General features: G+C 37.5%; 3 protein-coding genes, 2 long non-coding RNA genes and 1 pseudogene across 10 annotated transcripts; 3 read left to right on the forward strand and 3 right to left on the reverse strand.

The window, feature by feature from the left end:
* Positions 1 to 12,773: 12,773 nt before the first annotated feature.
* Positions 12,774 to 17,298, reverse strand: LOC147524563 (uncharacterized). The gene is made up of 2 exons (XR_015219836.1): positions 17,107 to 17,298; positions 12,774 to 16,859 (listed from the first exon to the last, which is right to left on the reverse strand). It is a non-coding gene; the product is annotated as an uncharacterized LOC147524563 (long non-coding RNA).
* On the forward strand, positions 15,994 to 17,140 carry LOC147524564 (uncharacterized). Its single transcript, XR_015219829.1, has 2 exons — positions 15,994 to 16,380; positions 16,681 to 17,140. It is a non-coding gene; the product is annotated as an uncharacterized LOC147524564 (long non-coding RNA).
* Positions 17,299 to 20,873: 3,575 nt separating the features above from the next.
* LOC147524565 (ubiquitin carboxyl-terminal hydrolase 21-like) lies at positions 20,874 to 24,858 on the forward strand. 4 transcript variants are annotated; one of them, XM_086603778.1, is made up of 8 exons: positions 20,874 to 21,270; positions 21,355 to 21,465; positions 21,563 to 21,744; positions 22,384 to 22,716; positions 23,076 to 23,198; positions 23,389 to 23,863; positions 23,964 to 24,232; positions 24,668 to 24,858. In XM_086603778.1, exons 1-8 carry the CDS (start codon positions 20,889 to 20,891, stop codon positions 24,737 to 24,739), a joined length of 1,947 nt encoding a protein of 648 aa, XP_086459904.1. In that variant the 5' UTR covers positions 20,874 to 20,888; the 3' UTR covers positions 24,740 to 24,858. The 4 variants fall into 4 exon arrangements, with proteins under 4 accessions (XP_086459904.1, XP_086459911.1, XP_086459908.1 ...); XM_086603785.1 differs by having other exon boundaries at positions 23,964 to 24,203; XM_086603782.1 differs by lacking the exon at positions 24,668 to 24,858 and adding an exon at positions 24,366 to 24,454.
* Positions 24,859 to 25,413: 555 nt separating this feature from the next.
* On the reverse strand, positions 25,414 to 44,000 carry LOC147524566 (putative ADP-ribosylation factor GTPase-activating protein AGD8). Of its 3 annotated transcripts, none has more exons than XR_015219820.1 (8): positions 43,709 to 43,994; positions 43,516 to 43,634; positions 42,136 to 42,571; positions 41,701 to 41,970; positions 39,159 to 39,284; positions 26,423 to 26,494; positions 25,923 to 26,024; positions 25,414 to 25,801 (listed from the first exon to the last, which is right to left on the reverse strand). XR_015219820.1 is itself a non-coding variant. In XM_086603797.1 (7 exons), the coding sequence occupies exons 1-7, from the start codon at positions 43,775 to 43,777 to the stop codon at positions 25,694 to 25,696; spliced, it is 1,230 nt and encodes a 409-aa protein (XP_086459923.1). In that variant the 5' UTR covers positions 43,778 to 44,000; the 3' UTR covers positions 25,414 to 25,693. The 3 variants fall into 3 exon arrangements, 1 of the variants encoding a protein (XP_086459923.1); XR_015219819.1 differs by having other exon boundaries at positions 26,423 to 26,503; XM_086603797.1 differs by lacking the exon at positions 26,423 to 26,494 and having other exon boundaries at positions 43,709 to 44,000.
* Positions 44,001 to 44,414: 414 nt separating this feature from the next.
* Positions 44,415 to 45,002, forward strand: LOC147524567 (uncharacterized). Its single transcript, XM_086575321.1, has one exon. The coding sequence runs from the start codon at positions 44,415 to 44,417 to the stop codon at positions 45,000 to 45,002; it is 588 nt and encodes a 195-aa protein (XP_086431447.1).
* Positions 45,003 to 51,009: 6,007 nt separating this feature from the next.
* On the reverse strand, positions 51,010 to 52,797 carry LOC147524568 (uncharacterized; annotated as a pseudogene).
* Positions 52,798 to 72,089: the final 19,292 nt, after the last annotated feature.

Raw genomic sequence — 72,089 nt, forward strand, 5'->3', positions numbered from 1 at the left:
TTGTTGCGTTGACTGAGCTCCAGGATTGCGCTAGCTGATTTGCTTCCATAAATGGTTGTAACTTATGTTATGGACGCTCGGGTTTGCCGGCACGCCTGAAGATGAATCGATGAATTGAGTGCAGTGATGGATTATGGACCTGGTGTGTGGACACGTGTATTGTAGTGTAGAATGGAGGGTACTTACAGACATAATAGAAGGTGTCCTTTCTGCTATAAAAGAGGTAGACACTGTCTTCCAATCAAAGTTGCAACTGGTCGCCCAATTACCTTAAATAGTGCATGAGCTATGAACAATTACCTCAAATCGGTGAAGGAGTCTTTGATATGATAATTAACCGATCCACCAAACTCTATAACAATTAGACTATGAACAATGTGATAGGGTTATATACTAAAAGCATTACTTTTGTATTAACTCTAATTCTTTATTTTTGAATGAGAATCATATGGGCAAATGTTATGCATATTATATATGTTATTAGTTATATGCATGTGTCTAATACTTTATGTTGTAGATGATATGGTATGAACACACAAAAGATCATATCATCAATACCTTATAAAGTATAAGTAATCGTTCACAACCTAGATGGATTTTGACAAACCATTGGTACGGTTGTAGTATAATATGGTATTAGTCTATCTTGACTATAAGATTACACTAGTACACTTTGTGTGTATTGAACAGGACCAAGTGAGGTTGTTTCTCTTTATACTGACTATATAAGAGAATAAACGCCTCTGTTATTATGGATGTTTGTCCTCTTAATCCGGATATAATAACGGCACTTACGTGCATTGTACATTGCTTTAAATCATCAATGAGTGAGATTAATTTGTGAATCAACAAACTCGATGGATTGGGTAATGACATTGTATGTAAGGTGTGCTGTTGATTATTGAAGGAATATGTGACCCGCAGGAAGTCGGGTTGATGATGTCCCCTTGAGGAGCTCAAAAAGATTGTCATGTAAACCCTGCAGGTGGATTTATTCCGACATGACAATGAGGTTGAGTGGTACTACTCGAGGACATAAGAAGTTGATTAATGTAGTTGTCGAAGAATTTGACTTAATCAACGCATATTTCGATATCTTAAACACGGGGAGATCAACAAGCATATATTATAGAGCCCATAAACGCTGACACGTAATTTGGGATTAGGGCGGTAATGCAACAATGGCTTTAGTGGAATAAGCCATTTGTTGACTGATAAGAGCCCAAAACTGTAGTTTTAACCCCTTAACCATCATACTTTTAGACCAATTATGTGAGTAATAATTAAAAGTTAATACTGATTACGTGTTTTTATGCATTTCAGGCTTCAAACTCCATTATGTGCAGAAATGTGCCACTTTAGCGAGATAAAGGAGCAAAGGTCAGTTGCTAAGGAGTTCTGTGAATAAAGGCCAAGATTCAAGGAGACAAAGCCTTTGTAAAGCTCGGTCAAAAACTGAAAAGTCAACACGGGCAGAAACAGTGCACAAGTCAGCAGAACTTCCGAAGGTCGTATCTTTGGACTCAGACCTCGAAATTGGGAGTATCTTATGTCAAAACGACCGGCTCGGAAAAGCTTTCCAATGGTCCAAGCCTTGGCCCAATCAAAGGAGAAAAAGTGGACAAAACATCTGTCGAAGCCAACTGTAGCTGAAGAGCCTATTTTGGACTAAAGAAATTGGGTTTTGGGCCCGGTTTTCCAGCCCAAAACATGGCTCCAAGCCCATGCACGATTTTTGGATCTGAAAGTATAAAAACAAAAGCTTAGCTCTTTGTCAATGGTAGCTAGTTAGACCTAAAAATAGAGATTAATTCTAGATCTAGTTTTCAGTAGATTAATTAAGTTTAGTTCCATTTTCAATTCTTGTTTTAGATTAAGTCTTTGAATCATTGTTCTTGATTGATTAGATAAATAAAATAGTTATTTTGTCAATTTCGATTTTTGTCATTTCAATTTATAAATCTAGTTTTAATTCTTGTTGATTATCATTTCGTAGTTTAAATAGATTGAAACATTGTTAGTTAATTTAGTTAAGTTAGAATTTTAATATGATGTGTAGTTATAATTCAATGGGAAATTATGGGTTGATGACTCAAGGCTAAAACCTCCATTAGAGGGGTTGATGAAGCTTTGATGAAAACTTAGTTGTATAGTGTAGAGTCGTTGTAGAATCTATTCCACTCTAGAAGGTCGTGATTCGCCATGAGAATGGGTGGACGACCTCACATGCTAGTTAGTATTTGACAGAAATGCCATGAACACTAAGGATTAGAACTCGAATTTCTTCCCGTAAGAACGTAAGAATCGAGATACAAGAATCTATGCTAGGTTATTAAGTTGGATTCGAGGTGGAATCAATTCCCCTCTAATTCTTTATCTAGATTCAAAAACAATCATATTTCCATAGCATTCGTAGTTTAAATTTAACATAATCAATTTCATATTGTATCGTAGTATAACACCCTTCGTAAAGCTCTCATTAGACTTAAGACCGATTAGTTAACTAGAAAACATCACATGCTAAAGAACTAGGAGTGGAACGAACTTCCTACTCTACTATATTTCGATAGATTTGAGAGTAGAAAACTTGATAGCTTCCCGCAAAATTAGTTTAGTTTACTTACGTTTTGAGTTCATCGTTCATTTCGTAGGTAAACCATCATTTTTATGTTTTATCAAATGGCGCCGCTGGCATCTTAATCTCGTTCTAGACAAGAATTCAATTTCTTGAATCCAAGGGGCAATCCCCCATTCTCTACCCACCCACCCTTTTAATTTTTCATTCTTATTTCTTGAATTTTCGGAACTGTTCACTGTTTTAGGCATAGGGGCTGCGGATTCACAGAGAAAAACACTGCGGTGAAGGTATTTCTAAATTTTTGAAAATTCTGAAAATTTTCAGACATAATATTGAATGTGTTGTTGATTTACTGGAATATTTTCAGATTTTTCGAAATTGTTTTACCTTGTGAAAAAAATACGATCTTTACAGTGCTGCATTTCAGTTTTCACACCGTATGTTCTTGAAAAACAGACGAATAAGGTTACTTAAGGAGTTCTAAAAATTCTATAATTTTTACAGGAGTATCTACCCTAAGTCAGGAGTTTGTAGTAAAAATTTGACAATTTTTTTATTTGTTTTGACCTCCTAAATAGTAGAGTGTTTCCAGTGTGTTTCTGCATTGTTGCAAACACTTAATATCTGGAACACCAGCCGATAAAGAGAGGTTGTAGAACTCCAATTGCTCTAAAATATTTACAGGAACAATTAGGATCTGTCAGGAGTCTCCAGTAAAAATTTGGCAATTTTTGGCTTTGTTTTAATGGGTTAACCATTCGGTTGTTTGTATTGTGTCCGAAAATTGTTTTGCAAACTTTTCAGGGCAGTAGAGGGACTTTCGTAGCTCCGATTGATTTGAAATTTTACAGGCTACTTTATAGACGTCTTAGAAAACTACTGTAAAAATTTCAAATTTTTTGGAGTACGATAAAAGGCCTAAAACTCGAAAACCCTGAGGCGCAACCCGCGCCCAAACTGAGCACGACCCGCGCTAAAACACTGGACATCTGAAATTCCTGAGGCGCACCCGCGCCCATACCTAGCGCGACCCGCGCTAAAACACAGGACATTCAAAACCTTGAGCATGACCCGCACTCTAAGCAAGTGCACCTGCGCTCAAAACACTGGAACTCGAATTTGACCGAAAGCACTCAAGCCCAAGTGAAGCAGCCTCCGGCTGATTTTGCCAGATTTCCACAGTTTTGATTTAAATTTTCAAGTTTTTCAGTGTTCTAACTTGTTATATACACTGAACACGCGTGAACAAGACGCTATTTATAAGCGAAGCAAGGACGCAATCAGGTATTCCTTTCTTCCACACCTCGCATCTCCAGTTAGAGGTTTCTACTAGTATATCAGAATTGTTTGGAGTGTTGCATGTTTAGTTAAGTTCGACTTAGTCTTGCATGAGATTAAGGTCTGGTCGAAGAAAAACAACTAACGTAATTACACGGCACGCGTCGACAAACACATCTATCTAGTATACCACCCATTACACCTCTAGCTACTATTCCACACACACCACCGATATAATGGTCAAGAAAGAAAGACTCCTCTCTCTCGACTTCTACAAAGCCTTGAGCGATAGCCCCAAATCTTGCATCGTTCTAGCGGACCCGTGGGGGATTTCGAATCCCCAAATATTTTAATTTGTTATCCGTTTTTCATGGTTTTAGACCATGAAAAACTTATATCGGCATCGTAGGATTGAACAAGTCCTAACAACATTCCACCATCCTACGGTTGGTGCGTAACAAATTAAACCGAGGGTATTCCCTTTCACCTTAGCCGATAAAGGGCGTCTTGGTTAACTGCCCAAACGCCAAACTCGTGGACTCATGGGCTCAACTTGTTCAATTGTTCATGGAACAATTTTACCCACCACTAAAGACAGATGAAATGCTTCAAAAGATTCATTTCTTCCACCGGAATCCTCATGAATCATTTTCGAGGCACGGAATCGTTTCATCGATCTTCTCATTGAATGCCCGCGATCATAATCTTCGCGAAAGACACGCTTTGTTCGTGCCTTCTTCAAGGGGGCTTTTACATCGTCATAACGAGGTTCTAGATATCATGACTGGGGTAGTTTTCTTAGTAAAGGAGCCTTGGAGGCTTATAAATTCTTAGAAGATCAATCTAAGAAGAACAACAATTGGGGAGGTAACGATTCCTCCCGGCCTCTCTCCTTCTTCTCTTGAGGTTAAACATGATCCCGAAGCTTAAAACTCTTATCGATGCCCACACTAAAAGGTAGATGCCATCTCGTTCAACAACAACCCACTCCAGTTATGAACATTAACTCTACTTTCGTTGTAATGTCTCATTTGTAGTCTTGAGCATTCCGACTTCTATTGTCCTCTTGTCTATGCACAAACACCACCACAACCATCACACTTCAAATCCGCTTAACTCAACATCAAGGACAAGGGAACTTAGGTGACCCGGAATAGAGGTTTAGTACCCATAACCCGAACTATCAACATCAAGACATGAACACTCAACAAGCTTTAATTCCAATACAACCATCTACGGACAAAGTAGTAGTGACCTTGTTGGAGAAACAAAATCAAATTATGCAACAAAACTCCAACTTGATGAAAGATCGGCATGATCAAAACTCTAATATGATGAAACAAACGATGCAAATGATGCGTCTTTGTGCCAAAAGGTTATTGACATGTCTTCTAACCAAAATAATAACCAAACCGGGCGTGTTTCCAAGACAAGCGATTGCCTAATCCTAAGTCAACAAACACCCCTTTGAAATAAACGGTTTTTCTTGTAATGGTAATATAAACCAAAGGGGACCTACAGTGATCATTACCGCTTCGCTCGGGCGGTAGTTGATAACCAAGTGACTATGCCTAAAGATTACCCACAAACTAAAAATGATACCATACCAAATACTATAATAGAAACTGAAGACCCTACAACTGTAGAAGTACCAGTTAAACCACAACCAAAGGGAAAACATTACAAGACCCAATAATAGAAAGTGAAGACCCTACACCTGTAGAGGTTCCAATATGGACACCTAGATGGAAAACGGATAGAGATAAAGCAAAGACTAATAAAACTTTTATCCCTTCTGCTAAAAATAGCGATAAAGCACCATATCCCCAAAGACTAGTTGTGTTTTAAAAAGGATGAAAATTTTGATGAGATTAGGGGAAGTGTTTAAAAATTTGACTATAAACCTACCTTTTCTAGAAGCTATAAAAAGTCTACCTGAACACACGCTAAGTTTCTAAAAGAGTTGTGCACCCAAGAAGAGGAAAACCAACATACCCCACGAAGCATTCTTAATCAACAATATCCCTCTTTATCCGAACATAACGGAATTGTTAAGTACAAGGACCCCGGTCATCCTATCAGACAATGCACCTTAGGTGATACCTTCATAACAACTACTTTATTAGACCCGGGGCGAGTGTTAACTTTCTCCCTTTTTTATTTATATAAACAACTAGGTCTAACAAAACTTCAACCAACCAAAATGAATGACTTTGCAGGTTAGCCCGTCGTTCTATTAAGTATCCCAAGGGTGTAGTTGAAAATATTCTCGTTAAAGTTCAGGATTTTTACTATCCAAATTCGACTTTGTTATTCTTGACACAGAAGTTGCTCATGATTCCATTCCCATCATCTTAGGGCGTCCTTTCTTGGCAACCGCCAATGCCCAAATTAATTGTCGGGATGGCTCAATGACTCTTTCTTTTGGAAATCTTTCTGCAGAAGTTAACATGTTTAGACAAACACAGGGACAACTAGGTTTGCCTGTAGAAGGGGAAGTGAAGTCCATTGAGAGTTTTGTACCTCACATTAGTGCGGCTGACACTTTAGTCCCCACACTAGTAGATTCCCCTTTTATGGAAGAAGACAAGAATCACAATTTCTACTCCCTAGACGTAGATAACATCAAGGAGGATTTCCTTCGACTCTTTTGCAACCCTTCTTTGTCACCATGAAGTTCTCTCCTATTGACATCCATTCATCTCTTAACGCCATGACGAAAAGAAGAATTTTTAAGCCCTATCCCAGTGATTCTTCTTACCCACCTATTGAGGAATGTCTTGCATATCTCAAGGCCTCTGATGATATAGACCTAAGAACACTAGTTGAACACCATTCACCCACCTCACATCCTCATGTCACTCATTCACCTTCCATCACGAATGTTCTTTGCCCTCTACCTTTTCAAAGAACCATTGAGTTTGTACTTGACCTTGGCGTTTCTCCTATGCTTCATAACTATCTAAAACCAACTGGTGAAGAAGTAACACCCAAGGACAAGCCACCTGACACTTTTTCATTTTTTCCATTTTTTCCTTCATAAAATTATCCACATCCTACGTATCTTCCACAACCATCAATTTTCTCACGTTCATTTACTTGGTATCCCCTTTGTAGGAGGACAAAGAAGAAACTGTATGCTCGATTAGGTTTTAGATCTATAAGGCTTTGCTCTCATTCCACTAAGCTACGTCATAGGAAATCTTGGTGCTTAATTCTGTTTGATGGTGCATTCCATGTTAATTATTTATGGAAAGACCCACAACTTTTTCGATTGTTGATATATAGTAAACTGCATTTTAATACATATATATTAGTAAGTCTAGGGAATCTGACTTTAAAAGACCCAAGTTTTAGTGTACAATACCAACTTTACGAGTATAGGCCAAACAAAATTTTCAAACTTAAAAAGAGTTTTCCAATTTTGTTTGGGGGTGCGATTTTGGTATTCATTTTAAATCATGTTGCCACCCTAAGCCTGTCATGTTTACTTCAGTAAAGTTTGTGTTAGTTAGTACGCACCCGGTTTAATTGGGCTTCATATTATCATATCATCTTTACAATATTTCTGTTTCATGTGCTTGCCAATTTTTGCCACGTTTCTATGGTAAATTCTTTTCCTTATCTCTTTACACTTTGAGGACAAAGCGCTTGATTGTTTGGGGGTGGGATAGAAACATTTGCAAAAATTAGACACTTTTAGGATGTAAATTACGACTTTTATTTATAAAATATTAAAAATTATAAAAATTAGTTAGTTACATAATTTAATTGTGCTATTGAATTGTTTCATGAACCCCTTCTCCCAAATTGTTTGGGGGTGGTATAGAAACACGATGTAAATGTTAAGCACATATTAGGTTGTATATTACGATTATTTGTCTTAAAAATAATAAAAATAAAAATAAAAAGTTTATGTTATACACTTAGGAATATTGGTATTGTTTCTTTCTCTATGCTCTTAATAATCTAGAAGTCTCAATGTAACTTTTGCATTAGAATAGTTTTAGAAACTTAGGTTAATATGTAGGTAATAATTTTTGTATTTATCTATAAATATATTACATGAGTATCTATGATTGTTTGGCAATGAAGTTTAAAAATCTAGGCTAGAGTACTTATTCTACAAATCCTGTGAGAATATAGCCTAAAGCCTTATATGAGTGAAACATTTGAGAAATGACACAAGGGAGAAGTATATTCGAATAGAGAAATCACACGCGTCCACTTGCTTGACCACTATACCATGTCCTAAGAGAGAATTTAGGCCCTCTTTTGGATCGATATAGCCAGAAATTCAAACCTATGAATTATCATTCCGCTTAGTAAGCCCTCTTGAGCCTTTCATTAGCCCTTCCATAAACCACAATTCCTTTACCTGTTAAACAAAGCAAAACAAAATAAAAAAAAAAAAAAAAAAAATCAACCTACCCATTTTAGAATAAGTCCGAATAGGATGAGTGAAGAAAAAGAGGAGAAAAACACTGTGTAAACAGAAATTAGTTAGTTGCTTCATCCAAAGAAAAAGAAAAGAAGTTTCCATCCAAAGAAAAGAAAAAAAAAAAAAAATAAATAAAAATAAAATAAAACTCCAAAAATAGAATAAAATGAGTCTAAAAGCCAAAAATAAAAAATTTGGGAAGGATGGAAACAAAGTGTAGAAAAAAAGAACAAGATTTTCTCTAGTTACAAAATATGAAGACCCTATTATCTCGGACTTGTCTTTTTAATATCCGTTTCCTTCATTCTTAAACCATCTCCTAATCCCATGAACACCTAATAAAGACCTCTAGCTCAATTAGGAATAGGTTAGTGGGATAGTAAGTGGCGATGTGTTTGATCAACTTCGCTTCCTTGTGTGTCATTGAGATTGTTAGGTAAAGTATTCCCACTGCACCTTTGGAGTAGCAAAACTTGAGTGGAAAAATCGAGTGATTTTTGTCTTGACTTTATGTGAGAACCTACTTAAGGGCGCTATTCCAAAGTTTGAAAACGGACTGCATCATTTCATAGCATTACTCATTGTATATATGTTTATTAAGTAGATGATTGATTATTATGCATATATTAGCTTAGGTTTCGACATGATTATTCTGTATTCATTGCTAGTGTAAAAGTATAGATAATTGAGACATAAATAAGGAAACAATAGTTTTATTTCTTAGTCGTTGTAGTATAGATGAAGTTTGTGAGTACCTTCACTGGGAAACTCTCACGAGGCTATAACTCGTCCACTAGGGAATTCCTAGTGGTTGAAGGCCTTGTTGCATATGGTCAATGCAATCGCACTTAGCGAAACGAGAGTAGATAGAACTTCATTTTTGGTCACTTATTCTAATTTCTCATCTTTGCTTGAGGACAAGCAAAATGCTGTTTGGGGTGGTTTGATAAGAGCCCAAAACTGTAGTTTTAACCCCTTAACAATCATACTTTTAGACCAATTATGTGAGTAATAATTAAGAGTTAATACTGATTACGTGTTTTTATGCATTCCAGGCTTCAAACTCCATTATGTGTAGAAATATGCCACTTTAGCGAGATAAAGGAGCAAAGGTCAGTTGCTAAGGAGTTCTATGAATAAAGGCCAAGATTCAAAGAGACAAAGCCATTGTAAAGCTCGGTCAAAAGCTGAAAAGTCAACACTGGCAGAAACAGTGCACAAGTCAGCAGAACTTCCGAAGGCCGTATCTTTGGACTCAGACCTCGGAATTGGGAGTATCTTATGTCAAAACGACCGTCTCGGAAAGAGCTTTCCGATGGTCCAAGCCTTGGCCCAATCAGAGGAGCAAAAGTGGACAAAACATCTGTCGAAGCCAACTGTAGCTGAAGAGCCCATTTTGGACTAAAGAAATTGGGTTTTGGGCCCGATTTTCCGGCCCAAAACATGGCTCCAAGCCCATGCACGATTTTTGGATCTGAGAGTATAAAAACAAAAGCTTGACTCTTTGTTAATGGTAGTTAGGTTAGGAAGCTAATGTTAATGGAGTTTAGGGTTAGAAAAAGATAGATCTAGATTAGTTTTTAGATCTAGATCTAGTTTTTTTACATTCATTCAATTAGTTAGTTTAGAATCATATTTTAGTTTTTAGAATAAAGTATTAGTTCTTCATTTCAATTTAGATTATTGCTTAAATTCTTATTTAGATTTAGTTGTCTTAAATTCATAATTAGTTATTCACAATCTTAGTTCTAAATTAGTTTTAATTTCAGTTTAATTTAATTATGTCTTGTTCTTATTATTGTTCTTGTGTTGGGAATGGTAGTATAGAAATTTCACATCAAATCATTACTCTCACCATTGTTCCTTTTGGGTTTGATTAGTTGAATTCGATTTAAGTCTAGAGAGTTAAGAGTGGAACGAATCCTTACTCATTATATTGCATGATTATGTTTTGAGAGTAAGAAGAATTGATTTAAACGTAAGAACGGTAGGATTACGTATTAGTGTTGTTAACATTAATATTTAAGATTTTATTATTTTTACGGTTATCATTGACGGACTTGGGCCGTGTGTTCTGGCCGAACATGGGAAGCCCAAGCCCGTCAGGAGGCCCAAACCTAATTTCTCCTCATGGTCCCTATTGTAGCCTATAAATAGAATCTTTTTTTCTCTTGGCCGAATTTTTTATTATTCACTGGATTGAAAAGAAAGGCAAGGAAAGATGGATCCAAAATTGGATCTAGCTTTGTGAGAAAGAAGGGGGTTGGTAGATCGTTGCCCACACAACGTCCAATCTATTCTAAAGGAATAAAACAGAAGATCAAGGGGTTGATTGTTAATTCGGATTCATAGCTATTAGATTCTCAGAGTTATCTCAGCCGATTCAAAGGTATGTTTTCTATCCAAAATTGTGAGAACCCATTAATTCTGCTGCAGTTGGTTTTCGAGGTTTGTAGAAATTTCCATTCTGAAATAACGGTTCCTACACAATGATTGTTCATAGTCATGAGCTATGAACATTCTTTGTTCATTTCACAATTGGACTATGAACAGTGATTCTTCATAGTTCGGTAGCTATGAACAACACTCAATGTTCATAGCTATGAGCTATGAACAATGAGTGTTCATAGTCCATACTGTACTTACTATGAACAATCAATGTTCATAGTCATGAGCTATGAATATTCTTTGTTCATACCACAATTAGACTATGAACAATGATTGTCCATAGTCATGAGCTATGAACATTCTTTATTCATATCATAATTGGACTATGAATAGTGATTGTTCATAGCTCATAGCTATGAACAATGAATGTTCATAATCCATAATGTACTATGAACAATCAATGTTCATAGTCATGAGCTATAAATATTCTTTGTTCATACCACAGTTAGACTATGAACAATGATTGTTCATAGTCATGAGCTATGAATATTATTTGTTCATATCACAATTGGACTATGAACAATGATTGTTCATAATTTGGTAGCTATGAACACTCATTGTTCATAGCTCATTGACTATGAACACTCATAGCTATGAACAATGAGTGTTCATAGTCAATATTGTACTATGAACAATCAATGTTCATAGTTCGGTAGCTATGAACAATGAGTGTTCATAGTCAATACTGTACTATGAAAAATTAATGTTCATAGTCATGAGCTATGAATATTCTTTGTTCATACTACAATATAGTCATGAGCTATGAACATTCTTTGTTCATATCACAATTGGACTATGAACAATGATTGTTCATAGTTCGGTAGCTATGAACAATCAATGTTCATAGTCATAAGCTATGAATATTATTTGTTCATATTAGAATTGGACTATGAACAATGATTGTTCATAGTCATGAGCTATGAACATCCATTGTTCATAGCTCCAATAGGGATAAACACGCTTTGTTCATACTCTAGTAGGTATGAACAATCATTGCTCATAATTTACAATAGGTATGAACAATGAGTGTTCATACTCTAATAGGTATGAAGTAGGTATGAACAATGAGTGTTCATACTCTAATAGGTATGAACAATGAGTGTTCATACTCTAATAGGTATGAACAATGAGCTCGCATGTGTTTGTATATGAACAATAATTGTTCATACTATATACACTAGGTCAGGGGTATACTTGATCTTTCGTCTACCCGACCCGTTTTTTATTTCGCGTCAAGGATATACTTGAACTTTCATCCACCCGATCCTTCTGAGTGATTAAAAAAAAAGTGTCTTCTATAGTTACTTTTTTGGACGATTTGTCCTTGAGAATCGCTCGTTGAATTCTTAATTAGTTGTAATTTCTCACCTAGTCAATTTTTTTTTATTTAAATTGTACTAGTTATTATTGCTCTTTGTATATCCTCGATAATTTTGTATCGATTGTCAATTTCACAATATTTATAGCGATATTTTATACTAGGGTTGCAACTTTCAAAATTTCAATCAAGTGCTAAGACTTTTCTTTCCAAAACTAATCAAAGACCATTAATACTGAGTAGTGGAAAATGCTCCCAGTGACCCACGTCAGTCCCCTTTTTTTCTCTGAGATTGACACATCAGATTTTTCTTAAAAAAAGTAAATCTACGCCCTTTTTTGCAGATTTCAATTGTTCGTAACCCAAACAAAAATAAAAAAAACAAAACTCTTCACCATACAGAAGAAAAAAAAACAAAACAAAGCCTAAATATGAAGCAAGAGTATGAAGCAAGAGCTCATTAATGGAACCATCAATCCAATGCTTTCACCCAACTTACTAAACAAACCGCTCACCCTTTCTCACTTCCAAATTCCAAACCATCTCTCAAAATCTCTCTGAAAATAATGGCTCGAGCAAGATCTACCAGTAACTCTCTCAAACGTGCCAAAGATAGAAGTCCTTTCACCCGATGGTAATAATCTTTCTTCTCCTTAAAATAAAACTTCAAACTTTATCTGTTAATATATATATATATATATATATATATATTTGCAGTGAAGAGTGTAATAGAGATGTAGCGGTGGTGCTTATAGATATGCACAGTTGCAGCCAAGAATCTAAACTCAGAATGAAAATGGGTTTTATTGGATATCAATGGAAGAAAAATAACCATGTAAGTGCCCCCCACCACATATTTTCATTTATGGCTTCTTTGTACTATGGATGGCATAGTTCAACAATGGGAATATTCCGCGTAGATTGCTTTTGATCTTTGCTTTACTCCATAGAATTGGATGACTGCTCTTGGTCTGACACCTAAGAAGACAGAGTCAGAGCGACGTGAAACACCACAAAGGAGACCGTATGATGGACCCAATGGAACCAGTGATGAGGCCAAGAGGATTGCTGCACCGCTTCTATCGCCAGCTTAAAGATGTCATTTGTTATACCTCTGCTGCCGTTGCTACCATGGGAAGAGGAAACATAGAAGTAAGCAATATTTTTCATTAGGTATTGTACATATTTTTTTTTAAGCATTTGGTTCAATAATATGTTGAGTCCAATTCCTCTAAAACTGGTACAAAGATACATCTTTGTAACTGTTTTAGTTTACGCACCACCTGTCCATTCTAGATTTTAAACTGTTCTAAATTGCCCAATAAACTCCGTCGATCTGTTTTTTGTTTTCCTTTTAGTTGTTTAAGATTTGTATTTACAAAACCCATATATCGAAAAGGAAACTCTTCTTTTTTGTCTGATAGCTTCCATCTCCTGCCATGAACATTGTGATTTTATATTCGTCTCCATTCCCTACCCTCAGAGAACTAGAATTGTGAACTTTATATTGAGAAAATCAAATCTGAGCAAATACAGAAACTTTTACCTATCAAAATTGGGGAACATAATTAACATGGAAATCCAAGATATCTATTTGATAGTTATCACCCAAAACATTATCTGAAATGCACAAATCTTATTAGACCAGGTCTTCTTCATCACTTTGTGGTTTAACCTTGATGGGATTTAGAGGGGATGGGTTCCTAGAGGAGAAAGATTACGAGTTCGGGGTTTGAGGAAGACGAAGAGAAGCTATAAGTTTGGGGTTATTGTACTCAAAACACAATATTGGTAAAGGAATAGAGAAAAGAAAAAAGAAGTAAAAAGATAACAAAAAAGAAGTTCACTAGAATTAAATCTGAAATGTATCCACTATCAATTCGGTAAATCAACACATTATGTACATAAGCTCACACAACGTAATTATTAGAAACCAGTACTTACTAACAATGAAAAAGACGGTATTTGTTATTAGACTTCTCATTGCCAAACCTATACAAGTATATGTATATTCTTATTTGCTATAAATTTCTGATATATATATGAATTTCTAAGGATTCATTGTGATTTTGTTAAGTGTGAGGTTGTGGGGCAGAGTTTTATGCTTCATAAGATTAGGAAGCTGGTCAGGCTTGCAGTTGCTATCATGAGGGATTGCGCACCGGAGTCTTTGATTGAAACAGCTCTGCAGAAGTAAGTACTTTTCGGTTATGTTTTTTGGAACTATGAATTTCCTATTGTTTGCAGTATGAATTTGTTGTTTCTGTGAAATTTAGGGATGTAAGGATTAATGTGCCCACAGCTCCTGAGGTTGGGCTTTACCTGGAGGAGTGTTTCTTTACTTCATATAATCAAAAGTGGAAAGTGTACTCTCATATCGCTTCCATGGAGCAGAAGGAGGGTTCTGTGGCTGTTTGGCTTCACTCCCTAAACCTTTGAAACTATCCTGATTTGCATTTTGTGGAGGATAATGAAACTTGCACCATTGGAGAAAATGTTCAAGTTGAGAGCATTGGCGGCAAAGTATGATTGGCTCTGCTACATCATCTATGAGGAAATATCAATGTTCCAAAGTGGATGCCAATCAAGGGCTGGTCACTAACCGTATGCGTGCCTTTACATTTACTTTTGGATACTAATTATCCTCCACCGAGCATGCATCCGGACTCGGAGTAGATTTTGTAGGAAAAACAAATATGGATCCAATTTGTTGCAATTAATAGTTACAATTACTGCCTTTTGTTAAGGATTTTTCTTTGGACTTGCTTGACTTTCTCAAATCATACTATGAATTGCTAAAAAGGTTCAAAATACTCTTCTTGACCCGTGGACATTCCGATGTTAGGAAGGATTCATACTTTGAGCATGCCTACATGAATATTGAATCTCACCAATTATTTGAGCCTCTGTTTATGCTTACTGTTTTGTTATGCAACTGATCCATTTGTTTAATTTTGTGGCAGATCCTTAGTTGGTTGGATATTTACATGTGACTGCATTTGTAGGGATTCATCGTGGTAAATGAGGAGAGAGGTCTCATCAGCAGCTGTTGCATGCCACTTGCATCCATCAATAACTGTGCCACCCCTGCTCAAGCTAGCATGGTTGCACCATTCACTGGCCTCAAGTCCACTTCGGCTTTCCCCGTTACCCGAAAGGTCAACGACATCACCTCTATCTCTAGCAATGGAGGAAAAGTTTCTTGCATGCAGGTAGAAAAAATGTTCACATGAATTAAGTCTGTACATTTTATATTATTATCTTTTTTTTTCAATTACGTGTTTAATTGCTATTTTGTAAATTCGGTCAAGGTAAGCAATATTTGTTACAGTTGAAAGTTGAAACTAGAAAAAAAAAATCAGTTGAAAGTAGAAAGCTACTAAAATATGTAAAGTCTTGGCTCATTTTAGAAACAGATATGATAAAGAGGATTATGCTTCCACAAAATTCTCATCTTCCACAAAATTCTCATCATAATTTTGTGGAAGCATGTATGTGGCCATACTCTCCCTCCATGTTGCAGGACATGAATGAATACTTAAATAATATATATAAGTGATGTACGAACCAACTGGAATAGCATAGACCTATCTTTGAAAGTAATGCATTACTTTTAGTCACTCTTTTGTTGGCTTCTAAAACTAAAATGATATGTTGATGTCAAGTCCGGATAATGATAGGCTGCTTCATCTCATTTTGATTATTACCGGGGAGGAGATTTTTGTCATGCTTTCTAACAATGAGCTCCTTTTATTTTGCGCAGTGTCCTTTGTGAAGATGAAAAACAAGCGGTTCTTTGTGAAGAGTCAATTGCAACAAATTGCGGACCTATGTACAAAGAACCCGCTGTCCATGGTGCTCTTATTGTGTCAACCATCCTTAGTAGTTCGGACTTAAAGAGCCTGTGGCTGAAGGAAGTCAAGGTAACCCCTAAGTTCTAAGCGTTTCACAATATTATCTTAAATTAGTAATTGTTAACTATGATATTTTTTCTCAAGTGCAGTGAACATAAGTTGTTCTATTCACCTTTTAAGGATTTAATTTGGAATTTGGTCTAACGTGTCCCTTGACAATGACCTCATAGATGTTTTGATATTTGGAAATATAAATTGCTTTTGTCATGTTACTACCTACTTGATATCAAATTGCGGGTTAAGTTCTTAATTCGACATTCAAAATAAAAACAACATTTTCTCTACAGCAAAATGTGACATTAAAGGATTTAAATCCACGTGTTGAAATTCACTATGGTATCCCATCCACTGCATCAATTCTTGCTTTTGATCCTTTTCAGCGACTCTTGCCTATTGGGACACTGTAAGTTTTTTTTTTTTTTTTTTAAATATTGTGTATGAAATGTTTTACTTATTAGGCTATTACTAACTATTATTAAGTTAAGTATGCATATCCATAAAATATATGACATATCCGTCATCTTCTTCTGTGTGCATTGAGTCGACTCTCTTGCATCCATGACCCTCTGCACCGTCAGTTCCTGTTTACTTCTGTTTAAATTTTAAATTTGGATATTACATGTTTGTTCATTTGATGCTTTTGCTTCTTTACATTTCTTAGTTTCAATATGTTACAAGATTTCATGGCTTTATGTAATGATAGATGATGCAAAAGGATCAGATATCATGTTGGAAGCAGTACTAGAAGCAGAGGTAGCACAAAATGCGAAACAGTTTCTTGCGAGTCTTCTTAATTAGTTCTTATTTTCCTGCATATCTTTAAGCCTCTTCGTTGTTGAATTGGTAGTAGTCTCATTGAAAATGTGGATCCAGTCACCGTAACTGCAGGTATAAGGATTTGTTCCTGTTCAGTAAACATTGGATTTGTATTATAATTTCTGGATTCTCCATAACGCTGATTGCCATAACTGGGTAAACATTCTAAAGGTAGAATCATAGACTGTAAGGAAACCAGTTCAATTATTTATGTTTGTCCACTTTAAACTATATTATTTTTAACTGCCTAGCCTAGACATAGACATGGCTGACTCATATTGTTTGCAAGATAAGGAACAAATTATTTTGATACCTTAACCTTAGGTTCATCAAAGCTGTTGCTCCCTTAGAGAGGGTGTTTTACAAGGTGTTGTGTAGCGCTCTAACAAGAAAATTATATGTAAAAGAAAATTGAAAGTAAGGATAGTATATGTCACATATTGCTCTAAGGCATTTGTTATCTCGCTTCATATTACGTGTACGACATCATTTTTTGCCTTTGATTTTAGGTGGGTCCTGCTTTGTATTTTGGCCCTCACATACTTATGTCGCAGTGACTATGCTTTCTTTGGAGGGTATGGATTCTTTTCAAATTAAACTAACTGCATGCGATGAGACATTTGGGATTTGATTCCCTTTTTAGTTAGGAAATGCTTTTGCGCCGCAGTGCTGGTGTGCATCTTTATTTGTTTGTGGGTCGTGGGTGGTTGCAGTTAATTTGTCTACCCTTTAAAAAAATTATATAGTTCCATATTTTAGTGATCAGTAACATATGTCTCTATTGGTTTTGGTCGAATCAGATATAAATATGTTGCCCATACACATTCAATTATTGGCGGGTTATTACCCCTAACCTCATGTTAGAATCAGAGAATAATAAATACTCGAGAATTATGTGCTCGAGCCTTATTAATGCTGATGAACTCCCTTATAAAAGCAAAGAGTACATCTTGCATTGCCACAAAACATAACCAAAACGCAAAAACAAAAAGGATTTTGGTTTTGTTCGTTTGATCTTCCACTTACTAACCAATATAACATAACTTATGACTTTTGATTTGTCTTGGTTAGAGAAGAGGAAGAGATAATGAGTTCAAGCTTAACTCTTCTCCTACGGGTTTGTTTGGCCTTTCACTTTGCATTGGCTGTAAGAGCTAGACCCTATACCAAAGTTTCTAATGTGAGGAAGTATGGTGCTGTGGGTAATAGTAAAATAGACTGCAGCAAGGTTAGTAGTTTTTTACTCTATTTCTTTTACTTTTTCGTTTCATTGAGTGCTGGAAGCCTAGAACCCAGGTAGGCACTCACCCCTGTTTGGGTAAGGCCCAAGATTTTTGCCCTACAAGTCAGGGGAAATACTATAGCCAATGACCTTCAAGGATGAGTTTTATATATACACAAACCGTCCAGTTTTTTTTTTTTTTTGTTGTTGTTGTAAATGATGAGTTTTATACCTACAAAATCGCATTTTGTGTGTTCTGTGTTATATATTAGGACTTTGTAAACTGAGACATATGTTTTGTTTTTGGATTATGCTATATACTACTCATGGTGGGTATGTTTACGTATATAGCCAACTAGGTTTTGCAGCTTACTACTACAAGGCTAGGTTAATGTTGATGAAGGGACTATTACTCTCATAGGTATCATTGCATGGTGGTTGGTAATATTTTATTTTGATCCATGATTATTGTAAATAGTAATCATAGAATACCGTGTTGAACAGTGTAATGGTTTTGTCAATTATTAATCCCCGATGAGGTCATTTGCTTATGGTGTCATTTTGCTCAAGCCGCTATTCTTAGTGGTGAGGGTAACGAAAGGTCCAAGACCTTTTGCTACTAGATGTCACTCCACTTTCCCTTGGGTTGGAAACTGCCAGAGGTGTCATGACTACCTTGATCCCAAGGAACACAACCATCCCCACCAAGAAGGAACAGGTCTTCTCTACATACTCGACAACCAGCCGGTGTGTTGATCCGTGTATTCGAGGGTGAGAGAACCGGAACCAAGGACAACAACATCTTTGGGTAAATTTGAGCTTTTCGGAATCCCCACGCTCCCGTGGTGTCCCCCGACTTGTTTGCTTTGACATTGATGCCAATGGTATCTTGAATGTCTCTCGCAGAGGACAAGACCCGCAGGCGAAGAATAAGATCACCATCACCAATGACAAGGGTAGGTTGTCCAAGGATGAAATCGAAAGATGGTTCGGAGGCGAGAAATACAAATCGAGGATGAGAAACACAAAAAGAATGTTGAGTCGACGAATGCTTTGGAGAACTATGCTTACAACATGAGGAACACTATCAAGGATGAGAAGATCGGTGCCAAGCTTGACCCAAACGACAAGAAGAAGATTGAGGATGCAATTGACCCGAAGCCATCCGGTGGCTCGACAAAGAATCGACTTCTTTGAAATTTGTGGTTTGATGACAAGATGAAGGAGCCGGAGAGCATCCGCAAACCCATCATTGCAAAGATGTACCCGGGGAGCTGGTGCTGATATGGGTGGTGCTGGTATGGATGAGGATGGTCCTTCTGTTGGTGGAAGCGGTGTTGGCCCCAAGATTGAGGAGGTCGACTAATTGGATCGTCCCCATTATTTCAGTCTATAAGATGGGGGAGGACTGCAGGATGCCAAACAAGGCAACATGCACAACCATTTTGAAACTAAGTTTCAGCGTGAGAAATAGTGTCCGCCGGTGAACTCAAAAAGCATAAAGATGGAGCAGGTGGGAAGGGCGTTATTTGCAAGGGTAGAATTCTTTACAAGTATGAGAGGAAATGTTGTTAGCACGAAAAGTATGTAGGGTATCTAATTTCTCATTCTTAACTTAATCTCTGTACATTAACTTGAAATGTGAGATGAATGATAAATAAACCTGTACCATCAACATAGCCACTTTACACTCCAACACAGGCAAACAAGAAACAACACCCCCAATTTCCCGTTTCCATAGTCGTAAACAAATTCAATAGAGGCAGGGTGTGTTCTTTATAAAATTTTAAATTTTATTTTTATATCAACAAAATTAAAAATAAAAAAATGTTCTGCCAAAACAGAAGTAAGTCCACCCCATAGACAACTTTTTGAAATACTTTTAGCCCAAATTACAAAGCCCAGATCAAGCCCATACTTTAATCATTTTACAATAATTCTACAAAAAAATCTCCCCTCCTCTCTTTTGGAAGCTCTGATCAACGTATGCAGGTATTAAACCTCTTTCTCCTTCAAGCCATCGTCTCTTTCTTGCATTTATATTTATATTTAAGGAAAAAGTACAAATATTTGATAGTCGTAGTACTGTTTGTTTATACTATGCATAGGTTGAAACCCCATTATAATACATCTTTTATTGTTATACTCATGATTGACCATGAATACTAAGTAGTTGAGAATGCTCTCAGTGAAACAAGTCAGCCCCCTTTTTACTCTAATAGAGACATGTCACCCTCCAGGAAACAAAAAAAACAAAAAACAAATCCACGTGATTTTCAATTGTTCGTAAAAAAACCAAAAAAACAGAAAGTACAAAAGAAAAACCTCTCTCTCTTCCTCTTATCTCCATTCTTAAACAAAAAGAAACCTGAAAAGTGAGAGCTCTCCAAAATAGTAACTCAGGAACCCTAACTTACTGCAAGGATAACAAGGTTTGAGATCTTCCAATTTCTTTAAAAAATATAGAAAAACACAAACTCTTCAAACAAAGTATGCAATTAATCATTAGATATCAATATACATATATTATTTATTCAAGTGGACTTTAGGCTTTTGAGTCATTAGCTATTTATGTAGTAAGTCCGGCCATAGGCCGGGCCAAATGGCTAGTAACCAATTATTATTAAGTAAAACATACAATTTTCAGAATTGAAAATATAACACGTGGCAATGAACTAGTTACTGCACTGAAAGTGGTCACTTACCACGTGGCAGTGAACCATTGTTAATCAAGAAGAGAGAGAGAGAGAAAAAGAAAAACAAGCACAAGAAAGTAAAAAACAAAAAAAGCCGCCGCCTCAATTTTCATTCTCCCTCTCAAAATAAAATATTTTTCCCTCCTAAATTTCAAAATTTCAAAACCCCCCCAAAAAATGGAAGAAAAAGAAAACACCTTCAATAATTACTACCACTCCTTACTCTACAACCTCCAATCTTATTCCTCTCCTTCAATCTTCACAATGCAAGAACAAGAAGATTCTCAACTCCCCATCACTGAATTCCAAGACAAGGACGACCCATTTCTTTTTTACTCTCTTGATGAAGATGATGATGATGAAATACCGCCAGCCTCAAATGTTGAAGAAGAACCACCTTTATCAGTGATTATTAATGACACGTCATCCAAGATGATGGGAGCAGGGCTTAGGAATCTGGGGAATACTTGTTTTCTTAATTCTATTCTTCAGTGTTTCAATCATACTGTTCCTTTTGTTCAGAGTCTTCGCAACTGGAATCATTCATCCCCTTGTCTTCGTAAGTTTTAATCTTTATGTTTATTTTCTTGAAATGCCTGTTTTTGTTTATTTTATTTATAATTTTTTGATGGATTTTTTCTAGGCAGTAGAGATGGGTTTTGTGTACTTTGCGAGTTGCGCGATCATATTGAGCTGTCCTTGTCTTCATCTGGGAGATCTGTTTCGCCTTACGGATTTGTCGATAACTTGAGCTGTATCCTTTTCTTGATTTTTTTTTTTTTTTTTTTTTTTTCATTTAATTGATTAATTGGTTTGTATAGTGTGATTTTCTTGACCGATGTAATTACTAGATTTGTCGTCGGGTTTTAGGAGGTATGAGCAAGAAGATGCGCATGAGTTCTTGCAATGCTTGTTGGATAAATTGGATAGCTGTAGTATTGTGGATGCAAGCGCGAAAGATGAGGAGAGTGCGTCTTCTGTACAAGATTCTAGTCTTGTCAATAAAATATTTGGTGGTCGTCTCCAAAGCAAGGTATATTATTTTTGTTAAAGTTTCTTGAAATGACATAGTTGAATGTGCTTGCAGTAGTGCTAAAAGAAATGCTAAGGAATTGCTACCTCTTTATAGTTTGTCAATTATAGCAATAAATGTATTGTGGATGTGTGTGCTGGATTCATGAATTAAAATATGAGTAAATGAATCAAATGCTCTGTTATAATCTAAATGCCCCGTCTATAGCTTTAGTAGTTGAGCATGAGCCTTTTAGCCATATGTAGACGAAAAAGGGATCTCGGTGGTGTGCATAGCTATAGGCAGAAACTTGCTGTTTTCACCATTAGTTATATTACTTATTGGAATTGTATCAACTCCTTGGACATTTTCTCCTATGATTTTCTTAGTCTCAAAGATATTTACATTTTTCATGATGCATGTGCACTAACATGTTAACGTAGATAGCTTTGGTGCTTCATATTCTTTGACAGACACAGTTGATGTAAAGAATGATACTTATATACATATTAGCGGTTCAACTTTTTTATTTTGTAGTAGACCGTGTGCTACTTACTAGCATCCCTGGTATCATTCCATGCTTAACAATACTTTTGCCTTTTGAGGTAATCTGGAAACACTGTCACTGACTATATTTTAATGCTTGTTGTGGATTTTCAGCTGCGCTGTTGTGAATGTGGTCATTCGTCAGACACTTTTGAGCCCTTGGTTGATCTGAGCTTGGAAATTGAAAATGTTGATAGTCTTCCAAATGCTCTCAAATCCTTCACCAATGTTGAAAAAATTGAAGAAACAAAGTTTGCTTGTGAAAATTGTAAGAAAGATGTGTTAGTAGAGAAGCAGTTCACACTGGAGCAGACTCCTTCAGTTGCAGCTTTCCATTTAAAGAGATTCAAAAATGATGGCTCTTATGTTGAGAAGATCGACAAGTATGTGGAGTTCCCACTAGAACTTGATTTGCAGCCCTTTAGTGGAAACCAAGAGAATGATAATGTGAGTTCTGGAACTTTCTCACTTGGAAAATAAGAAATCAATTAAGACCTCAACAACATTTTATATCTAATTTCGTACTTGGAACTTGGAACACACAATCTACATTTAGAAGTGCGACCTACCTATATGGCTTCATTGCACAATCATGATCTAGTTTACTACGTATGGTCTTATTATGAAATTTGATTTGTTCAGATGTTAGGACCTAGACCATGAATAGTGTTTTTTTTTTTTGCTTTTCTGTGACCATTGTGTCTAGCGTAGAGTAGGCTTGTCTTGATTTTGGTCTGGTCTGGTCTATGGAGGCATTAGATTCTTGTTTATTTACACATTCTCATCTAATTATCATTTCTGTATAGGTTGAGTCAAAGTATGAGTTATATGCAGTTGTGGTACATACTGGCCTTACATCTTGTTCTGGACATTACTTCTGCTTCATCCGGTCTTCTCCACAAACATGGCACAAGTTGGATGACTCAAAGGTAACGCTCACAAATTTGTCTTTTATCTGCACCAATGTTGTCTTTTGTAAAGAAGTTAATTTATCATTTATTAACATGCGATCCTGCACAAGTATGAAGAATCTATTGTACTAATTGTCAGCATTGGTTTAATATAATAGGACGATCCAATTGGAATAAAAAGCAAATGATCTTTTATTTAATTCTATAGGTGACAAAAGTTGCAGAAGATTTTGTTCTCTCTCAGGAGGCCTACATTATATTCTATGCAAGGCAAGGTACACCATGGTTTTCAACTTTGATGGAAACCCAAGTGCAGCGTGCTATCACTTCACCAAAGTCTGTCCTTGATGATGTAGACGCCTCTACCACAGCTCCTAATGAAGCAAACACTGTCAGTGGTTATAACTTTTTTAGAAATTATGCAGAAAAAATCCCTGTTACCACTTCACCAAAACCTGTCCTCGTTGATGTGGACGCCGCCTGTACCACCGTTCCTATCAAAGCAATTCCCTTCAGTGGTTCTAAATATTGTGTAAGAAATTATGCAGAAAAAGTTCCTGCTGAGGCATCCCTTGATCTGTCTCGCGAGAAGTTTGATAAAGCTAGTGAAAATGTTGATGTCTGGCCTCCAACACCACCACCTAGATCTCCTAGCCCAGATTTATATTTTGAAGATCCACCCGGTAAGAGATTTTTTTGAAGTCGTAGTATTCTTCCTACTGGTGGTTATTTTTTAGTAAGCATAAGAAGATAAATTTATACTGAAAGTTTTGTCAATGACAGAAACTCTGTATCGAATTCCTGTTGATCATCTAGAGCCGAAATACCACACGCCATGTAATAAAGCCAGCAACAAGGCTGTGGAAGATGCAAAGATGAAGGAGGCCATTCGATTGACAAGGAGTATGCCTTCTTCACGGGCCAAGAGACTCCGGACTTTGTTGGGTTCCCAGAGTGAAGGAGCGATAAGCAAGAAGAGGAGAATGACTGCTGGTTCGGGTGGAGAGAAGAGTTCTCCTTCAGGTGCTTATCGGAAGATAAATCCTTCCATCGTGAGTTTTTGTTAGGAACAATTCGTTTCTGCTGAGTAGAATTTGTTTACATGATTTCCATTTGGCAAGGTCAAATTTTACAATAAGTTAGCCTTAACTAAATTTAAGAACTTCATTGTAATCTTTTGTGTAGTGAGGTTTTGAGGAGCTGTACAGAGTTTTAGATCTGAAGTCACTATATATTGCAATACACAAGCAAATGGCGATGCCCATATTTGGACTTGTAGATCTGTGCCACTGCATGGAGTTCTTCTACAAATTGTTATTATTAGGAGAGATACCTGTCGATTACTCAAATTGCACAACAGATTGGATTCATAGCCTCTAAATTTAACCGAGGACCAGAATAAGAAATTTGAGCAGTTGGTCAAAGTGAAGTCACCTAGGAATTCTCTTCATCCTAGAATTTAAACTATTGGTGCTTTGCTGTTGCAGGGTCATTCGATTAAGTACCTTGGTTTTTTTTTGAAGCTTAAAGGAAGTCAAAGGGGAATGAATTGTTCTTAGTAGAAACAGAATTTTTCATAGACGAAAATAGATTAAGATCCTCAACTGTAAGAATCCAAAACAGTGATCAGTTCCACAAAAAATCCATAACCTCGAGAAAATATTCTCAATTTCTGAAGTTGTCAGTGGTCTATATTTTTTGGTGTATATTCTTTGAAAAGTCGATATTTAAATGCCAGGAGTTGAGGATAACATCTACAAACTTTAGCTACAATTGGTACCTTACCCCAGCATTTAGGCGCTATGGAAAACAAGAAACGATCTAATCTTCAGAACAAAAGTACCTTCAATTTGCAAATCGGCTCTAGAAGTGCAAGGGACGATGTGGTATTGGGATGCCCTTGTCCATATATAGCTGTAGCCATTAATTCAGAGACCTGTTGCTGAATTGGTCTCATGCCATTGTGGGTTCTTCTTCAGGTGGTAACATTGTATGAGTCTAACCTCCCATGGTACAATTGGATTACATACCGAAATCACAATGTTTTAACTTTCAAGCACGGTTTACAGTATACTAAATGATACGATTGGGTATCCATAACTTGCAACTAATTGGTTGGACATACATTTCAAGGGGACAACCAACTTTAAATCCTAATCTGCTTGCAAACAAAAAGAGTTTCAAGAACGACGAAGTAAAAGAATGAATTTGTGGATCACATTCACTACAGACATCCAACAAAAAAAGATTGAAAATTGAAGTCAATCCACAGATGCAAAATGGTAACAGACGTTTGAATACAAACTAAAGACGAGGATAAGTATATCCAATTAAACATACAACCTCCACCACAACAAATCTGACACCCTCACACGATGAAATCTTATTTTTACCTTGTGCAAGAATTTGTGACAAAACTCTTCTAACATCTTCGCCGCTATGATAAGAAATTTTCGGACGTTTTACTTAACAAACCAATATTTTGATAATGTTATGCTCATTTTCCACAAACATCAAAGAATTCTATCCTGCAGATCTGTCATAAAAGTGGAAGCCATGGAAGTGAGCTTCTTCCCTGTCTCTCCAGCAATATTCTTTAGGGAAGAGAGATCCTGTGACGCCTGAAAAGGAAAATGAGAAACAGTTCAATGTTTAATGGTCATGCTGATGCTGATCAAACTAAGCACAGAAAGAATGTGACTAAGGAGACAACAACATCTCTATTTATTAAATTATATATACCTGAAATGAGAGCCGGTTGATAAGATCAGCAGCTGTAACATCAAGCCCAGAGTCGTCCATATCTTTACCAAAAAGATCAGCACTAGATATAGCCGTTGAACCCTATACAAATGATGGTAGATCAAGGAACTTACATCAGGGACAGCTGGAGTGAAAATTTTAAAATACAGTCTCAAGAACTGTACGGACAATATCTACTCCAAATTTCAGTACGCCATGCTTGCTCCAATAAGGCAATAACTTGTGTACGCTATTTCTATAATTGTAAGCTCAAATTAAGGAATGATATATGGACATATCTTTAAACATTTCGCCTTGTAAAGACGGAGCTACACAATTAAGTAATTGAGGGCCAATTTTTGGTGGAGATAATCTCCCACCTTGAAAAAGAAACAGCTTATTTCCAAAAGTATAAATTGTTGAAAGTTGCAAGGAGAATGAACGGACCAAATGGCCCAGCTTCCTCCAAAATGGTCAAAATTATACCAAAACTCTCTTACATAATTGTGTGCTTTCACTGCTCTATGTCAAAGTTTGACCGGTGCCCTTGCTCTAAAAATTTCATTGTACTCCTGTAAAGCCTAATTAAATTAGGAACAAAGACGTTGAGAAAACTATAACCAACAATAATCAAATGAATAATGTCAGCAACACTAAAAACACACTAGTTATTGACTTATTGGTAATGTCATAATGATACTTCAGTGATGCATAAGCAATGTCATTATAACTCATCTGATAAAGTTATAACTTCAGATGTCATATATTTTCTCTTGAGGGGCTGGCTACCTTGACAGCCCACCATGTCCATTCGATTATACCCGATTAGGACAGGAAATCGGGTCGGGTAGACCCGATCCGACCCGACCCGATTACCGAATATATCGGGTTTGGGTTGATTTTTGTATCCGTTTATGTATTCGGGTCAGATTCGGATTCGGATATAATTTTTGGGATTTTTTTGAATTTTTAGTGTTATCCGATCAGGTTAGTCGGGTTCGGGTCGGATTCGGATATTAAATTTCGGATATAATCGGGTTTGGGTTCAGGTTCGGATACTGTGAAATTATTCAGATTCGGATATAGCCATATCCGACCCGAACCCGACCCGATCCCTGCCCTATACCCGATCCAACATTCAGATCTCCTAATTTTACAAAGCAAACAAGAAAGGGTACAATAGTCATTTGGTCATTTCTATCACAAATTAGATTTTGGAAGCAAAACCCATGCCTCTTTCTTCTTCCTCACTAACTCTTTCTCTACTGACCTAACCAACACCCCCCCCCTCCCCCTCTTGCTATTCTCCTCAACAATGAACACAATCTGATGAAAAGAGATTTAATCTTGTTGATGTTAAACCCACTACTCACCTCTAAAATCTTAGCCCCATTTTTCTACTACTTCTAATCGCTGATTGAAGCAATGTTTTGGTGCTGCTCTTTTGAAGCCAAATCCACAAAATCAACTTTCACAAAAAATACATTTTTGGTGTTTTTTCTTTCTGTTTTGAACTGTTTTTTATTTCTTCAATTTCCAATTGATTTTGGCTGTTTTGCACTTGAAAAATGGTAGGATTTCCTTGATTCTACTCAATGAATATTCAGTCCTATTGTACCAAATATCTCCTGCTCAAAGAACCATTTTGTAACTAATGCTTCAAGATCAAAGTCGGAATTTGTTAAGAATTATGTGATTGGGCCTTAGAATCATTTTGAACCAAACGACCTGCACTAAGAACTTGAAGGGAGAGCCAATAACTTGAAGGCAGAACCAATTAAATGGAGGTAGAACCAACATATATATATGACAAGAACACGATCTCTGAATGTGGTGAAATTGATACATACGCAATCCTGAGCAAAAACTTAAAAAGTAGTGTATACCATACAAATTTCTTGGTCTATAATGTCCAAAAATACATGGAACTCATTCCAACAAACAATTTACGGACATTCCAACAGCATTCATGTTTCATATAAGGTTTTAACTGGTGACAGTCTAGTATACCCAAAATTCCATGACAGTCCAGGATACCCAAAATCTCATTGTTAGTGAGCTTCGATGGTGTATTTGAAGAGAGAAATGGGTTTGGGAAATGAGCTTAAGAAGCAAGAAGGATACGCCTTTTCTTATTTTCGTTTCATTGCATCTTCTTCGAGTTCCAGTCGTGTATTAATATTTGGGTTCGTCTTCTTCAAGTTTTTGACTAAGCTTCACGGCCTTCACTGTCATTTTTCCATTCAATTTGATTTGTCTTTTTCAAAGTCTAATTTTAATAAGAAAAAGAGGAATGGAGTTGAGAGATAAATATTTTCAATTCACCATTCACTTGAGATGGAGAGAACACAGAGAATTCGTCTGGTTTCTCTTGCTAGGGAGATGGGGGAGAGAGAGATCCAAGTTCGTGGCTTATTTTTGGGATTTATTTGATGTTAGAAATAAAAGTTACAATTTTACCCACTTGCTATTTCTTTGTTAATTGAGAACGAGATTTGAGCGTCGATTTCATAAAAATCATATCTCATCTTACCAGTTGAATTAAGAGCTCATATTTTGTAGATATATCTCCCCACCATGAATAACATACCACCAAATTTCAGCTTATTCAAATATGTCTAACCTAATCAAATATTATGAAATCGGAAAATTCCGTCGACCGTTAGATAAACGTTCAAAATTGAACACTAGTTTTCCTAATCAAATATTAGACATATCCATAGGATGAAATTTCAAAATTGAACACTAGTTTTCCATTGTGGGAAGATCATATCCATAGGATGAAATTTTGTGGGCATGTTATCCATTGTGGGAAGATCATATCCACAAAAAATCGGGTCTTAATTCAATTTGTAAGTCGATGGAATGGCTCGGGAGTTGCTCTAACGGGAGTGGCTCTATCCCTCCCCATATATATATATATATATATCCACTGCGACTCAACATTGTCTTACAATAGTTTTGTCCTCTCTATTTGAGAGATGGTGAGCGGTTAATCATATCTGTTCCGGCCCCCACAAATGTGGCCCAATAAAAGCCCAATTCAATACAAGCCCCTGTTCAGAGTTTATCTATAAAAAAGTCCACGCTCAGAGTCCATGCTCAAAGCTTATCTACAAAAAAACACTCGCTCAGAGCCCATGCTCATAGCTTATCTATAAAAAAACCCACGCTCAGAGCCCATGCTCAGAGCTTATCTACTATAAAGCCCACGCTCAGAGCCCATGCTCAGAGCCTACATACCTACACGTAAAATCAATATCAATTGCGCACATGTTTTGCGAGTCAAACAACTTCCACCAACTTCATCTCATGATTAGACAGTTCTCCCGCCAATTCTCCAACTTCATCCAATGAGTGGACAGTTCTCCCACCAGTTCTCCAATTTCATCCCACGAATGGACAGTTTTCCCGTCAGTTCTCCAACTTCATCCCACGAATGGACAGTTCTCCCGCCAGTTCTCCAACTTCATTCCACGAGTGGACAGTTCTTCTGCCAGTTCTCCAACTTCAACCCATGATTGGACAGTTCTCCCTCCATTTCTCCAACTTCATCCCACGATTGGACAGTTCTCCTGCCAATTCTCCAACTTCATCCCACAATTGGAATATTGGAGAACGAGAAAGTAACTATCACCAATCCTACCTATAAAATCCAACCTTCGTCATTTTTCCAGAACTACACATCGAGACTTAATCCCAAGCAATACATTTGGGTACATAGGCAACATCAAAACCGAAGTCCAGTCTCATCTTTTCCCAACCACCATCTCCTTCGCCATCCCAAAAAAACATTACTTCCGACCCTCAACTGGTGTGTTTTAGCAAATCTTGCTGAAGCATATTTGACGCCGTCTGTGCTTCTACCCTCAACCACAAAACAAAAGTTACGTCAATGACTTCTCAAAAAACAAACAACGGTGAAAGTATCCCTTTTACCGCTCAAGTTCAGCATTCACTTTCTGCTGGGAATTCACTTTCCAAGTCCGACTCGGCCATCTGTGACTGAGAGAGTGGGTATTCATGTATCCGATCCATCAACTCAGGTAGACCGTCGTCTTCAACAATTGGAGAACAAGAATAACAATTTGAAGAAACAGTTGCGTCAACTTCTTGAAGATGATTCAGAGTTCACGGCAAAAAGTGTTTGGGATCGCTTGAACACTGAACCATCTTTGTCAAAAACTCCGAGTACAAACTCCCGCACCAAGAGAAACCGTGCGAGTCGCTTACGAAAAGCTTCGCGCAAACAGAATATGCAACGCCGAAAGCCTACACTTTCCAGTGTAATCGTAAGTGAATCCACAAACTCCTCTACCGACTTTGATGCCAACCACCATGTGAGGGATCACCAACTCACAAAAGATCTCATGATGAAAACCGGTTTTGCCGATTCGAACCGTACTAAGGGAGATCGGCAAAATATCCATATAAGTCGGCAAAATAGACTACCCAACCAACGAAAAACCAATGAAATTCCTACCCCAAGCTCTAGAAGGGGTAGGCAAGCCACTGCAAGTCCTCGTCGCGAATAAAGAAGTATCTCGCCGATCTCGACAAATAGCTTATTCACCAAGCAGTTCCAATTCACAACCTAGTCGCTCAAGTTGTAGTCCCAATCCAAGAGCTCATTGTCGGCCAAAGTATGTTGACAATGGTAGCTATGGAGATGGAGACTCACTTGCATCAGGTCAAGAAAATGGTTGTGATAGTCCAGCACTCCGTCCGTATTCTCCCGATGTTCACCATAAGAGACGAAGGAACCGAACTCCACTAATGGCTCGGTCACCTTCACGAAATAATACTGAAGGCTGTTAATGATAAGGAGTCACGAGAAAATAAAATACGAAATCTCGCTATAGAGAGTGGTATCGATTCTCCTCTCTCCGAATCCAAACAACCGTTCATCACAAGGACTTCAAGCAGCCAGAATTCGAAAAGTATGATGAGATTGATGGAGATCCTTTGATGCATCTTGTTAATTACAGAAACAAGATGATCTTATGGACTTTCAACGATGCTCTTCTTTGCAAGTTATTCCCGTCCACACTCATTGGAATTGAGTCGATGAGATGGTTTAACATGCTTCCAGAAAGATCCATCCACAATTTTACTGATCTTGCATATAAGTTTGCCGAGCATTTTCGTCACAATTGGAAAGAACCGAAAAATATTGATTCTCTATTCAGTATAAAACAACAAAAGGACGAAAAGCTCAGTAAGTTTGTTGCGAGATTATGGAAAGCGGCCATTGAAATTCCAGATACATCTGATATTCTTGTCATTTATGCTTTCAAGGAAGGCATTAATTATGATAGGGACGGCGTTTACAACTCTATAGTAAAAGACGTCCCAACAACTCGTTATGAACTTTTTGCTCGAACTCAACAGTTTATTCGAGTTGAAGATGATGCATCGGCACGAGTTCACAGAGATAGGGATCGGATAAACAAGCCGCAGGAACAAAGTCAAAAACCGAAGTTTCAACAAACAACCGATCAAAAGTCCAAGAGTGATGGTAGGCCACAACAATGGAACGGCAAAAAACAAAAGAAACATCCCGAGTTAAAGCTTACCACCCTCAACGAGAAATATGTTGTTATCTATGAGAAGATTAAGGTAAAGAATATCTTATCTCCACCTTTTTCTCTCTCAGAAGATACCAAGGATACACATGACAAATCACTGTGGTGCAAATTCCACGATGATTTTGGTCATGAAACTGAACAATGCCGATCTCTAAGGGGTAGAATCTAAGGTTTGATCAAGAAAGGTATGCTTTAGGATTACGTGATGGGTAAAACGAAACAAGCTTTAGTCGTGACCACACACAATATAATCAAGGTCGATCATGCCAGAGTTGATTCAATGTCTAACACCCAGCGCAAAAATTTCAATCACTCTAAGATCACTGATCTCGGCCACCACCATGTTTATAGTGGATATGATTTTCTCCACGGTATGGGTACTGAGACTTATGAAGAAGGACCTCTCTGTTGGACTGACAATGATCTGATAGGAGTGCACCATCCTCATTATGATGTTGTCATACAAGCTTTTGTTGGAATTCATCGTGTGCAGAAAATCATGATCGATACAGGTAGTTCGGCAAGTGTGATCTACAAGCGTTGTTACTAAAGACTCAATCTCCCCGAGAAAATGATAGTTCCCGATCCAAATCCAATCATTGGCTTCGATGGGACAGCAGCAAAATCAATTGGCAGATGCTCTCTTCCGGTGACATTAATGAAAAAGGAAGTTACAATTGATTTTCTTCTCATGGATTGTAACTCCTCCTACAATGTCATTCTGGGAAGAGATTGGATCCACTCAATGGGAGCTGTTGTTTCTACTTTCCATCAGGCTATCAAGTTTTGGTATGATGGTATGGTACGAAAAGTTCGAAGTGATCAGATAGCAGCTTTGAAGTGCCATGAGTCTGTACTCGAAGATTATAAAAATTCGGAAGTCAAGGGCAACACCATCCTAAATGTCAATGGGGTAAAATAGCAATTACAGAATTCCATTGGCCGGGTAAATGCTATGGAGCAGCGTTTAGGTGGCCCCCCGACCATCGACAGGCTCCTCGAAGTACAGATCGGTAACAAGGAAGAAGAAACCACTTATTTCTGCGGAAATTTCCAAGAAGGAACAGGATGCACTCATTGAGCTTTTGAAGAAAAATTGCACAATGTTTGCGTGGACGGTCGAACAAATGCATGGGATTGATCCTTCACTTGCATGTCACAGGCTGGATATCGACAAAACACAAAAGCCAGTGCGTTAGAAGCCTCGCCGAATGGCTCCCGATCGAAAGCTCAAAGTGAAAGAAGAGTTCAACAAACTTCTAAGTGTTAATTTTATTAGGCCTGTACTATATCCGAAATGGATATCCAATGTAGTAGCAATCCCTAAGAAAAATGGGAAACTTAGAATCTGTGTTGATTTTACTGATATCAATAAAAAATGTCCTGTTCACCCGTATCCCTTGTCTCGTATTTCTGAAATGGTTGATGCCACTTCAGGGTTTAAACGAATTTCTTTTATGGATGCCTCAATGAGATTTTATCAAATTGCATTAGCTGAAGATGAACAAGAACTTACAACTTTCATAACAGACCAAGGCTTATTTTGCTATAAGGTAATGCCTTTCGGTCTAAAAAATGCACCGGCAACATATCAAAAATTCATAAATACATCATTTTCAGACTTTTTAGGCAAGTTTATGGAAGTTTATATTGACGATATGGTCATCAAGTCGCATGAAGAGTCTTCTCACCTACATCACTTGCAAAAATTCTTTGATCGGCTTGTGCATATTCGAATGCATCTAAATCCAACAAAATGCGCATTTGGGTTAGCATCGGGTAAATTTCTTGGATATCTTATGACCAAACGAGGCATTGAAGCTAATCCTGATCAAATCCGTGCAATTACCGAAATGCCCTCGCCAAAAACAAAGAAGCAGATCCAACAACTTACAGGTAGGATAGCCGCTTTGGGTAGATTTATCTCAAAATATTCAGATCGGCTCCACCACTTTTTTCAAGCCATTAAGGGATCCCCACAATAGATAGATGAGTGTGACATAGCTTTTTAGAAAAATAAAAGAATACCTAGTACAGCAGCCAATTCTTGCTAGTCCGACCACCGGACAAACAATTAGCATTTATTTGGCAGTATCAGAAATAGCTGTGAGTGTCGTCTTATTCATTGATGATGAAAATGAACAACCAATTTTCTTCATAAGTAAGACCCTACAGCTCCAGAAGCAAGGTATTCACAGATTGAGAAAATAGCTCTCTCATTTGTCCATAGTGCACGAAGATTGAAGCCTTATTTCCAAGGGCGTATCATCAATGTCTACACTGAATACCCCTTGAGAAAAGTTTTTCGAAATGCTGATTTGAGCAGATTAGCATAATGGGAAACATATTTGAGTGCCTACGAAATTATCTACAAAGCCCGATCATCTGAGAAAGGCCACGCAATGGCATCACTTATGGCCGATTTTCCCGTCGATGACATACCGACCATGGAAGAGCATTTTGAGGAACCTCCTCCTAATCCACAACAAGGATCGGCTAATCCATCCACAAGTGCCGACCTTTTTTTATGGATTCTACACACGGACGGTTCCAAGAACAAATCAGGTTCAGGTCTTGGTTGTGTTTTGATTCGACTTGATGGCGAGAAAATTGAAAAATCTGTTAAGCCTTCGGATTTTGGCGATCAAACAATGAAGTTGAATATGAAGCGGTTCTTTTGCAATGCAAACGACACTTGACACAGGGGCGACAAAGATTGAGTTATTCATCGACTCAAAGCTTGTCATAATCAATTTGGCGAGATCATTTATTGCTTTCGAAATGATAGGATGGTTGCATATGTCCTAAAAATGCATGAGCTATCCATTCATTTCAAATCCATTCATAGTTTCACTTAAGACACCAACGCTCGCCATGATAATAATCGCCACCGATGCCTTAGCCTATCTCTCTGCCGCAGTTGATGTTAACAATGAAAGAAAAATCTATATTGATTTCCAACCTTTTCCAAGCATAACTGTATAGAAGAATATGTTCAAAACTTATATATTGCTCATCTATGCTATTTCCAGACGACATCTCGGAATTTCGAATTCGAGGAAGTAAATGTCGTAACAACAAAGAAAAGAAAGAGAGAAAAGCTAGCTCAATCGGCCGGCACAAGTTCAAAATCTCACTCAGAGGAAACAGCTCAAGAAGATTTAGCCGACCATCAAGATTTGGCCGATCATCGTTTTGAGAGTGATTCTCCACTCACACAGGATGCCGACCAAAACAATGTTGATATGGAAGATGAGTCCCATGAAACAGATAATTCTCCAGAAATACCACATTTGGATCTCCAATCTATCGACAGTGTTTCTTCACCAGATGATTGGAAACCTACTTATTTAGAATTTCTGGAACATAAAACTCTACCTAAAGATTCGTCACTTTCCTACAAAATTAAGAGAGATGCCTGGAAATTTGTCATAATTCCAAATTCTAAAGGCAAGCTCCTACTTTATAGGAAAGCAAACAATTTCAGTCCTCTTCTCAGATGTCTTTCCAAAGATCATGGTCATCTAGTTCTCGAAGAAATACACTCGGACTTTGTGGAAACCATTCGAGGGGCGTAGTCTTGCACATAAAACCATGACTCAAGGATCTTTGGTGGCATAGCATGCAAAGACACTTTCAAATGAATTTGCCCAAAATGCATACTATGTCAAAACATGCAAATATGGGCAAACTTCCAAAGAACGAACTCCACCCAATTCTAAGCCCTCGACCTTTTGCAAAATGGGGCTTGGATATTGTGGGACCCCTACCAAAGGCTCCCGGAAGTGTAATGATTCTTATTGGTTCATGACCGATTATTTCGCTAAATGGGTAGAAGCTCAACCGCTTGTCAACATCTCAGCAACAAATGTACGGCGTTTCTTATGGAAAGACATCGTTTGTCGCTTTAGAATTCCATTTAACATCGTCTCTGACAACGGTAAACAATTTGATGCAGAAAAAATACACAAATTTTGCGCCTCACTAAAAATTCAGCATAATTTTTCTGCTCCATATTATCCACAAGCAAATGGACAAGCAGAAGCAACCAATAAGACGATTCTCTCGACTTTGAAGAAGAAGCTTAATGAAGCAAAAGAAAATTGGGTTAAAGAGTTGCCAGCAGTGCTTTGGGCTTATCGCACAACTCCAAAGCATTCTACCAATCTTTCCCCTTTCAACCTAGCTTATGGCATAGATGTTATCCTCCCGACAGAATTAATTGCACCAACTACAAAGACAGAAGCGGTACAAACTGGAAACAATGATGCTGCTCTAACTTTGGTGGCAGACTCAATCGATAAAACTCGAGAAAAAGCTTTACAATGTCTAATAAAATATCAGGCAAATATGAAACGCAAATATGATAGAAAGCTTCGCCTCAAGAGTTTTGAACCAGAAGATTGGGAACTTAGCCGAAAACAGAAGCTCATTAAATCTGGGAAGCTGTCAGAGAATTGGGAAGAACCGTTCATCATTGATAGGCCAGCATCTAAAGGGTCTTATTTCCTTCGTAGAATCACTGGAGAAAAATTTGCCAAGCCATGGAATGATTTTCATTTGAAAAAAGTTTTATCGTTGAATGTTTTGTTCTTCATTCATTATAATCATTTCATAATTCAATAAAATTCGATCCATCTTTCGTTTTAACTAGGAATCAATTACCCCAAATTTCATTACGTTATCATTACACTATAAGGGCGGCGACACCCCAAATTTAATTACGTTATCATTACACTATGGGGGCGGCGACACCCCAAATTTAATTACGTTATCATTACACTATGGGGGCGGCGACACTCCAAATTTAATTACGTTATCATTACATTATGGGGGCGGCGACACCCCAAATTTCATTATGTTATTATTACACTATGGGGGCGGCGACACCCCAAATTTCATTATGTTATCATTACACTTTGGGGGCGGCGACACCCGAAATTTCATTACATTATTATTATATTATGGGGGCGGCGACACCCCAATTACATTATCCTTAATACTTATATCTATTTTGCCGACCTACCTCAAAGCCAAATTACCCGACTCTTCTATCTTTTGGCAGACCCCTATTTTTCAACATACCCTAGTAAACAAATCACTACACATAATTAACTTACCACTCAATTTGTCAATTCAAGAGTTTCCTATCCAATACCTTTTCAAACTATTAAAAAAGCTAAATAGCCCCAAGTCCCAACTGATACAAAACTGATCAATTATAAACAGCCGATCCACTCAATTCAATTCGAAATGGCCGATCAATTAAATTTGGCCGATCCTCTTTGATATTAATCCTATCCCGATCGATTGCGCAAACAATTTGAGTATGCTGGTCAATCCTTAAATAGCCCGATCTAAATAATGACAATCCTTATGCCAATCAAACCTGAAATTCTTGCCGCTCCTGATGGTTATTCATTTTCAATTTTAACTTCAGTTACCTGCATAAAGTATTATTAAACTTTATATACAAATCAGCTTGAAACTTGGCTTTAATACAAGCTAGATTCCAAAGCTTTGAACTGCCGATCCCTTTGAACCGTTGTGCATTTAATTGCCGTTGAATGAGTGTCGATCTTTTGAAATTGCCGCTCGAGTTGCCGATCCTTTGGATTACCACTCGCAATCCCTTAAATGCGGCTCGCATCGTCGATCCCATAAATGCCACTCGCATTGCCAATCCAATTTTGCCAATCCTTCTCTATCGAACGTAACCAAATTCAAAAATTGTCGATCAATATCCCACCCAATTTGAATAACACCTACCTAAAAGCCTTTGCCACAGTTGAGTAGCCGCTGGTGAGAACCTCTGCTATATCAGATTTTCGGAATCGATTTTCATTGTCGTCAGATTTTAGATTGCTATCTACACTGCTTTATTGCCGCTGATCAAGTTGATAGGATTTTGCCACTGGAAGAAGTGCCGATCAAGTTGATAGGATTTCTGGTGAAAGGAAAGAACTCGTACAAAGCATTGTGAATTATTATTTCCTATCTAATATAGAGAGAAGCCGGTCTCAACATGTAACACCATCAGCCGTTGAAGCTGGAAAAAAAAAAAAAAAAAAAAAACGCAATTCTTTTCCCATAAAATGGATTTTGGAGATGAATCCCCAGTAAAAATGGTGGAGTGTCGGATTTGCCAAGATGAAGATGAAGATTTCAAAATGGAAACGCCCTGTTTATGCTTTGGTAGCTTGAAGTATGCTCATCGAAGATGCGTGCAGAAGTGGTGCAATGAGAAGGGTGACACCATATGTGAGATATGCCACCAGCAATTTAAGCGAGGCTATACAGCACCTCCTAAATTGTTCCACTACGGAGGTGTTCCAATGAATTTCAGGGGCAACTGGGTAATCTCTAGAAGGGATCTGCATAATCCTCGATTTATAGCAATGGTTTCAACTGATCGCAATTTTCTGGATCCCGACTATGATGAGTACTCAATGCACATGACAAGAAGCCTTCTCTGTTGTCGCACAGTTGCAATAATTTTCATGGTTCTCCTGATCCTACGCCACACTCTGCCGATCATAATAAATGGGCATGTTGAGAAGAGTATGCAAATTTGTCATAATCCCTTCGAATTGAAATGCCGCTGGATGTGTGTTTTCTAGAATGCCGCTGATCCAAATGATATTTAGAAAGAATTGAATTGCGCTGATCAATATTTAGGACGAAAGTTTGAATTCGAAGAATTGAATTGCCGCTGATCAATATTTAAGAAGAAAGTTTGAATTCGAATCGAATTGAAATGTCGCTGATCAATATTTAGGAATAAAATTTGACGCTGGCTATACTTGATTTACCGCTGCTTGATTTGTTTTGCCGGCCCGACTCCATGGCTATACAAACAAATCCTCTTCTTTGCTTATGACTGTGGCCAAGAAACCCACTCATCTATGTTGATTGCAATAATTATTCCGCCAAAAAACAATAGAAATAATTGAGTTAAGAAAAAGTACGACTTTTTAACTAAATATCAACTGATTCCAATTCCAATTTCCAATACGTCTAGCACCTTCTCTATAGTAGGAATTTTCTATCTATAATGAACGGACTTTTTGTTGCTAAAAATCCAATCCGGTTTTACCAAGCATAGACTGTCTAAAGTCTAAACAAATATGTCTAGCACCTTATTTATAATAGGACTTTTCTACCTACAAGAATGGGGATTTTCCTTTCTATTTTTTTTAAAGAAATTTTGTTGCTAAAAAACCAATCCTAGTTTACCAACCATAGATTGTCTAACCAAATACAGTTCTCTCATGATATTTTGAGGCTTGACGTGCCTACCATGTCACTATCAAGGCATCTTGAAAGTATACATCAATATTAATGTCGGATCCTCAAGGATAAATGATTGGACGGAAGGATACGAACCTCCAAGTCATGGAACCAAGCATTTAATATACAAGTGGCTGCACAGGCTTTCGACGATCTTAAGCCAAGAACATGTTAAATTTTTTGGGTGCGGTTCTTTTAGTCAATTACATTTTTTTTTCCACTTCCTATTGAAGTGGAACTCTAACTGTTGGAATCCAGGGTCATCACTGGGCATGTGGGTCAAATAACAAGCTTCCATATCATAGAGCTTGTAGTCCGAGTAGTGACAAGTATATTGATGGATCATAGAAACACATACCGTGAACTTCTGCAATGAGGCTTGAGCATCCATGTCCTTGCTTTTGTTCTGATCCCCAAAAAATTGAGCCGATGAAATGGACTTTGCATTTGAGAACTTCTTCCTTGCCTCATCAGTTTCTTGAATCTAGATATCATGTAGCGTACAAATATAACAGTCAGTTTATGTTACTCAAAATATAAATAAAAGTGAAATGTTCTACAAACTTACTTTACCACGAAACTTTTTATGTTCTCCAAGTAAAAAGTAAACGTGTTAAGAACAACAAATCCTAAAATATAGGATGGTTGTAGTTTACAAGTTCACCTGCACCTCAAATGAAGGTGAGACCACCTCCCTCTAGTCATCTTTCTGCACCCTTGACCGGTTAGTGAAAAAGAGTATCACAATAAGCTGGTCCATGTTTAAGTGTGTATGTTTATATCCTCGTGGGACGATTGCAATTGATATGTGCTGATTTCAAACGGAAGCAACTCATGCAAGGTCTCAGTTTTATATTTCAAAATATCAGTAGGCGCGTGAGTTCGTGCTTTGGTATTCACAGGCACTACTAAACTACATGTCTATAAGATTCAAGTGAATCTTACTTATAGCTGAGCACATTATCCAGACCTGGGGCATTACAAAGCCCTTTTGGAGAACCAGATCATAAAAGTCAAGGTCCAGATAGTTGCTCCTCACCTAAGTGGTAATGTCACTAAGTTTTGTCTTTTGTCTGAACGGTCCACTCCTTCGGAGCTCAACCTCGGACCTACGATCTGACTCTCCTATGGTGTGTAGGGTCAAACATTCTCCTATTATAACCCAACTCCAAGTCATAGGAATCTCGGTCTTTTTATTAGGCCTGTCAATACAACTGAGTATCAAATCCCTCTATAGAGTTTTCAACATTGCATTAAGAAGAGCTAGCAAAAATTACATAAAAAGGGGCTAGTTCGATGCATGAGGTTCCTGCCGGTGTGTGGTCTGGGGAGGGTCAGATGTACGCAACTAGCAAAATTAACATTTCCAAGATACAGTATATTGTCATGAAGAATAACCCAAGGGAACAACCATTAGCAGCAAAAGACTCAACTTATGTGTTTCACTACCAGATTCGATATAATGATAATAAAAGAGTGAAACTATTTGGAAGAAAAGTAATAATAAAAGATGTACATGCATTATGTGCTAAACAATGACAAGTAACCAGTCAAACAAGACATGAGATACAGGGATAATGAGGGGTTGACCGAGGATAATCTTGATGGTCCCCCCTCCCCCCGAGTCAAAGTTGGTAAGACGTAGACATAGCATCTCATTTCCAATTTTCATAGTCTTATATAAATGTCACAGTAAAAGACATTCGCAATCAAGTTATCTTAATTTCCTCTTTTGTAGGAAATTCAGAACTCCTAAAATACATTTAATCATTTTGCTTATTTGAATAGTTTTCTTCACGAAAAAGGGTTCAAGAAAAGGGCTAGAATTGCATTTTTACAAATGCACTCGAGAGGACATAAAGTAGCATGATGGTAGTTTACATCCAACTAATCCCAAACTTAAATTGCACAAAGAGAAATGAAACTGAAATCTAACTATCATCTGGAATTGGAACCTAGTGAAGTAGTAGGTGGAGTAGTGCTACAGTGCATCAACGCACCAAATATATATCGGTATACTTTTTAATGGGTTTCAGTAATATAAAACTTGAACTTCACAGCGAACAACTGAATCCTGAGAACACTGTTTTAGTCGGCAGAGCAAGATGAAAACACCTACTTAATTCTATTTAATCCATGAAACAATGACATTTCATATTTGCAACAAAACCCGGCTTGGATACACTGACAATCATATTTGATACATGATACATGAACACATGCTGTGTTGGAGTTCTACATGAGTCATTACATAGGTAGGGCACTTTGCCCATCCAAAGGGTGGGAAAATGTCCCCAGGGTAGTGCGGATTAATGGGGCCCCACGGCCTGAATTTTTTTTTTGAGGTTTTCCATATTGTAAAACGACTATTTTTTGTATATAACTAGTGAGAGAGAAGGCTGGAACTAATTAAGTTGTACTCTCTTTTCTTCCAAATCTTCTCTCTTTCATTAGCTATAATAAAATTTTACTTGCTAATGCAGTAAGATAAATTTTGTTCACCCAAAAAGGAGAAGATGCAGACAAAGAAGAAAAAAGAAACGAGGAGAAGAGAGAATAATCTAGTTCCTTCATCTAGAGGAAGAATTCGGAAGTGAGATGAATTGTGAAGGATAAATAGATCATTCTCTCTGTCCAACCGATAGTTTCCTGATGGGAGCAATATTTGGGGTTAATATATAGAAAGTGTCTGTGACTAATTGCTTGATTACAAAACAAATTACATGCTAAAATGGACGACTACTAGTTGAGGCCAACTAGTCTGAACACAGTATCAATTCAACCGTGTTCCCACATCCCAATTTCAAGAAGCCATATCGGACACTGACATGTAGCTGTGCCAATGTCACTTGGCATCTCATAAAAGCAGTATAGACTATAGAGTACACACGTAAGTTTACCTGTATTTTGGAGGAACTGGAGCTAGATTTTTTCTGAAATCCACTGTCCATTCCAAAATCCTCGAAAAAGCTTGAAGACTTTGGAGGAGAAACATGACTAATCACAGGTGCCACGGCACTGTTATTGGCAGATTGCATGTTCTCCACGTACTCAAAGCGTGAAGGATAATAAGATCCAGATGTTGTGGTGTTATTAACAGAAGTGGAAGCTGCAGGTGCAGGTGTAGGTGCAGGTTCCTCGGGCTTCTGGTCATAAAGACTTTCACTTGACTGCATTAAGAATGTAAGCCTTTTGTTACAAAAATAAATAACAAGGTCAGCGTGGAAATAAACTGACCCACCACATTCCAGTTAGATTTCCAAACATTGCCAAGATTTTGTGCAGAATGCTTCAATTGATATCTAAAAATAATAAGCACAAAAAATTCCATTTACCTTTGTGGTAAGTTTCCGAACACCAAGCCCCCCAGTCTTAGTTCCAGTTCGTTTAGCGCCAAGGGGCTTCTTTAAAGAACTAGTAACTACTGGGTGAGACACTTTAGGTAAAGCAGAAACTTCAGGAGTTTCAGACTTAACATATGAACTTTCCTTTGACACTTCTGCAGCCTTGACATCTGAAAACCCATTGGCTACATGAGTTGACTGAGAAGCAACAGGAGATGAAGGCAAACCAGCCTCTTCAGTAGAGCTTTTAGCAACTTCTTTGGAAAGAATTTGCCTGTACAAATCAGCAGCTCTTGATGTGTACTTTGCCTCAATTTTGCCTCCATCAGTCCACCCGTGCTGCTTGAAAAAAACATGTCCACGGTTGTTTCCCCCAAAACTCATCATCTTTAACTGCTCTGGACTCCATGAATCTAAATTTGTTGACCTGAGAGAAACAAAAGGCAACAGAAAAAGAAAATGTTTAATGCACCATAGCTAGACTCGGGGTTATAAACAATATCTTGATGATAAATTAACCATTAGTATATAGATAACACGGGAGAATAATGCTATCTGGCTGAACTAGAAATCAGTTGGTAAGTTTCGAAGCAGGGACGGGAGGAAGAAAAAAATATAGTAGTAAATAAAATAAGAGCTTCTCATCGGATCACTTTAGAGACCATCCAAGAAACAAAGCTTAAGAGAGTCAGTACCGCCCTATCACACCCATTGAATTCTGCCCCACTTTTTTGAGGAGCACTTTCAAGGTTAGCCAAAGATTAACATATGAAGTCGATATAAATTATTTGCAAGTTGGCAGGGGAAAGAAGCATATATAACCCACAGTTACAATATACCCAAGTAACTAAACACAAATTTTTTGAAATCCTAGGTATAGCATTGCAGAAGCCAACCATCTATAAGCTACACAACGCTACTTTTCGTCTTTCCTCAGCTACTGATACAATTATTACACGATGCATTCCTCCTTTTCAATAGCTAAAACAGGTTATGGTTCAAGTCAAGAAGTAGATATGATTGTCTTTGTGTTCTTGATTAGCTAATACAGGCTCTATGTTCTTCATAATATTAAGCACTTATCTCAATTGACATAGTCCTCATCAATGTTTCTAGCTGTCTCTTGGCAGACATATTATTACCAAAACAAGGTTTGAAGCATTTTCAGTATTGGTATATTTAATGAACCTAATGTCAAAAAGGCGTGATTCTCCATATTACCCTTCATCTATATCTTTATGAAACTCTGCCCAATGTATCAAATGACACTAATTTGGCCTAATCTCAATGTGATCCAATTATTATTCAATCTTAAGTCCGTACAACAAACAATCTTAAAAAAAAGAAGAAAACTTTAAATCAAATATGTACCTAACAAAGCTGACATGAACACCAAGGCTACGATGAACAGCTGAACAATCAATACATAGAAAGATCCCATAAGTAACCGATGCCCACGTCGGATTCTTTGCATTGCAATCAAAACACATCTGAAAAATCACAAAAACAACAAGCTGAGATCTGACTAGTAAAATTTCATTCAGATCTGATTTGAATTATTTACCTTGTTTTCAGATTTGGCTTTCAGCTTTCTGAAAATAGCATTTTTGTCACTGAAATTCTCCGAAGCCATTTTTAAAAATAAATAGAAAATAAAATTAATATGGTTTGTTTGTATATAATAATTCCCAGAGAGAAGGAGGAGGGAGTTAGTTTTTATTTTAAATTTTTTAATACCACACCTCCTCTCACGGGGAAAATTTATTTTGAGTTGATTTTATTTGTTTTTTTAAGCCTTTTTTAGCTTTTAATTATATGCCCCTTCACTTCACTGTTTCATAAATCATCATAATCTACTATCTATATACTAAAGCAGAGACCTTTAAAAGAGGATTTTCTCTCTCCTATGTGGCACTCTAATATGAGAGTTAACATTTTCTCTATCCTATGTGGCAATATGAAAAATAGTATCTTCTAATAGCCTACACATACATGGAACCTCTTTGGAGAGTTTAAGTGTATTTCTAATTCTTATATTTTGAGAGTTTTAGTGTATTTCCAATTCTTATATATTTGATCAAATAAAAAAAAATTGCTAAAAAATAAATGATTTGTAGAAAATAATTTCCTATTACGAATCAAACACTTTTAGTGTTCCAATTCTTATATATTTGATCAAATAAAAAAAATTGCTAAAAAATAGGTGATTTGTAAAAACTAATTCCCTATTACAAATCATACAATTTTAGTGTTAATGGTAAAGTGTGAAGATGACAGCAGAGTCGAGTAGCTTTGCACAACCCTGCATCCCTAAGTTTGATGGGGATTATGAGCATTGGAATATGCTTATGGAGAATCTCCTACGTTCAAAGGAATATTGGAGTATTGTTGAGACAGGGTATGTACAACCTGTATCTAGAGAAGCTTTGACTGCAAGGCAAAGAAAAACCTTGGAAGAGACGAAGCTGAAGGATCAAAAAGCCAAGAATTACTTATTCCAATCTATTGAAAAGTCCATCCTGAAAACAATTGCGAAGAAGGAGACGGCCAAGCAGCTATGGGACTCCATGAAGATCAAGTACCAAGGAAATGCTAGGGTGCAGCGTGCTCAACTTCAAATCCTCTGCAAGAATTTTGAAGTGTTGGAAATGAAACTTGGAGAATCTGTCACAGATTATTTCGCTCGGGTGATGTTGGTAGCAAATGACATGAGGAATTTTGGAGAGAACATGACTGACGTAAAGATCATTGAGAAGATCCTGCGCACACTCACTGAGAAGTTCAATTACATTGTCTGTTCGATTGAGGAGTCGAAAGACATCAATCTTCTTACAGTGGATTTTCAAATATATCCTTAACACATCATCAAAACATAGTTAAAAACAATTATATAAAAAATAACATCACAAAATATATAATAGAAAATGAAAATAATAATAATAATAATAACGGAAAAATAATAATGACAAATATTTTAAAATATGTATAATACTGAATAAAACTAACGTCAAAAAACAATTAATGGGGAACCGAAAACTGGATGCAAATGTATCTCAAATAATATTTAACGGAAAATCGGAAACTGAATGCAAATGCAATCATTAAACAAATTTTAAAGAGTAATTAATAAAAAATCGAAATATAGATACAACTGCATCAAACTAACCTCAAATAATAATTAATGAAAAATCAAAACTTGGATGCAAATACATCAAACTAACATCAAAAAATAATTGTTGGAAAATCGGAAACTGGATCCAAATGCATTGAGCTAACCCTCAAAGATTAAATTAACAAGAAATCGGAAACTAGATGCAACTGCATTAAACTAACCGCAAAGAAAAAATAATTATAAATTGGAAACATAATGCAAATGCGTGGAACTAATCTTAAAAAATAATTAACGAGAAATCGGAAACCGGATGCAATTGCATTTAACTAATCTCAAAAAATACACTGGATGCAAAACCTCAAGAAATAATTAACGGGAAATCGGAAATTGGTTACAAATTCATTGAACTAACCTCAAACAATAATTAAAAGGAAATCAGAAACTATATGCAAATGCAACTTTATCAAATAATAAACGAAAAATTGGAAACTGGATGCAAATGCATTAAACTAATCTCACAGAATAATTAACGAAAAATCAGAAACTAGATACAAATGCATTGAACTGACCTCAAAGAACAATTAACAGGAAATTGGATGCAAATGTATTGAACTAACTGAAGAGAATAATTAACGAGAAATCAGAACCTGGATGCAAATCGCATTGAACCGATCTCAAAAATAAATAACGGGAATAGAAAATTGGATGCAATCGCATTGAACTAACCTCAAAATATAAATAACGGAAAATCGAATCAGATGCAAATGCATTGAACTAACCTCAAAATATAGTTGGGTTATATGTTATGGGAATATTTCGATAAGTATAGTTTTGCATTTGAAATGATGTTTATATTATGTCTTTCCGTATGATTGAGAACTTTTTGCTATTCGAGTAGCTTCAATATATATGAACTTCTTCTTATTAGGCAATCTCATAAAACTTCAATCAAACTTCTATTATTAAACAACAAAATGAAGTTGAAGGGTTTTATCAAAGGCGAGTTATGTTTTTTTTAATGGAGAGTGAGATTTTCACGTTATAAAAAATTTGGTTGAGTGATCAATATTATATCAATATATAATAGTTTTACATATTTGCAAATATTTTTCAGAGTAATTAATATAACAACACCCGTTCGTAGATAATCTTTGAATATTTCACATAATGAGTCATGCATAATTTAAATAATAATTAACGAGAAATTGGGAACTGGATAATCTTCGATGATCCCACATAGTAAATTAAGCATAATTTATTTTTTATGTCAAGTTTGCAAGGACGACACTACAGATGGATCAGTAGAAGTTTGTATTACACACCACATTGGATAATTATAAGAAAATCGAAAACTGGATTCAAATACATAACTGAGCTCAATGAGTAATTAATGGGAAATCGGAAACTTTATGCAAATTGCATTAAACTAATGACAGAGAATAACTAACGGAAAATTATAAATTGGATGCAAATCTTTGAAAAATATTTAACGAAAAATCGGAAACGGTATGCAAATACATCAAACAAACCTCAAATAATAATTAATGGGAAACCGAAAACTGGATGCAAATGCATTGAACTTAACTCAAAAAATAATTAACATAAAATAAAAAACCGAATGCAACTGCATTGAACTAACCTCATAGAATAATTGGTGAGAAATCGGAAACTAAATGCAAATGCATTGAAATAACTTTAAAGAATAGTTAGCGGAAAATCAGAAATCGGATATAATTGTATCGAACTAACCTCAAAGCATAAATAATTAGAAACTAGATGCAGATGTATTGGACTAACCTTAAAGAGTTATTAACAGAAAATCGGAAACTATATCTAAATGCAATGAACTAATCTCAAAGACTAATTAATGAAACATTGAAAAATGGATGAAACTGCACTGAACTAACCTAAATAAATAATTAACGATAAATTATAAATTTGATGTAACTGCATTGAACTAACCTCAAAAAATAATTAACGAGAAATCAAAAACTTGATACAAATGCATTAAACTAACCTTAAAGAACAATTAACATAAAATCGAAAATTGGATGCAACTGCATTGAATTAACCTCAAAAAATAATTAACGGAAAATCAAAAATTGGATGCAACTGCATTAAACTAAAATCAGAAATTAACTAACGGGAAATCAGAAATTTGATGCAAATGAATTGAAATAATCTAAAAAAATAGTTAACTAGAAATCGGAAGTCGGATGTAACTGCATCGCACTGACCTCAAAACATAAATGTCCACTTTTTTAGCCTTCTCACATTAGTAATTACGAGTAATTAGGAACTTAAAACGAAAGTAAGTTTATAAAAACAGACTCTTACATGTATGCAAACAAATTATAAACAATCGAACTAACCTAGAAAAGCAATTAACGGGAAATCAGAAACTAGATGCAGATTGAACTAACCTCAAAGAGTAATTAACGGGAGATTGTAACCTGGATGCAAATGCAATGAACTAATCTCAAAGACTAATTAACGAAATATTGAAAACTTGATGCAACTGTACTGAATTAACCATAATAGATAACTAACTGGAAATCATAAATAAGTAGATGCAATTGCACTAAACTAACCTCAAATAATAATTAACGGAAAATTGGAAACTTGATGCAATTGCATTGAACTAACCTCAAAGAATAATTAATGAGAAATTGGAAACTGGATGCAACGTACTACATTAAACTAATCTCAAAGAATAATTAATGGAAAATAAAAAACTTGATGCAAATGCATTGAACTAATAATCCTAAAACATATTTGTATCATATGTAGGGAAAATAAATGTCTCAACAAATATAGTTTTGCATTTTAAATAGTGTTTATTATAATTATTTTATTGTAATTGGGAATGTCTTGCTATTCAAGTAGCTTCAATATTATTTTCGTCATATTGGGCATTCTCACAAAGCTTCAATCAAACTTCTATTATTAAACCTAACAATAAAAAGAATTCGATGAGTTTTATCAAGACTTGGTGCTTCCTTTTTATAGAGAGTGGTCAAGAAATTTAAATGAGTAATTAGTATAATTTTCATATCTCATAGCTATGCATAGTTGTTAATATTTTTTAGAATAATTTAATATAATGACACCCGTTCGTAGGACACGTTCATGGGAAAAATCTTTTCAAGTGGGAGTAGTGTATTCTTTGAGGATATGAAAATAATCAATCTGTTTTAGTGATTTGTACACATTACGTAAGCCGAATGGTGATGATTTACCGCTAAATCACCATAAATCTAATAAAACTATTATACAAGCTAGATCGAGTTTAAGATAATTTTATTTCAAAATTACGGATTAGTATTCTAAACCACAATGTGAAGAGGCTATCTCAATTTGATCCCTTAGTTTCCAAGTACTTATGCACTATAATCGTTGCTCATTAACGTATTTCGGTTTATTTTCAATAAAAATATTTTTTTATTCGAAAATTTGCCACTAAATCACCATAAATCTAAGAAAACTATTATACAAGCTAGATAGAGTTTAAGATAATTCTATTTGAAAATTACGGATTAATATCCTAAACCACAAAGTGAAGAGGTTACCTCAATTTGATCCCTTAGTTTCCAAGTACTTATGCACCATAATCACTGGTCATTAACGTATTTATATTTATTTTTAATAAAAATATATTCTAATTCGAAAATTTGTGTGAGACATTTTCTAAAGCCTTTTCAGCACACAAAATATTTAATAGATCCCGAGCGAATGCCCGGGTCCAAAATCTAGTATGTAACTAATGGATTGGATAGATGGTTACTAGTTAACTTAATACTCAACTACTTTTGTTTGCTGTCTCAGGCCCATGGGCTTTATTCTTCCGGACCAGGGCAACTAGTATACTGCAAAATGGTTTAGACTTTAGACAGAGAGAGAGAGAGGGTGGTATTTAGTGTTCAGCAACAAAAAAAAAACGTGTGTTTCTGATGATGAAGCAGACAGACGGAGATTCGTTTGGGATTAGAGCTGTGTTCCAAATTCCAATGGCAGATGTGGTCCTTATTATATGACTAAACTTACAACCGGTTTACCACTTACCACTTACCACTCACTTTATTGTCTTCTTATGGTGAGTGGTGACTCATGAACTGATGATGGCAGCCTTTTTCTAGCCGGGTCGTGGTATTGACACCCACTTTATGGGATTAGCACCCCTTTAATCAATTTCAAGGTATTAGCACTCTTTCATTAATCACATAAAAAACACTCATGGCAAGAAGTTGGCGTGAGATTGCACAATCCACGGCATCAGGTTGTCATGGGTGTTTTTTATCCCACGGAAGGTTGTTGTTGTGGGTCCTTTTTTGTTTTAATTTTTTTTTAATAGTCACCGTAAAAAATATTAGTTGCCGCGAGATGGTTGTGTTCACTAAAATAGAGTTTTTGTTTGTGTTAATTATCAAAACTCTTTTTTATTAATTTGATCACAAATTTTTCTTATAGCATATGAAAATATTTGCCGCGAGATAGCAAAATTATGCCTTGATTGTATATATTTTTTTTTCATGGTTTTGGTGTTGTTCTTAGAGTGTGTAGAGGTTTGGTGTTTTGGGGTGAACGACCTGGTGTTCTGTTTGCTAGGGAATGGTTGCACTCTTCTTGGGACAAGAGCTGCCTACGTATCAAGTTTCTCGGGGTCAATTTGAATCAAGCCTCACGTAGTTCATCTCTCTCTACTTATAGATATTTGAGTTGACTTTCTTTATTTGCTTCAGGCTGTTATTAGGTGTAGATCCGCATTGTGTGCTATCTTGATGATTCGTCATTACTCCTGATTTTACAAAGTTAATATCTCTTTGATTGGTGCGTTGACTGAGCTTCAGAATTGCCCTAGATGATTTGCTTCCATATATGGTTGTAACGGAGATTTGGGATGACCACGTATGAACTGATGGAGATACAACCTGGTGTGTGGACACGTGTACTGTAGTGTAGAACGAAGGGTACTTACACAGCCCCCTTAATTTCATCCATTCTTTGGACAGTTGTGGTGTGAAAAAAATGAAGGGTAAAATAAAGTTTTACAACATGTGTCGGACAACTGGTTGGTTTAATTGGTGTTTGAAAAATGTGCGGAAACTGTTAGGCTAGATTCGTGTGCCCAAAATCGCGGCGGTTTGTGGGTGAATTATCATTGCATTTGTGGGAATATTAAATGGTTTGTTTTTTCTCGAGATTTGCGCAGCCAAAGGGTTTTCGTGTGGGAAAGGCCTTTCCACTACACCAGAAAAAGCGTTTACTAACGGTTATATATGTTACTTATATTTTTACTAACGGTTATATCTGTTAGCTCTGGGGCGTCACTCTCACTTAGGCCAGAATTAGTAACGGATATAACCGTTACTGATAATAATTTTAGTAACGGGTATATCCGTTACTAAAATTATTTGCAACAGATAGATTACTGTCGATGTGCTATTTACTAACTATTGTTTGTAGCGAAAATATCCGTTAGTAAACTGTCGCCACTAAAAAAAAAAAAAAAAAAAATCCTGGGTCAAATAATGTCCACCGTGCACATCTAGTTCTAGCAAATATGATATAAAGATCACATTCTACAAACTTAATCAACAAATGAATAACAAAAAACAAAGCCACCAATAAATTAAACATTATTATAAAAATATAGTCATCAATCTAAGACATAAAAACTTGATAGTGCCATACATATAAAAAAACACAATTACCAGCAGACCTCATACTGACTCAGAAAAGGAGCAACTAACAATCTAGTTTGTTCTTGGGGCAGCCCACTCTACTCTAAGGATGAGGTTGTCATAACCATAACCATTGAGCTTTGCAATAACCTTATCGGCGTCACCTTTGTATACAAAGTTGACATAACCAAAGCATCTGCTCATGCCAGTTTTCTGGTCGTAAGCAATGTAAACACGGCTCACAGGACCAAAAGTGCTGAAAAGATCTTGCAGGTCAGGCTCACGGGTGTCCTCTGAGAGATTGGTAACACGAACCGAGTTCTCATCATTCCTACGCCTCATATCCTGTCCCCTCCTATCAGCTCCAGCCCTCTGACTAGGAGGAACATAAGCTCCCTTTGATGTGCCAGAACCATTTTTTTATAGCCAAAGCCCATACCATTTGCAAAGTAATTTTCACATTCTATGCAACGGATAACTGCTTAAACTTTCCAGTTTCTTCAGTAAATATACTTAGTATTTGACTATGCATAGCTTTGGAACCAGTATAGAGTGTCAACAAGTTGGGATATTGGTGATAATATTGTTGATCTCTTGAACTCATCGAATGTCATATCAAATCTCTTCCATGGTTTATTTATCCGGATAGGGATGCACCATAATTATTTGTTGAAGAATAACCATAAGTCAAATCAGTATCAAGAGAAACCCCTAACCGTCTGCAAACCCCTATAAGTAAATGTCAGTGGAGTGAACAAAAGTAAACATGACAAACAAACCTATTATAACATAATCCATCGAGAGTGAATCAAACATGTGAGAATCATTAATGGGTAAAGCAGAAAAGACAAAAGCCAAAACTTAGCAAAACCTGCAGAAGAATGACACAATGCTGAGGCAGCCCAATGTCTTTGAAAGGCATCGAAAACCATCCATTCAACACAAATTCCTCGTATGGCTTCTACAACGGCATATGACTAGGGAAAGGGTGGGTAATGTCTCTTGTTTCACAGAAATAATGCTTCATGTATCAAACAAGTTAGGGCATTTAGCTATTAATAGTTAAGATACGACGGAGACCAAATAAATATAACTTACGGTTAACTATTTAAAAGTGATCAAATCCAAAGTTCTGGTCAACGTTCAAAGTAAATTTCTTCATTTCAAGAAACTTTAACAAAAATAATATACCTTGCTTTGGAGACGACCACCAAATATTTTATTGGCAAGACTAGAATCTTGTACAAAAGACGCACTCTCCTCATCTTTCGTGCTTACATCCACAATACTATAGCTATCCAATTTATCCAACAAGCATTGCAAGAACTCATGCGCATCTTCCTACTCATACCTCCTAAAACTCGACGACAAATCTAGTAATTACATAGGTCAAGAAAATCACACTATACAAACCAATTAAATGAAAAATTAAATAAAATAAAAAAATCAAGAAAAGGATACAGCTCAAGTTATCGACAAATCCGTAAGGCGAAACAACTCTCCCAGATAAAGACAACGACAACTCAATATGATCGCGTAACGCGCAAAGTACACAAAACCCATCTCTACTACCTACAAAAAAATCCATCAAAAAAATCACCCACTACGAACTAATAAATTCATTTAAGTGGATTCCTTTGATTTCATTGCTTTTATTTCTGATTCGTAGAATGGTTCTCCTGAGTTATGATCTAACTTGAAGCTGAAGAAGATAAAAGGAGGAAAAATTAGTATTAAGAATTCAGAGAAGAGAGAGTGAAGGGGGTTTTGGTAAGTTACTTACTTCTTTAGGAAATGAAGGAAGATGTTTTCTACACGAACAACCTTCTCATCAACGAAGAAATCAACGAAAGCTTCCATATTTTGAGATTCGCAGGAAGAGAGATGCACACTAGAAACAGTTCTGTGTTTAACTTACCTGTCCCAAATTGAAAAACCCAAAAAGAAAAATAATTAGAATTTTGTGCGCAAACAAATTAGAGGAGAGAGAAATCAGACTGAAAAGGGGAGTATACCTGATTCGTCTTCCTCCTTCAAGTTATCCTCCTCGATCTAGTTTGTCTGATTCGTCGTCCCTAAACCATAGAAGAAAAAGAGAAATTTCAAATTTAACTGGCCGCCTTCCTCTTTTGACAATTAGATTTGGAACCCTAGACTTCATTGCTTAAGAGGAGGAAAGTGAAGGGAGACGAGCTTGAGAGAAGAGATATGTATCCTTTCGAATTTTAGACTTTATTTAATTTCTTTTAAGTGTATTTTATTTCCACTTACGGGCTTTTCTAACGGATACAATTGTTACCCAAAATTAGAAAATAAAGAAATCTTTAGAAAATTAAAAAAAAAATGAAAATAGATGTATAGTAACGGATACCGTAATGCCTAACGCTTTTATCCGTTAGAAAGCTAGTAACGGATATAAGTGTTACACATGGAAAATTTTCCTTGTTATAAAATGGCCATTTTGGTGTAGTGTTCGTCTCTTCATTCTACCAATTTACGCGAAGAAAAAGTAGAGAGAAAAAAGAAAAACAAACCAACATTTCTCGTCCTTTTGTTTTCCAGGTGCGTTTCTTTGAAAAACTTGATCTTTGTTTCTTTTTGATTTCATAATGTCTATGACCAGTGATAGTTTGAGTGGGGAAGTGGAGGTAGATCAGTGGAGAGAGAGAACGGTAAGTGATGGGGATGATAAGGTTAGAGTTCGTAGTGGAGTTGGGGCTTCATCGTCTTCTTCAGTGGAGACGATGGCTGAGGAGTTGATTGATAGGGTTATATACTAAAAGCATTACTTTTGTATTAACTCTAATTCTTTATTTTTTGAATGAGAATCATATGGGCAAATATTATGCATATTATATATGTTATTAGTTATATGCATGTGTCTAATACTTTATGTTGTAGATGATATGGTGTGAACACACAGAAGATCATATCGTCGATTACCTTTATAAAGTATAAGTAATCGTTCACAACCTAGATGGATTTGGACAAACCATTAGTACGGTTGTAGTATAATCTGGTATTAGTCTATCTTGACTATATGATTACACTAGTACACTTTGTGTGTATTGAACAGGACCAAGTGAGGTTGTTTCTCTTTATACTGACTGTATAAGAGAACAAACGCCTCTGTTATTATGGATGTTTGTCCTCCTAATCCGGATATAATAACGGGCACTTACGTGCATTGTACATTATTTTAAATCATCAATGAGTGAGATTCATTTGTGAATCAACAAACTCGATGGATTAGGTAATGACATTGTATGTAAGGTGTGCTGTTGATTATAGAAGGAATCCATGTCCCGCAAGAAGTCGGGTTGATGATGTCCCCTTGAGGAGTTCAAAAAGATTGTCATGTAAACCCTGCAGGTGGATTTATTCCGACATGACAATGAGGTTAAGTGGTACTACTCAAGGACATAAGAAGTTGATTAATGTAGTTGTCAGTAACTTGACTTAATCAACGGATATTCGATATCTTAAACACGAGGAGATCAACGAGCATATAATATGGAGCCCATAAACGCTGACACGTAATTTGGGATTAGGATGGTAATGCAACAATGGCTTTTAGTGGAATAAGCCATTTGTTGACGGACTTGGGCCGTGCGTTCGGGAAACATGGGAATCCCAATCCCATCAGGAGGCCCAACCTTAATTTCTTCTCATGGTCCCTGTTGTACCCTATAAATAGAATAATCTCTCTCTGGCCAAAATTAACTATTCACCTCGTTTAGAAAAATAGGCAAGGAAAGATAGATCCAAAATTGGATCTAGCTTTGTGAGAAAGAAGGAGATTGGTAGATCGTTGCCCACACAACGTCCAATATGTTCTAAAGGAATACAACATAAGATCAAGGGGTTGATTTCGGATTTGATAAAGCTTGGATTCTCAGAGTTATCTAAATCAGATTCAAAGGTATGTTTTCCAATCACAAATCGTGGACACTCATTAATTCCGCTGCGCATGGTGTTCGCGGTTTGTAGAAATAGTCATTATGAAATAACGGTTCCTATAGGGGCCTAGGTTGCTTTATGCTGATATGAAGGAGGAGTTTGGTTGGGTAGATGCCGACCTGGCCATGTACAACCTGAGTGGAGAGAGGAGGTTGTATAACAGTGACTATGTTCCTCCGGATGGGGGAGTGGGGGTTTGTTATGGGCAGTTGAAAGCTGGGATGAGGTTACCGTTTTCCCGTCTTACTATTGATGTTTTGAATTTTTGTGGAAAAACCCCTTGTCAGTTCGTAGGGAATAGTTGGAGGGTGTTCCATGTATTAGATTTGTTGAATGAGAGGGGTTATAACATCCGCTTAGGAGATGTGTTGGAGCATTTATCTGTGAAGAGATCGTCTGCAATGAACTATAGTTTGCAAGTCGTAAGGGGGAAGTCTGGTATGATTGTGGGGGTGAGTAAGGAGGAATGGGGGCATAGGTTGTTGTTAGTTGTGGGTAATTACACCCCCTCTGGGTGTGAGCTGAATACCCGCACTGTAAAGTGGGCTAGTAGGTAGTTATTTTATAGGTCGTATGTAAGTGGATATGTTGTACATTATGATATTTTTGTTTCCTTTTGTGCAAAGATTTCCATTCGGGGTCGTCCTCAGCTTGACATTATAGAAAAGTTTGCTTGTTTCAGTTGGGAGGAGAAACGAGCTGTCTTGGAGGAGGTTGCCCACTACTTTAAGAAGCGTAGAGGGGAGAAAATCAACCGGAAGAAGGTGGAGCAAAAGAAGAGGGCTCGTAAGCTCGTTTTTGACATCTCTGATTCTAGCTCGGACGCTGAGATGGAGAGGGAGAGCCAAAGGAGGGCACCTATTTCTGGAGTGAGAACGGTTGGAGGAACTACTAATAGCCGTTCTGCTCCTAGACGTTCTGACTTCTGAGGGAGGTGATGGTGATCGAGCTGGTCGAGCTGGTCGTGCTGGTGGAAGTGGAGGGGGAGGTGGTGATGCTCCTGCACCCTTCTAGAGGCCTCAGCTGAAGAGGCGCTCTGAGGTGGCTGAGTCTGAGGGGGCAAAGTGGTCTCGAACTGAGTCTGATGAACGACCTAGTGCTGGGGAAGGTCGTACTTTTTCAGGTCAGGCTCCTTTGAAAAAGATGAATCTGAATAAGCTTGTTGTTGATGTGGGGGTTGCTGATACCCGGGGTAAGAAGAAAGCTGGTGAGACTGAGCCAGTTGCTCAGAAGTGCAAGGGGTTGGGGAGTGTTGCCCCAAGTGACAAGAGTGGAGAGGACGTCCTGGATAGGCTTGTCACCTATGAGGACCTAGTGAGCAGGCTGAGAAAATTTGTGATGAATAAGGATTGTAGCTTAAGTCCTCGTTAGTTGCTGGAGGGCTGCTGGAGAGCATTGCCTTGGATGGAGATAAGCACCAGCTGGAGACCGGAAAGGACTTGGGGGTGAACCTGAGAGATATGGATCGCTCCCTTTGCTTTATAAGTGTCTCTTGACTTGAGCCTTGTCTTGTTCTTTGATTTTATTGCTGTCTGATTTACTTTGCTTGTTGTTAAGTCCTGCCTATGTATAGGAAGCTGAAAGAGACGGCCTTTATCTCCGACCTATACAAAAAGGAGCTAGATGCTGCCAAGGAGGCCTATGACAAGTTGATCGCTGTTCAAGAGGTGGATCAAGCTAAAATGTCTGGGCTGAGGTCGCAGGTCGGGGATCTTGCTGGGAAGGTGGCTTTGTTGCAACCATCTTTTGATGCTTTTAAAGTGAAGGTTTAGCACTAGGTCGGTGAGTGTAAGAATGCGCAGGGCATTGCTGAACGAGCTCAGAAGGAGTACAACGACCTGGTTGATCTGGTGGAGAGTGGGGATGTCTACGTTCTAGTAGATGACTATCTGGATCTAGAACGTAAGTACAAGACCCTCAAGAGGTCGATCGAAAGTGGGGCTGCAACAATAGCTGTGGATAGTGCTGTTGTAGATGCTAGTAGACGACCTGATCTACCATCCGACCTTGGTGCTACTCTAGCCGCTCTGCCAACTGAAAAGGTTTCCACAGAAGTTGTGAATGCAAGTTATGATCCGGCTAGTGGCCCTGTTGGTGAAGAGGGTGTACCACTGGATCCCTTGAATGTGGAAAATCTTTCCCGTGTTGATTGATCTTGATCTTTTTTGTTTTGAGGTTTGGTTGAAGCTTCTTTGAACAGTGTTTAAATATTTCTCTTGTTTGATACTGATAACTGATATTTTTTATGATGGGGGTGCTGAGGTTGTTTTCTCAGGATAACCTGGGGGCTTATAATATCTAACCAAATTTTTGTAAGAAGTAAAATATTTAAATTACTTACTTGTTCTGCTTTGATATTGTCTTTGAATGTTGCATGAATGTGATTGCTTTTATTGCTTTTTGATTTGTTATATGACGACATGTGCTGCATGTCTTGATGACCTATTGAACTATGGTAGATCGTCTGATGTTCGAAGGTCGTGATTATTTGGTTCACGACCTGATTAGATGAGTGTAGCTATCACTTAGGTCTCCTAGTGTGCGTTTGATTGGGTCGTTCCTTTTGGGGGAACTCCTATTGACTTATAACTAGCCTCTGAGTGGTAGTTATAGTTGAGCCAAACTTAACCCTATTCAAAGGCCGTAAGTTGACTTTGGGTCCTTTTGGGGGTCTCTTATGTTTGTATTTGATTGATAATTGCGTGGCAATTACAGTTGAATCATGCTTAACCCTGGCATTGGTGTTAAGTTGATTTATGGTTCTTTTAGGGAACCTTGGGTTAGATTTGATTGGTAATTAACCACTACGTGGTAATTGTAGTTGAGTCGTTCTTAACTCCGGCTTTGGTGTACAACCTGACATTGTGATATCCTAGATCGGGTAGCTTAGTGCGAGATGTGTGGTACTTATGTAATGCAAAGATAACATTTGTATGCGAAATGCTGATGGAATTTATCCATATTGACTGATACATCTGGAGAAAGATTATTGATAAAATTGCTTGAGGAGAGTTGTGTTCCAAGGTCGGGGAAGCACATCACCGAGCTGAGTTTTAATCCAGTATACTTTATTTCAAACGACTTTGTCAATAATGTAGGGGCCCTCCCATGTTGGGTCGAGCTTGGCTGGAGCTAGTGTCTTTTTGAGGACTAGGTCGCCAGCTTGGAAAGATCTTGGAACGACCTTCTTGTTGTAAGATTGTTAGATTGTTTAGTGGTACCGAGCTAGGGATATTGCAGTTGCTTCCCTTTGCTCTTCTAGGAGATCGACTTCTTTTGCCAAGATATTGTCATTTTCTCCTGATTCGACGATGTTAGAATGTGTGGTTGTGACTGTGAGCTCTAATGATATGACTGCTTCTGTTTCGAAGCAGAGTGTGAAAGGAAACTCATTAGTATTGGCTCTGGCTGTTGTTCTGTATGCCTATAGAATGTTCTCGAGTTGTTCTGGCCATTGGTTTTTCTTGCTCTCCAACTTCTTTTGGAGATTTTCCTTGATTGCTTTGTTAGTGGCCTTTGCCTGACCATTGCTTTGTGCATATCTAGGTGTAGAAAATGCTTGAATGATGCACCATTTTTGTAGAAATACCTTGACTTGTGAGCTAGCAAATTGAGTTTCGTTGTCCATGACAAGGGTGTGGGGTAGACCAAATCTTGTGATGATATTGGTCCATATGAAGTTGATGACGTGGACTTCTTTGACTTAAACTAGTGGGATTGCTTCAACCCATTTGGTGAAGTAATTTGTGGCTGCTAGCATAATACAAAATATCAGAAAATGGGTATTTATCCATATTCAATTTCTGGATATGTATCGTGGATATATCCCCCTCTTTGGGGATATTTGACATTGTTTCACATGCAAATATCTTGGATATATCCAAAATATAGATAAATATCATGGATATCATGGATATTTCTTGATATATCATGATACATTATTTATATTTATTTGAAATATAATGGTAAATATTAAATAACATTGTTATATACACAAAATATCGCCAAATATCTCTAAATATCACAAAATATCCCAAAATATCACGATATATCGGGATATTTTGTACTATCTCTAAAATCTGGATAGATATCCCCAAATATCGCGATATATCGGGATATTTTGTACTATGGCTGCTAGGACGTATTTGAGTCCTGTTTTCTTTTGTGAGATGAATGGTCCCATGATGTCTAGCCCCCACATATGAAAGGCTTATGGGCTGGCTATATTGATCAATTCTCGTGCCGGACTTAGATGGTTGTGTGCAAATGTTTGACATTGGTGGCATCTGAGAACGTACTTCTTCGCTTCGATATGCATGTCTGGCCAATAATACCCTTGGGTGATTATTTTATGAGCTAGAGATTGTGCTCTTGCGTGGTTACCACATTCGGCTTTATGTATTTCGTCGAAGATGAGTTGGCCTTCACGTGGAGTTATGCATATTAGGTGGGGTCCTCCTGCAGATTTACGAAACAATCGTCCGTTGATCACTGTGTATCTGGGAGCTCGAAATTTTATGGCATGAGCACTCTTTGCTTCTGCTGGGAGCTCGCCATGTAGGATAAATTTCAGGAACAGGCCTATCCAAGATTGAGTGATCTCTTCTTCTGATGAGAGCTAGAAGTCTGTGAGGCTGTTGATACTTTTGTGTTGGTAGGCGGGCCTATCTAGGATGTCAATGTAGACTGTGGTTGGATATGTCTCTTGGGTTTTCGAGGCTAAGAAAGCCAAATTGTCTGCATGTCTGTTGTCTTCTCGGGGAGTGTATTCCAAGGAGAATGTTTTGAACGAACTAACGATGTCATTGACGACCTGAGCATATTTGGCTAGGTTTGCTCCGTTTGTGACATACTCCTTAGTGATTTGCTTGACAATTAGCTATGAGTCACTGTGAGTTGTTAGCTTATGGACTTGTAGTTGTTGTGTCATGTGGAGGCCTGTGATCAACGCTTCATATTCCGCTTCATTGTTTGATGTTGCGAAATCGATTTTGATTGACTTCTGTAGCTGTGTTCCTTCTAGTGAAGTTAACACAGCCTCCAGTCCATGATAAGAGCCCAAAATTGTAGTTTTAACCCCTTAACAATATTATTTTTTGACCAATTATGTGATTAATAAGTAAGAGTTAGTATTGTTATCGTGTTCTTATGTATTTCAGGCATTGGAGTCGAATATGTGTAGAAATGCGCCCCTTTTGCGAGATAAAGGAGCAAAGGTTGGTTGCTAAGAAATTCTATGATTAAAGACCAAGATTCAAGGAGAAAAAACATTTTTAAAGCCCGGTCAAAGCTGAAAAGTCAAAATCAATGCGGGCAGAAATAGCGCACAAAAGTCAGCAAAACCTCCGAAGGCCGTATCTTTGGACTTAGACTTCGGAATTGGGCCTACCTTATGTCAAAACTACCATCTCGGAACGAGCTTTCTAATGGTCCAAACATTGACCCAATCAGAAGAGCAGAAGTAGACGAAAAGGCTGTTGAAGTCATTTCTAGTTGAAAACCCCTTTGTGGACTGAAGTAATAAGGTTTTGAGCTCAATTTTCCGGCCCAAAACATGGCTCCTCAGCCCATGCACGAAATTGTGGTCTAGTCTCCTCCAAATGAAGAGACAAATACTTAGCTCTTAAGCTAGTTAGTTTTTACTTAGTGATTATCCAATAACTTAGTTTAGATCTAGTTATTTTTCACAGATTTAGTTTTTAGAACAAGAAATTAGTTTGTAGAATCACTAACTTATTGTTTATCTAGTGAATTATCAATAAATTAGGTAGAACAGTAAATTTAGTTTTAGAATCCATTACTTAGTTCATTTCATTTAGTTTGTCTTAAATTGATAATTAGTTATTCATAATCTTAGTTTTAAATTCAGTTTTAATTCATTTTGAATCTTAGACTATTGTTCAATTAGAATTATAAAGTTTAAATTACTTATATCAAATGACTTGTTCTTATTGTTCTTGTGTTAGAAATGATAGTGTAATGATTCAAGGCTAAAACCTCCATTAGAGGGGTTTGAGGAAGCTTTGATGAAACTTGATTTTATTAGCGTAGAAATCGTCGTAGTAATCTATTCCATTCTAGAAAGTAATTAGTTATCCATGAGAATGGGTTTGATTGCTTCACATGCTGATTGTTAGTTGGTAGAGATTACCATGAATGATTAGGGATTAGATAGACCCAATTGTTATGCGAAAATATTTCAATTCGGATTACGACAAATTCTTCGTTAGTTAATTGAGTCGAATCAAGGTGGAATCAAATTCCTCTAATTCCTCCTCATATTGTCAATTTAGGATTAAATTGCTGTCATTTCATTTATCGCATCTTGATTAGTTGAATTACCATCGTAGTTAATTTCAATTCCATTACTCTCACGACTTTGTTAGCTTACACGAACTAGGAAACGTTATATCTAAACGACCTAGGAGTGGAACGAATTCTCTACTCCAACATATTGCATTGATAACAAGAGTATAAAACTTTGATATATAAGCACGAGAATAGTTTTAGTTTTACTTACATTTAAGTTTAATCGCTTATTCGTAGGTAAAACTAGAGTTTTCCCTTTTATCAGTCCACTACCGCTACTGTTGCATGCTCCATTTACATAGAGGTGTCATGTGTCTGGGGTGGGTGGTTGATGAAATGAAGTAATTGGATCAGGTTCCCAGTTGACATCTTCGATAGGAAGTCTGCCAAGAAATCAACAACAACCTGACCTTTGCAAGACGTTCTGGGAATGAAGTCGATGTGATGATCTCCTAGTTCTTCAGCCCATTTGGCCATGCGGGCTGTTTTGTTGCTAGAACTCAAGACCTATTTGATAGGTACATCTGTGATGACCTTGATGCTGTGAGCCTGGAAGTAAGGTCGGAATTTTTTAGTAGAGTACAACAAAGACAACATTGTTTTCTCTAATGTTGAGTAATGTTTTTCTGCATCTGCCAATGTCTTGCTGGTAAAGTAGACTGGCTTTTTGATTCCTTCGCTTTCGCGAAAAAGGACCAAGCTGATGGCAAAGTCGGTAGTTTGCAAGGTAAAGCCCCAGTGTCTCTCCTTCAGTTGGTTTAGACAGGACGGGTGGAGTTGATAGGTAAGCTTTCAGGTCGTTGAAAGCTTTGTGGCATTCGTCTGTCCATGTGAATGTTGCGCCCTTTCTTCAATATTTGTAGGAATCGTCTGTACTTGTCAGATGCACGTGAGATGAATCTGTTGAGGGCTGAAACCATGCCGGATAACTTGTAAATTTGTTGCTTGGAAGTTGGTTCTGGCATTTCAAGGAGAGCTCGTATCTATTATGGGTTTGCTTCGATGCGCCTTTGTGAAACGAGGTAGCCTAGGAATTTCCCTGAAGCTACCCGAAATACACATTTTGATGGGTTGAGCTTCATTTTGTTTTGGCGCAGTCTTTCAAAGGCTTGTAAGTGAGAAATGTGATCTTTAGCCTTTTCACTTTTGACTACCATGTCGTCTATGTAGACTTCCATAGTGTCACCCAGCAAGTCTTTGAACATCTTTATGACAAGTTTTTGGTAGGTCACGCCTTCGTTCTTTAAGCCGAATGGTAGGATGCTGTAGCAAAACGTTCTTTGTTCGGTTATAAAGGACGTCTTTTCCTGGTCTTCCTCTGCAAGTGGTATTTGATTGTACCCACTATATGCGTCCATGAACGATAAGGGTTCGTATCCACAAGTTTGATCTACCAGTATGTCAATTCTTAGTAGGGGGAAGCTGTCTTTGGGGCAATGTTTGTTGACGTTTGTGAAGTCTATGCAAAGTCGCACCTAGTCGTTCTTTTAGGAACAGCTACTATGTTAGCCAGCCAGGTCAGATACTCGACTTCTCTGATGAATCCCACATTTTTTAGCTTTTCTATTTCTTCATTGATGGCTTTCTGAAATTTGAGTGCCAATTTACGAGGTCGTTGTTTGATAGGCTTTACATTTGGATTGACATTTAATTTGTGGCAAGCGACCTGTGGGTCGATTCCAGGCATATCGATATACGACCAAACAAAAACATCTTTATTGAGAGATAGAAATTTGACAAGTTACTCTTTGAGCTTGTGGTCTAGATCAACCCCTACATAGACAAACTTTGGGTCATCATTTGTGCCCAAATTGACTTTTTCTCCTAGTTTCATTTGTGCTTGCTTCTTCTAGAGTTTGTCTGCTTCTGATGTTGGAGGGCTGGAAGCTTGAGGATCTTGTAGCTTTGGGATTTCTTTTACTTGGACGACCTGAGGTTTGGCTGTGGTTGTTGTGCTGACTTGATTGCATCTATGAGCCTATAGTTGGTTGCTTCTGAGCTTCATGATGCCTCGGGGTCCGGGGAACCGCAACACTTGGTGCAAGGTGGATGGAACTGCTTGTATCTTGTGGATCCACCTGCGCCCTAGGATGGCAGTGTAGGATGACTTGACATCAATCACGTTGAAACGTGTTGAGGTTTTGACCATGTCATTTTTTTCTCCAATGGAGAGTGGTAGGATGACGTCTCTAATGGCATCTGTGCGTTCTCCATTGAACCCATAGAATGGTGTGTTTGATTCTATCATAACTGAGTCTGGCAAGTGCATGTCTTTGTATGTTTGATAGAAAAAGATGTTGCATGAATTGCCTGGATCGATGAGGACTTTTTTGATTGTTCACCCATTGATTTTGACGTGCACTACCAGGGCATCATTGTGGGGTAAGCACACCTTGTCTAGATCGTCCTCTGTGAATGCTATGGAGGTCATTGACTGAGAGCTAGTGGGAGTGATAACTTCAGCTTTGTGGGAGAGGTGGTAGATGTCTTGTAGCGTGCCTACACGCCTGCGCTTTTCCCGACCTGAGATTTCATCGTTGGAGGTGTCTGTAATCATGTTGATTATCTTTTCCTCGTCGTGGTCAGAGGAGTGAGGTCTTCTATTGTGCCTCGACCGACCTGGAGATTTAGATCGTCGGGCTGTTCTGCTCCTCCTACTATTGTTAGCAAGTTGTTCATGGCTTCAGCTCCGGTTTCTGTGGCGATTGGCATTCAACTTATGCCTGAGGTCACTTTCCGACAAGAACTCTTTCAGTTTTTCCTCCTCGACTAAGTCTTGGAGGTAGTACTTGAGACTCCAACACTCATCTGTGTTATGGTGTTAGAGTTTGTGGAAGTGGCAGTATGGACGTCCTTGGATTGCTATTACTTTGTTGATGTTGGGATTGAAGTACGATGTTGTATAAATCTTCTTCAGGATCTAGCTTGGCGTCCTGGAGAAGTTGGAGAATTCCCATTTTGTGTAGGAGGGCTTGTGGGAGTTGGAGCCCTTGTTGTTGTTGCTGTTGTAGCCCTTGTTGTTGTTTCTGTTGTTGTTACCTGAGTAGTGATTGCCTTCTTTGGGTCCTCGTTTGTCGCTTACTGCAATGACTTCTTTGCCCTTGCATTGGGCCAACCATTCTTCGTACTTGATGTACTTGTCTATTCTGTGGTACATGTCATCTAAGCGTTCTGGCTTGCTACGTATTAAAGACCCTACTAGGTCAGAGTCGTCCAGGAGGGCGTTGGTGAATGCAGAAGTGGTAAAACTGTCTTTTAGGCCTGGCTCCATTGATAGGAGTTCCTTCTTGAAACGTCCTAGGAAAGCGCGGATCGTTTCACCATGTGCTTGCTTGAGTTGAAACAAGGAGTCCAAGTCGGCTTATTTCTTCCTATTGTGGACGAACTCTGCTACGAACGTCTCAGCTAGCTTGTCAAAGTTGCTGATTGAATCAGGAGTGAGTGTGTAGAACCATTCTAAGACTCCGTCCTTCAGGCTGGTTAGAAACGTTTTGCACTTCAGGTAGTTGTACTCTGGAGCGCTGTATAGTGTGAGGATCTGGGTGAAACGAGCTACGTGCTGGCCTAGACACGAGCCACCGTCATACAACGAAAACTTTGATTGGATGAATTCTAAGAGAGGCTGCTTGTCTCTGATTTCAGTGGTGAATGATGATGCTTTGTACGTCTGGAGTATCTTCTGAGCGATCTGGATCGTGCTGGCTTTATCGTTTGACTTCTCCAACCTTTAGGCAAAGTCTTCTAGTCTTTGATTGGTGGTGGTGGTGAGGGCTGTGACAGCGTTGTTCTCCACTGCGTCTGGAGTGCCGTTGTTAGCGTTGGAGGTAGCTTGCTCGCACATCATTTGGTTTTCTTGTTGCAGAGTGATGAAGGCCTCCTGGAGCGTCTTCATCTGGTCTGCTAACATTTGAAGTGATGGGTCCATGGTGATTTTTCTGACCAGCTTCGTGGGCTTGAGAAAAGAGTGTGTTCTTTTCTTAAGGAAACGAACCGGCAGACGTCGCCAATGTAGAGGTTTGGTGTTTTTGGGTGAACGACCTGGTGTTCTGTTTGCTAGGGAATGGCTGCACTCTTCTTGGGACAAGAGCTGCCTACGTATCAAGTTTCTCGGGGTCAACTTGAATCAAACCTCACGTAGTTTATCTCTCTACTTATAGATGTTTGAGTTGACTTTTCTTATTTGCTTCAGGCTGTTATCAGGTGTAGATCCGCATTGTATGCTATCTTGATGATCCGCTATTACTCCTGATGTTACAAAGTTAATGTCTCTTTGATTGGTGCGTTGACTGAGCTCCAGGATTGCGCTAGATGATTTGCTTCCATATATGGCTGTAACTGAGATTTGGGATGAGGTCGTTATGACGTCGCAATCGTGGTACCTAACCGATGGAGATAATGACACGGTGTGTGGACACGCGTAATCGTGTAATACGTAACGGAGGGTATTTACATAGTGTATAAAGAAGCTATAAAGAAGAAAATGAGATATCCATATGTCGTGTGTGTTCAATACGCAAATTTTTAAGTAGAAAAAAAAACAAAAAACACAAAAAAATCCTCCACAGCAACTCCTTATTGTGGGATATGGGATCTTGCGACAACCCGATGTCGTGGATTATGCGATTTCGTAGCAACTACCTACCGTGGGATATAGTATCTTGTGGAAACCCAATGCCGTAAAACTATCGAGCATGTGGGGTGTAAAAAGACATATAAAGAATAACCATTATTGTTCTACTTTTTGTCAAAGGGGTGCCAATCCCATAAAGTGGTTTTATTCTTGTGGACCAGGTCAAGTTCGATTATGTTGCAATCAAGTTATGGTCCTTATATATAGTTATTAGGATATGCCCATGCCTACAGCCCGCGAGACCTCGACGCTACCGCCGCTGCCTACCCCGAATAACTCGTCATGCCTTCTACAAAGCGTCTGGCGCTGCGCTTGACGACGAAAAACAACTTGTCACGCCTTCGGTGCGAAACAACTCATCGCGGCGCAAGGCTAGCCCAATTGTTTATTATCCATAAGCCCAATAGCATCAATTGGGTCAGCCAATTATGCAGTACCATGTCAAATTTGGAGGCCCAACAGTTTATAAGCTCAGCCGCAATTGTTGACTTTTGGCTGATTTTTGGATGTCTACCCTGACTATTATCATTTTTTTTTAATTGAGCCCATGCTCATGTTTCCAAGCCCATAAAAAATTCAACCCATAAAAATTTTGTTCAATGTTGACTCTTTTTGTGTGGGGTGAGTGAGGTGAGAAAAACCTTTTAACTCACCCCTTAAAAGCTTTTTAATTCACCTTTTATGATTTTTTAGTAGCTATAGTTAGGAGGTGTGTCGACCACATCTCAACTTATTACGTGGAATCTATCCTCCCACTCTTTTATGTTTTATTAGATAGATTACTGTATATGGATTATGACTAGTGGCTTATTTTAGCCCGGATATTGTATTGTTGTTTTCTGAGGTTCTTTCATTAATTTGTTTGATTTCTACTCACATTGAGCCCATGGGCTTTATTCTGATGGACCAGGGCCAGCTCTAGCATGTTTCCAAACCAGCTGTGGTCCTTATATGGATTATGACTAATTTGATTGATTACTATTCACATTGGCACGTGAAAAATGATGCCGGCTATAATATTTTAAGCGATTATATTACCTTTCAATAACCATACGCCTGCGTTTTGTCTTTTAACTGTACTCAGTTTCAGGGGGGAGGGGGGCTGTAAGCTGTAGCCTGTAGCCTGTAGCCCACCCTAACTTTCAGCAAAAAACAAATTACTAGTTATTTATAGTGTACAATTTACACTAAAAAAAATAGTAGTGAAAAATAGTAGCAGCAGCAGCCCCCGCTAGCCTAATTAGCAACTAATCTATGTGCTAAGACGTGGTTAGATTTTTAGGGTGGGAAACAAATGACCAAGTTTGCATTTGACACACTTGATTCATCCGTTCAGGACATGTTTAAGAACATTTTTCCAATTTAGTGCATTTGTAAAGTATATTATTTTAAGAACTTAGCAATTATATTGATAAATTAATAAACCGTTAATTTGGTCTTGACAAATTCAATTCGTGGAATGAGACCCCTGCCAGGAAATATTTGGTAGTTCAACTTAAACTAAACAAAAGCAGCACCAGCCACCCTCTAATACGATTTGACTTGCACTTAAACCATATATAAGGATCTCTCAGTGCAGACAACGGGTTTAATCTCCCTGGTACTTAAATAGTTGTACAAAAAACCCCTGGAAGCGAATAAATGCATAAAACTTTCCTATTATTTAAAACATAACATCAAAGCCAAAATAGACCAAAATACTCCTGTGAAAATCGGGCTGACGTCATCAATCTTTACTTATAATTTCGGGTTAAAGACAAACTGGGCTGACGTCATCTTATGTAAAATTGTATTTAGATATGACTACACAGTCTTCTTAACCTATTTAAATTTAAATTTTCATATGAATTTTTTTTATAGGAAAATTTAAATTTATATTCTGTCAGGTGTCGTCGGAAAATTTTCAATCCCAAAAGTTACTATGTAAATTTAAGTTTTCATAGTTTCAATGACTATATAAATATAGGTTTACATATATATGACTATGTAAAAATACATTTACATATATTCTGTGAGATGTCAGGAAATTTTCAATCCCAAAAGTTATTCTGTAAAATTTAAATTTCTACATGAAAATTAGAAATTGAACTTGTTCAGATTTTAAAGTTGGTACGGTGTCAATGGCTAGTTCATTATTGGAATTGAAAGTCTTTTCATTTTTTTAATAGTAATTATCCATCTTGAACAAAAAGAACTCCTACATCTTATGTGGATTAAAATTTTCATAAGTTAATCTTCTGTGTAATTAAAATTTTTATATATAAATACAAATTTGCATAGCTTAAACAACTATGCAAATATAAAATTTCATAGGTTATCTAAGTTTTTACCGACACGTTTAGTTTAAAAAACTAATATGTAAAACTATATTTCCATACGTTTTTTCATCATATTTGTTTTGTTCACAAATCTACCATGCAAACTTAAATTTTCATATGTAAATTTCAATTTTCTTATATCAAACTATTATGTAAATTCAAATTTTCATATATCAAACTACTATGTAAAATTAAATTTTCAAATGTCAAACTACTATGTAAATTTAAATTTCAACATGAAAATCAGAAATCGAGCTTGTTCAGATTTTAAAGTTGGTATGGTGCCAATGGCTAGTTCATTCGTATCCACCAATGAACAAATTGAATATGGCAGTAATAGGCTCATAGCCTCTTCCAATCACGATGTCCTTCATCCATCAAAGCATCAGTCATTCTCTCTAAAAGAAATTAATGAGAAAAGTATAAGTAGCTAGTTTGTACATCTTTATGATTCCTTCACCAATATAACCAAAAACCACAATGTTATACACATAGTATCAAAGAAATGACGAATAGAAAAATGTATAGACAAATTATTGTGGTTCATGCAATTATATTCCTCATAGACATTTCCACAGATACACTACAAACAATAAGCAGATTCAATTTCTTCCCCCACTCAATTTTGTACTTATAAAATGGTTACCTATATAGCCACTTTTTATCACAATAAAATCGGTGTTCTTCTTTAGTGTAAGGATGAAGAATCTTCGCTACTTATCTGCTTTATTGGAAAATGTAGTTCTTTTTTAGTGTAAGGATCTCTAGTTGATTTAAAGGCTTGATTTAATGAAAATGATAGAATGGGAAACATAAAATTTTGGAGGATAAAAATTAGACCGCAAATTGTTTATAATCTGCAAAACAGGGAGGTTAATTGACAATGTGTAAATAATAGGGAAGTTATATAGGTACGTTCGTGATGGAGGAGTTTACATATAATCGGATTTGATTGAGGGGGCTTAGGCCCATTTCTTGCTCTCAGTGATGGAAACTGAATCACCTTAATATCTAATTATCCAGATTTGAACCTTATTTTTAAGGTTGGAATGTTTTGTTCAAGGTATTAAGTACTTACACCATCAATAAGAAAAAGACACCAATTTATAAGTACTTACAAAACTGAAAATTTTCTACAAAAATCAGTCCCAAAACATGGCCACTGGCTACTGCCCCAAGAGGCAACAATCACAACTGCCATAGGCCTATACCTCCACATATACTTTCTCCTATACCACCATATCATTATAACATGAGCCACCTTAAAAAAACCAAGAATCGCAACTAGTGTATGCTCATGTTTAGTTTTATTCTAGGAGATGTCTAAGCTTAGCTTTTAGTCTAATGAAAATTAAGAAATCAATCTCCGACTTAACTATTAAAGCGAGATCTTGCAGTGGTTAAAAAAATTATCGTTAAGTATTAGGTGGTTCAAGACAAGTTGGCGTGCATTTGACAAAATCATAAAGATCACATATATTTAATCGTAAAACAAAATTAAATCTTATAATAAGTATGCGGGTCTTTATCATCACATGTAAAGTGCTTGGCACACATGCCCCATGCAACGAAAAATGTGTTTTTTTTCACGATAAGCATTGAGCAAAACGTGTCCTCTATATATTTCGCTTTGTATTTTTGTTTTGGCAACTTGATGAGTGAAGGACAAAGCCATCACTGTTCCAAGTTTAATGTTCTTGCATCCAGAAGCTGAAGTTCCACTAAACATTCGATTTAAAGAGTTCCATTTGCTAATTTAATAAACATTCTACTTCATTTAGTTTCCGTCAAATTGGTTTATATTTCTTATAGATATGGATAAAACCTTGATTTCAAATTCTATTAGGGAAGATGGACAATAAATATGATATGATTTTATAGATATGATTTTAAATTATGAAAGGACTTGGGTCAAAGTTAAAGCTAATAAATTAAATTATTTAATTAAGAGCATTTTCGACATTTACTTCAGAGTTCAGACTGTAAATCTTCAAAACAGGTGCTGGCACCAGGCAATCTTTAAAACGGAATCAGGAATATAAAAATCTTTCAAACCTGGGTAGGGACTTCGCTGGGTAATTTGGAGTCTAGACGTGTTGATTGGTGTTAATGTGTTATGGAACTTTCAAACAGGTGCTACCATAACTGGTGTAATTTGTTTTACCGCACGTACAATCTACTTTAAGCTCTTACTGTAGGGGAGCGATATCCTATCATGCACGCGTGCAACGTAAGCGAACTCAGGACATCGATCTCCAAAACCGAACTGTGAGCAGCTCCCTCGAGACGCCAGGTGCAAATAACTTAGATGTCTCTCGTACCCAAGACCGACTTCGTGAGTAGTTCCTTTCAAATAGGTGGTACGAACAAAGATGTCTCCGATGCGAACACATAGCTAGAGACAGAACGCCTCAGATAAGATGACCACCAGGTGTAATCATTACCAAAATCTTGATTGTATTTCCCACCACCGGGAAATAGGGGTGACCTCCTCGCCAACACCCAATCAACGGGCGACTTTATAATATAACTAGCCCAACACTCATTCACGATCCTCCATCTTACACGTGTACCAGAGCCACACGTGCCTTCCAGATTGATATTCCCTTAAGCTTATAAATACCACCTAATTGAACTACGCCGGGCCCGATTCCTCTCCCCGTAAGCAAAAGAAAAACCAACAAGAGGATCGTGGCGGTTAAACCGTAGTTTAACTTCGGTCCCAACAAAACCCTAAACACCCCTTTACATTGGCGCCGTCTGTGGTTTCGATTACTTGAGAACCACCTTAAATCGGTTCATACATCACTAATTCTCAAGCCCACGAAGCATGGTCACCTCGGCTCAAGTCCAAAGACCTTGCCCACCGTTGGGAGTAATCTAACGAGAGCATTTCCTTGCTCGGGGGAGGAAAATGCTACTTTACGAGCTCAAGTGGATAGTTACCGGCAACAACAACAAGTCGGGCAACGGAGCGAGAACGACATCAACGACGGCGTAATCAATCAGATTAACGAAGTTATCACAAAGGATTGGTCGAACGCCAGTAAAGAAGGATTCGACCGCATTGTGCACAAGATGCTTAAGACATATCGCGTCTCGGATTCGGAAATGGTAGAGGTCCTCAATAAACCCTCTCCACAAGACTTTATCCAGCCACGCTTTCCCATGTAATGATGACAAAGACGCGTGCCCGGTCAAGATGTGGCTCGTTACATTCGAGTTTAGCACTTTACACCACCCGAAGTTTGATCATCTCCACCGCAGATTATTTCCAAATCTCGGGATGGCGCTTTTGATTGGTTCTTTTCACTGGAATCCGATTCTATCAAAACCTTAGAACATCTTACTGATTTGTTCGCCAGCCAGTACGTCCACAACAGGCGGAAGAAGGCAGATCTTGATTCTTTGTTTCAATTATCATTCAAGGAAGACGAAACTATTCGTGAGTTCCTAGGACGGTTCAAGGCTCGAATCATTGCGTGCATGGAAAGCGGCTTGAAAGAATCTTTCGCCACAATCGCCTTTTCCAATGCTTGCCGAGTGCGTAACACCGACCTCTTCAGGTCGTTGATGAAGGAATGCCCAGAGACACTGTCCGAGCTCTACGCTCGCGTGGACAAGTACATCAAGTTGCAGGAAACTTTGAAACTCCACGGCTTAGACGAGAACCTGGAGGTGGCAGCAGTTTCAGATCGTACTCCACGAGCCAAGAAGTTTCAGGTCGCTTGTACCAAAAGCCGATGCCGATCGACAACAACAGAGAGTTCGCTATCCTGACACGCTCCCCCAGTTACATTCTGGGTAAGATTAAGCGAGCCCCATTCTTCCGGCCCGATGTGAGGCAACCAGTAGATCGACCTGACAAGCCATTTTGCGCATTTCACAACACAAAATGCCATGAAACTGATGCATGCTGGGGGCTTAAACATTAT

Source organism: Coptis chinensis, chromosome 1, assembly GCF_015680905.1.
Source record: "Coptis chinensis isolate HL-2020 chromosome 1, ASM1568090v1, whole genome shotgun sequence".
Classification (NCBI taxonomy): domain Eukaryota; kingdom Viridiplantae; phylum Streptophyta; class Magnoliopsida; order Ranunculales; family Ranunculaceae; genus Coptis; species Coptis chinensis.

Excerpts from the sequence above, each read along its gene's own strand:
- LOC147524565 (XM_086603778.1), top strand. The coding sequence starts at position 20,889 with ATGGAAGAAAAAGAAAACACCTTCAATAATTACTACCACTCCTTACTC. Across the intron at positions 22,717-23,075 it reads GAAACCAAGAGAATGATAAT|GTTGAGTCAAAGTATGAGTT; the intron begins GTGAGTTCTGGA and ends ATTTCTGTATAG. Across the intron at positions 23,864-23,963 it reads ATATTTTGAAGATCCACCCG|AAACTCTGTATCGAATTCCT; the intron begins GTAAGAGATTTT and ends TGTCAATGACAG.
- LOC147524566 (XM_086603797.1), bottom strand. The coding sequence starts at position 43,777 with ATGGCTTCGGAGAATTTCAGTGACAAAAATGCTATTTTCAGAAAGCTG. Across the intron at positions 39,285-41,700 it reads CCAGTTCCTCCAAAATACAG|ATTCAAGAAACTGATGAGGC; the intron begins GTAAACTTACGT and ends CATGATATCTAG. Across the intron at positions 26,025-39,158 it reads CCTCATTGCAGAAGTTCACG|GGTTCAACGGCTATATCTAG; the intron begins GTATGTGTTTCT and ends TCATTTGTATAG.
- LOC147524567 (XM_086575321.1), top strand. The coding sequence starts at position 44,415 with ATGACAGCAGAGTCGAGTAGCTTTGCACAACCCTGCATCCCTAAGTTT.